Genomic DNA, 70,070 nt, shown 5'->3' with positions numbered 1-70,070 from the left:
GAAAAAAAAAAAAGAAAATATGTATGTAAGAAAATAACTATGCTGTGATTGTCCATCCCAAAGAAGAAAAACTGCATTTGTTAAATATGTTGAGAAAAGTTGATCTGGGGTAGTATGAGGGCAGTGTCTTAATCCTGTGCAGTGTGAGAAGGCCAGGAGCCTGTTTGTGGTACATGGCTTCATCCTGCTGCTACAAACTTCTACCTACAACTACGTGGCTTCATCCTCTGTAGTTGTGCAAGGATCCAGCCAGAGCCACTAAGCAACCAAGGATGAAATGCTTCAGTTTGCTACCCTTGACGGAGCTCCTCTGTGCAGGGGCATTGGTCCTTGCCTGCAACTTCTCAGTAGGTGCTATGGTGCTTCTGTGAACAAATCTCGAGGAGCTGTGTAAAATGTCCAAATGCTTTTGAACTATGACTCTGCTTCTGGATTAAGCTTAACTGGATTAGCGGGAGGGAAAGGGGCTCTTCCATAAGCAGAGCACAAATGCGTTCAGGGGTGCCGCGTGTCCTTCTCTGGATGCCTTTAGTGATGTATTGCTTATCTTTCCCAAAGAACGTTAATTTCCCAGCAGAGGTGAAGGATCTGACCAAGCGCATCAGGACGGTTTTGATGGCCACTGCTCAAATGAAGGAGCACGAGAAAGACCCTGAGATGCTTGTGGACCTGCAGTACAGCTTAGCAAATTCTTACGCCAGCACACCTGAATTACGTAGGACGTGGCTTGAAAGCATGGCCAAAATTCATGCAAGAAATGGAGATTTATCAGAGGTAATTTTCTATAAATGATAAGGAAAGCCCTTTTTCTGTAGGCTAAGGCATTCTGATGAATGTTGCTGTAGAAGAGATGACAATAGTAATAATCTGAGACTCACACAACATCTCTCATCCCTGAAGCCAGAGAAAAGCAGCTCTGAAGAATACCTGCAGCTGCAATGTGCTTGTTATTCCTGTCTGCTTAGTTGTGACCGGCAGAGATGTGGTTGAGCAGGACTTGGTGACCGGGAGGCTCTGGCCAGCATCCCCTTAGCCAGCCTCTCGGCTACTTGATTGCAATAGATATAGTAGCTGTAGGTGGTTAGGGCAATGCTTAACTTGTTAGGTAAGGAGTCTTCTTCCCTTAAGAGACATGAGGGGAGCTTGGTTTGTAGCACACTGTCCTTTTGGGGGGAAACCAGAGGGGGATGTGAATCTCCAGTGCATGGCCCAGCTGTATCTGGTTTACAGAGTAATCTTGCACTGTTCTCTTGGGCAAGTCTTTGACTTCCTCATTTAGGTATGACTCTCTGATACTTCCTGAGACATGTTCAGTAAAACTAGCCCTGAATAAGGGTTTGCACCATTTAATCCATTATATTCTCAAATTTCTGCATTTATTTGGCTTCCCTTTTCTGCACTGTGAGTTGACAATGATGAATGTGTGCACTCCTTATCACATATATGCCACAAATTATGCAATGAGCTCTAACACGTTTATGTGTATTGGTGTCTCGTTACAGGCTGCCATGTGCTATATTCATATAGCTGCTCTCATTGCAGAGTACCTGAAAAGAAAGGGTAAGATCCACATATTCCAAACCAACCATGTACCTATAAATTATACTGTTGAAAACAACTTTCATTTGTCCTACTTCGGTGTACATAAATTATTCTTAAAACTGCTTCATTTCTTCACAACTATTTAAATTTTAAAATACATAATAAACTTTAGCTGTAGCACTAGAGCAGTAAAAACGTATGCTTCGTGTAGACAGAGTTCAGTAAATGTTCCATAAGCTCGTGCTAAAAGAGAATGCTTCACTTGTTAGTGTGTCGTTATTAAATATGCATGCATTAACCCATACCAGTAGCAGTATACTAATAGCATCTCACACTGTCATAGGTTACTGGAAAATGGAAAAGATTTGTACCTCACGTATGCTCCTGGAAGACGGTCAAGTCTCTGATAGTAATGTGTTACTAACAGCTCACAGTGGAGGAAGTGAGTGCTCTAACCGTGCCTGTTTCTCGGTCCAATAACATGATTAGGGAACCCAACTATAGTTCTTCAGCTGATTTGGAAAAATATCTGCCACAGAAAAGATCTCTAGTGCATGTTTACGGCTGTTATATGTTCCTTTCCTTGTGTTCTTTGGCTGGTTTGAGTTGCATGGAAAGTCTCTGGTTAAGGGCTCTTCCAGTTGTAGAGCAGCCTGCTCTTCCCTGTGAATGCGAATCCCTCCCGGTCAATCAGCATTTGGTGCACGAATCCACATCCGATTCTCCTGACAATTCAGTGCTAGTGGTAGGGAGGTGGTGGGAGGAAGAGGGTAACATCTGGTTGCTTATGTGGAACTTAGATAAAAGTGTGTTAATTTGCCGTGCTTGTTAGAGAAATAAAATGCAGGTAGATATTTTTGAAAAGTTTCCATGCCAACAGTTATTAGTTTATGAAATATGCATTTCAGAGTAGTGAGATTTTAGCAAGTGCTATTCTAGCAGTTCTCATAAAGAGCAATCCTTGTGAAGCAAGTAAACACGTGGGGCCAAGGCAGCCGTGGGCTTGGGGAGGACTGGGGTTTTACAGTAGCTCCAAAGGGTCTGTGGGTGAGCTGGGCAGGGGGAATGGCCCTGGTAGAAGTGGCCTCTTTGAGTCCTCTCTGCAGGGTGACGTTGATGAGATGTGTCACTGATGCTAGAACACTCAATGTAATCAACCAACTAGCTTAGGTGGATGGGATGAAGATCTTGGGAGGCAATTCAAACCTAGGACCTAAAAGTCTAAGCTGCCCACAACTCATTTGTGGATGAGGAGGGGCCCCCTGTCTCCATGTGGAGCTGATCTTTTTAACGATACCTTAAAAACACCCAGCCCATCATCATTTCCTACCTTTAAATTGAACATAAACCATGTTCATTGCCTTCACTGGTGGATTTACCTCGGTTCTTCAACCGTAATGTTCCAAAAATGGCTAAAATCCCTGTGAGTCAGGCTCTGCAAACCTGACCTTCAATGTGCAAAGGCTCTGTAAATCTGAAGTCATTGCACAGAATAAACAGCAAGGCTCTGGCTTGGTAAATAGCGTGTGTGCCTGGGTTGGTGCCTTGTGAGCATCCCTGGACACTTTGGCTCTGGCCTGAGGTTACAGAAAGCATATCATAGTGCCTTAAATTCAGTGGGTTCCATTTATTTCTCATTACTTTGACTGAGGAGGAAAAAAAATAGCTTTGCTTTAATGATATCCAATATCCAGCATTGTTAAAGCACACGGTTGTCTGGTTTTTCACTGACACTGTTATAACTTGCACTTCAAGGCTTATTTTCCATGGGATGGCCAGCTTTCCTGAGCATTACTCCCAACATTAAAGAAGAAGGTGCTATGAAGGAAGACTCTGGGATGCAAGATACTCCCTATAATGAGGTCAGCAGCATTAACATTTATATAGACATTCTTTATTTACGGAATGTGTTATTTCCAAAGGATGCCTGTGGTGGACATTACAGTAAATTAAGTGTATACTTCACTCCACATTGTTTCATATGTTTTTGAATGAAATATTATTACTGTTTTCACAAAGTTGTGGGGATAGTATTTTTGAAAAACAGAACATAAAGTATCAGAGTTGGAAGTTTGGGTGCAGACTGCACAAAGCAAACCTGGTCTTCTGAACAGATGGTTGGCTATTTTCTTGTTCCTGTTATTTATCTTAAGAAGGGTTCATCATCTGTCAATGCCTGGCTAAACACTGGGTTGTTGAATCAATTTTAGTATAGAAAAAGGCGTCTAAAATGCAGGGTATGTATTTTTGCTACGCTGTTTATTATTAAAGTGCTATTAACTGCCAAGTCACTGTGGAATTGGTGTTTGTGGAATTGCAGAATATTCTTGTGGAGCAGCTGGAGCTGTGTGTTGAATACCTGTGGAAGTCAGAACGATACGAGCTGATTGCAGAGGTCAACAAGCCTATTATTGCTGTTTTTGAGAAGCAGAGGGACTTTAAGGTAAGTCACTTTTTAAAACTTTATTTTAAAGTTAAAATTTGTCTTATGACAACAGTAAACATCAGATGTATTTTGCAGGAGGGAGAGTAGTTCCTTTAAAAGAAATGCTATTATGTTTTTTCCTCTCTCTAATTGCTTTTCTTTAATGCTTTGCATTGTGCGTAAATGGAAAAGCTTTGGTGTCATACCTTCTTTTCAGCATCGTTATAGCCATAAATATAGACAATATTTCAAACAAACAAACAGATAAAGTTCATAAAAGCTGCCACTGAGTTCTAGCGATGTTTTGCTAGTCGACTTTTTATGTCTTCCATCACATGGCTGTGAGAGAAAGCTAATCTTAGACCAATGTATGTGAACTTTTGTGTGTCTCTAGCTCAAAAGCAAATTTACATATATATTTACTCTTAGAAACTGTTGATTATGTTATCCTGTAATCCAAGGTCTCTTATTTATTCTTCAAATTTAGTACATAAAGGATAACCTGGTGATAAATTAAGTTTTGATTTTTCTGTCTTGAAATTAGGAGGAGAAAAAAAAATGTAGATATAAATATGCTTTGAGGAAGCAGCTTCTTAGGTCAACTTTCAGTTCGCTCTCACCAGAAACTGTTTTTTAGCACTAGCTGTTGGTAGTGCATCGCTGAGTCAGCCTGGAGCCTGCTGGAGTTGTTGGCACCATGTTCTAGGGTGCATGTGGGACACTTAGGTTTCTGGACCTTTTAATAGAAGTCCTTATCACTGCTGTATTAGTGGGGTGTGCAAAGGGATGGACATCTGCTGCTTGTCTTACCTACTGTGTGACCCCTCTACAAAGGCACATGTTCCTATGAACCTGTATGCTTAGAGGAAACCTTGCAGCGAGGCTCTAGTGGCAGCTGGCAAGGTGAAAGAGCTCCCGTGGCATGAAAGTCATCTTACAAGGGCTTGGGAGTCCACCTAAGGCAAGCTCTTCCTGCAGAGTTCCTTGGTGGTGTTTGTTGGGAATAAGGAAGCTCTTCCTTCCTCTCTCTCCCTGCAGAGACTGTCTGACCTGTACTACGACATCCACCGCTCGTACCTGAAGGTTGCTGAAGTGGTGAACTCTGAGAAACGTCTGTTTGGGCGGTACTACCGGGTCGCGTTTTATGGGCAGGTATGTTCTTCTGTCTCAACAGATTCTTGGATTTCAGCCATGTTCTTCTAATTATAATGTATTTCAAGGAAACTGAAATGGGGAAGTGTTGTGCAATGACTGGTTGGGCAAAAAGTGAGTCTTGGGTCAATCTGAGGAGGATTTTTACTCAGAAGAGCACTCAATTGCATCTGTGTAAAGTGCTGCTATGGATTTATAGTGGTGTAGTGGAGCACAGCGTAATTCACAACTTTCTCAAGCAAAACAGATGGAGACCAGGGCAATCTTAAGAGCAAAACTTAAATAAAACCAACATAACTTTGGGATCTGGTCCCTGTTTCTAGTAGACCTTAAAGCAGAGCTGTACGTAGTAGATCTTTTGGTGGTGTTTCTTGCTGACTCTGGCTTCTGCTTTCAGGCCTCTCTGATTCTATGCAATATTCTATAGAGTAGTTTTAGTCTCTCTGCTGTGCTTCAGCATCCTCAAAGCACTCTTGGCATTATTTTGTGCTTTCTTCCATTACAAACCTATGTAGGACTCCATTTTCTTTTAAGAGCTGTTTGGCAAGCATACGATTTCCTTAAAAATAATCAGGTGTGTAAACAACAGATTGATGTGAATCATTCTGTTTGCTGATTAGATTTTAATGCAGAAATTTGCTCTTTTCTCCTTTTGATCTTATTCAAGGCTGTGGTAAGTCTAGTTCTTTTGCATGCTGTGTTTAATTCTCCTCACACATCCTTCATCCTTCCCTGTACTGTTACTTAACATTAACGCTCCTGTGCTCTTGATTCTTTGGTTTGTGCCAGATGAAATAATGTTTCATTCATTGTCACATCTTAAAAACTAATTTTTGCTTGTTTAGTTACCTGAATTAAAGCTGTATCTGTCACCATGTTGCGTGTGCACTCCGAGGCCCAATGCTGTGTCACCTCAACTCGGTGAAAGTTCTTCTCTCACCTTCACTGGGAGCAGGATTGGACCTCTTATTGCTCTCATGGGGCACTTGGTGGAGCACTAATGCTGTCTGAATGCAGCACTGCTTTCCTGGCCTGTGCATCACCTCCAAAGCGTTAAGGTTGGTCTGTCAGTCCAAGATCTCTTGCCCTTGATCTTGGAGCCCTGTGGGCAGAGGGCAAATGTGGGCCTGGCACTGCCTCCTGAGATGTGCAAATTGGGGTCTGAGGACAGCAATAAAGTCTTGTTTCTTCACCCCACTTGAATGCAAGGAGAAAGCAAGTGACATTGGAGGAAGGGTAGAGCTTTCCTACCACCCAACTCCCTCCAAGTGGGAGCAGGAGAGGAGGACCTGGGATCTCCTGCGCATGCAGGCTTTGTGCCAGGGCTTTCCCTCTGGCAGCAGCTCAAGTGTGTGTCACCCTGCCCAGGCCCAAAGCTGGCTCTAAGTGGAGAGCTGAAATGCAGCAGTGCTGTCAAACTGCATTAAAATCTCCATTAAAGTGCAAGGACGTCTCAGCTGCCTGTGTCAGAAGGGCAACTTCATTTGAACAGCTTTAGTGCTCTAAAGCCTATGACTTTCACAGCTGCATATTGCTTGGTTTATTCACTGATACACATGATACTGAGCTCTAAGTGCAAAAAAGCACAGCTTCTTTCCTCTTTCCAGAAGAGATTTTATGGGGTAGACAGTGGGACTGCTCCATTTTGCTTCTTGCAGAGGCACTTTAACAAATTGTATGTCACAGTGCAAATAATTAAAGGCAAATAATTCCCACCAGTGTTTCTTGTGCCTCACTAAGGAAATTATGGCAAGGTGCACAGAACTGATTAAGGAATATTCTCTAAAGCAGCAAGTTTTTCAATATACCAAGTGCCATATCAGGTATAATGAATCATAGGCAAAGCTGAACTAGGAAGGCAGGGCAGAACTGTCCATTCCTGTGTGCTGGCTGTCCCGCGTACTTTTCCCTCCAGGTTTTTTCTCTGTAGTTTTGTCAGTGCCTTTTCCCCATGTGCCACTTGCTCCCATTTCCACTGTGTAGGTGGAAGGAATGTGGCCTCTTGTTCCTCTCGTTGCCAAGAGTCCTTGCAGACCTCCAGCCTGTTTCAGTGGCCAATTCATTTAGCTTGCTGTAAGCAATTCTCTTTTTTCCTGAGTTTCTGGTAGATATTGCACGCTTCTTCCCCAAAGGTAACACCTGCAGGTTTTACTCATGTTAGACAATAAAACCAATGTAAATGCATATGAATTCTTCTGCTCAGGCCACTACAAAGAATCCCACAGCAGGAAACTCACGGCGTAGGTATGGGACTCCTTTACTGTGATAGACACATTATTCTCAAAAACACCTGTGGGTAAATACATATGTAAGCACACACATAGAAATAATAAACTATTGTGCATACATAAATATTCATTAAGCATTTTAGTCATATATAAAAAATAACTATGTTTTACTATATAAAAAATAGTGGTATTTTTTAACTGACATTAAAATATAGAGGAAAAACATACTGGGAAAAGAATAGCACAAGTGTATGTATTTTGCATAATCGTCAGGGAGAATTTCAGGAGTTCTTGGCAAAAAAAAAAAAATCTGCAGCTGCAATTGCAAACTGTCCAGCTTCATGCAAAGGCCACGGCAGCATTTTGTTGCTGCATGACCCCAGGGACCATCATTGAGCAGAGGATGCAGTGGTCCCTGGGGAGGGTGTCGTGGCTCCTCTTTAGCAGAGCACTCTGAGTGCTGGCTCAGGGAACAGGAGCTCATGTGCATGCAGGCTGCAGGCCCTGCTGAGGACCTTCACGCGGGTCCAATGGCACCACCGAGTGGCCGTGCTGGTGACGACCTGTTGCAGTGACCGTGCTCAAGCTCCTGGCCCTTGTCACCTGTAGATCTGTGTTTGGTGTAAAGACATCTGTGTAATTCTTGCTTTTTGTGTCAAACCGGAGGGGAAAAAAAAAATGGCCCTTTCATTTCCATAGACACTGAATAGCTACTTTCATGCAGCTGAGTTTTAACGTTTCAGAGAGGCTTTCAACATAGCCTCCCTAGATCCACAGCAAGCATGAGTGGAGTAACTACTTCAGCTATTTTGCTCCCATGTTTTGCAAGCCTATGGGAAAATCACGGCTCCTACATCTTGCAGTCTGACAGGATTATGTCCTGTGGACAAACAGTGCAGCGTGGCTTGTCTGTGGCTCGAGGGGAAAGCAGCTGCTGAAGCATCTTGTCCTCAGTCCTAGCAGGATGTTGCTCCAGGAGGGATTTGGACCCGTTTGCCTGTTTTAGCCTCTGCGAGTCTGTCCTCCCTCCTGGCCAGGGTGCCCCTGGCTGCGCAAAGACAGCCCTGCGGGCTGGAGCAGCGGCGCGGGGGAGGCCGGCCTCGCAGCGCTGCTCTTCCTGGCCACGGCTTGACTTAACAGCAAGCCCGAGTCCAGCGCAAACCACAGCCCTCCCCCACCCGGGAGGCCATTGCTCGCCTTCCATCGTGTTCGGCTGATCCGGGTGATCGTTTGTGTCCGCGCAGCTGTGCTGCTGGTGTGAAAGCTGCCCCAGGGTGCGTGTTGGTGATGTGACCTTGGCTGCGTAACTCTTAAACTGGAGGATATTTGGCTCCTAAAATGCGCTAAATCCCACTTTCAGGGGTCTTTGCCAGACGCATAGCATATGGCAGGCAGGTTTATTTATAGCTCCCCGTTAACTTATGCTTGCCACTTGTCAGCCGAAATGCATTGGGACGTATGCACATAAATGATATCTCTTGCATTTAGAGGCACGACAAGATCCCCTGGTTGTCTGGGGAGGTGGCAGGGGGGAAAGGGTGCACAAAAGCACAGGTACCATCTTAGGGTGCCACACACCTTGTGTGTCTGGACTTGTCTTCTGATGACCTGTGCCGTCCTTTGCACACGTGTGGAGCTCAGTTGCTGATGCCATTCAAAACATGGCTGCGCTAGAAGGTCCCTGTGAACCTGCACGAGGATAATGTTGGAGGAGCTGCTGCCACAGGTCCTGCCACGCGGGCCTCGTAGCTCCTGCGACGCGTGTTGACCTTGCCCGGTTAGCAAAGTCCTGCTTCCTTCCTCATCTTGGCTGAGGGGAGTGTGCACTGATATTTTGACTGTTGTTAAAGTAAGGCTTTGGGCTTTATTACTATGCACACATGGAAATTTACAGTTTATTTAAATTTTTCTGTATGAGCACATTTTGTAAATAATTGCATACACTGTAATTTTAGTAACTAAATCTTTTCTGCATTTTTTCCTGACCCGAGTTGTGCTACACTTCAACACGGAAAGGCTGTTCTTTGCCCCAGCATCTGGCATGGAGGTTTCGGAGGTAGCTCCTGGCTTCCTGGGCCCATCTACTCACTGCTTTGCAGAGGTGCCCGGCAGGGCTGACATGGGGGTTGAAGGGCTGCGAGGCCCTGGAGCTGCTCTCCACAGGGCACCCTGCTCCTGGAGCCTGGCGGGCTCCCGCTCCGCTCTTCAGCATTTGCTGGTGTCAGACACAGTACTAAATAAATGGCCTTAGCAAGACCGGGCTTTTCTGCAGAGGGAGCAGGCTCTCAGTGTGTTGTTGTGCTTTATTTTTTTTTTTTTTTATGAATAATTCATGTGCCTGTGAAAGCGCTGCAGTTCCCTGTTGCCTCTGAAGGTGCCATCAGAGCTCCTGCTTGCCTGCAGCCAAGCAGACAGACCCATCGGTTTGTTTGTGCTTCCCAAGCTGGAGCCGTCTCGACATCCTGGGAGGAGGTTTTGGGGCATCGGGAGCTGCTTGTTGCTGCAGCAGCTCCGCTGGTTCCCGGGGTGGCCGTGCCAGGAGGTGACGGCTGCGCGCAGCCCTGCGCAGCTGCTGGAGCCGTGTCTGATGCCCTGCCCGTTTTCAGGGTGTTTCAGGAATAAAAATAACCAGATAAGGCATTTTTAATGCCCAGTTTTGAATGGATTCAGATTTCTTTCGGTCACACATTGCAGCATTCCAGAGAAAGCACTGTCGCTATCCAAACTACTAGATATCTGACATTAATAAATGGCTATGAGTTATTTTGTGGATAGCTTAGGTGATACCGAACCAATATAAATGCAGACATCTAGTTATGCTTGTAGCATACCTACAAGATGTGGAGAGAGGTAAGTTTTGCACTTAGTACTGGAAATGGCCTTCTGGAGGCTCCAGCAGACGTATAGATGTGCTTGCATTAGGAATCAAGGCTTTCATTCAGGCTTTTCCCCTGCCTGCTGTGTTCATTGTGTCCTTCCATTTCTTTCCCTACAGGGTTTTTTTGAAGAAGAGGAAGGTAAAGAGTATATCTATAAAGAGCCCAAATTGACAGGCTTGTCTGAGATCTCTCAGAGACTGTTGAAGCTTTATGCGGACAAGTTTGGAATAGAAAATGTGAAGATAATCCAGGATTCCAACAAGGTATGAAGGGAGGGCTGCCCTTTCTGCAGGGACGGGGGTGGTGGGAGACGGCTCCAATAAAGGAACGCTGCCTGCAAGAAGGTGCAAAGGGAGTAGGGACTGGACAGGAGCTGGGGAACAATCTGCGTTCAGGCAAGGGGGAATTAAAGGTCTCTAAGCATGACATGGAGCACACCACGCTCTGCCTTAGTTCTGCTGTAATGGTTGACATTAGAGGCTCCCACCCTCTGGCCTGCCCGTAGGTGTGAAAATGAGTGTGCAGGCCCTGTGACAGAGACTGCTCCTGTCCCATGATTTATGAATTACAGTGCAGGGAATGCGTCGGGGTAGTGTTGCAATGTCACCCTTGCCATCTGCAACTGAGCAGGGCTTAACGCTAAGTCAGCAAATAGTGCCAATGAGCTAAGATGTGGGAACACCAGCAAAAGCGCTGCGTTTGGCATCATCCTGTGCTGTGCAGCTTAGCACCTCTCTGCCAAACAGCTTCCAAGACCCCGTTTAATGTCACGATGATAGTGTATCTGCACGTTACCAGGGCTGTGTTCTGACTCAACATGAGCTGAAAAGGCTAAAAAAGGCTGCAAAGGCAGGTGTTGATCACAGGAGAAACTGCAGGGCCAGGATGACTTCTCTCATTTAGCTTTTATCTGCTTTTGCTGTTAGTTGTATCTGAAAATCCCACTGTTTTTAGGGGGCTCTTAGTTAAATACTCTTGTATTAATTTGATCTGAATATTACATTTAGAGATCTTGCTCTTTTTATCTATAACGCCACGATAGATAAAAGCATCAGACTTGCACTTGATGCCTTGGTGGCATGTCACGCTTAACAGTTCAATCGTGTGTTAAACAGGTCAACCCGAAAGACTTGGATCCAAAATACGCCTATATCCAGGTCACGTACGTCACACCTTTCTTTGAAGAGAAAGAGGCCGAAGATCGAAAGACCGACTTTGAAATGCACCACAACATCAACCGCTTCGTGTTCGAAACGCCGTTCACGCTCTCGGGCAAGAAGCACGGCGGCGTAGAGGAGCAGTGCAAGAGGCGCACCATCCTGACCAGTAGGTTTGGCTGCTGAGCAAATTCTGGGGCTAGTTTTTCTGCAGTCACTTTGGGGCCTAGTGTGTCCTGCAGAATGAGGAGATCTTTCCACTGGGTTCTTGTGCAAAGCATGCTCTGTCTTACTGTGCTGCTGACTCTTTTAGCTAAAGATAACTTTAGCTAAGTTATCTATTTTCATCATAGAAAGCTCTTATTTTTCCTTATTATTGGTGTTGCTGTTATTCACAATCATGTGATTTGGGAGCAGTTCTCCTGGAGGCAGCCTCAGCTGCTGTTTTCATCACAAATAGGTCAGAGTAAGACAGGGTATATGCCTTTTTAAGAAGAATAAATCTCAGCAGATAAGAATATTTGTTCAAAATGTAAATGGGATATGTTATACAGTGTTTTTGAAAGTGGGAGGTAAGTGTTCAGCTCATGGAATGAAATCACTGCTTTAAGGCAGGACTGGACAGTGCGCTCTGTTCTTACTGAGTCATTTTAAACAGAAAAGGGTGAGCAGAGAGGTCCCTGTTCTTAACAAAGGCTCCTGAATGACAGAAAATCCAGTTTCCTACTGTCTGCAGCGTATATGATTCCCCCATAGGGCTAAGGGAGGCAAGCTGCTTACGGTGGAGGCTTAGTCACCTGGAAGTTTTGCTCTGACAAGTCAGAGAAGACACTCATGCCTAGGGACTTCTTGTTGCATGACATAGCTTTGCTTGTAAGAAGAGCAGCTTGCGTGTGTTTTTGTCTTTTGGGACGCTCTTGGTTTTGTTTTGTTTGAAGTGCTAGGCAGTTTCAGGGATCTGTATTGAAGGAGCAGGACATCTTCCCCAGATTCCTGTATGTTGTGTTCTTCTCCAAGTGGTCTCAGACCAGTTCCACATTCAATGTTAAGTGGGATCTTGACCTTTCTCTTCTCCATTATTCTTCTCCTGGCTTTTTCTTCACTTCGATGCTTTTCTGTGAAAGAATCATCATTTTTTCCCCTCTTTGGAAAAAAAAAATATTCATTTATTGCCTCTGCAAAAAGGAGTGCCCTTAGCTTTAGAAGAAAAGGTTGTCCAGTATGGCTGGAGGAGCAACAGAAGTTCTTGTGTGTGGGCAGAAGTGGAGGGCAGCTGAAGCAGAAACAGCTCCGTGTGTCCATGCTCCGTGTCCTGCAGCCCACGCTGCACCGGCTCAGCCGGTGGGTTGCTGGCGCTTCACCGTGCCTGGCTGCAGCTCCTGCCTCCAGCACAGCAAGTCCTTGGTCTCCTGCTGCCTGGGGGAGCAGCTCTCCGTAGGCTGGAGCCCGTTCCAGTCTGAGCTGACTGGTAGCATATGGTCACTGGAGGAGGGAAGGCAGTTTGGGAGACCTTCCAGAGTGTGTAAGAAATCAGGAAAAGATTCTTAGACGTCACAGCTTAGATAAGATGTCATGTGCAGTACTGCCAGACCCCTTGAGATTAGTGAAAATGTCCCTCCTGGAAGGAAATTATTTTGATAAGTAGCTCCTCTCTCAGCTCTCATTAGGGAATATAACAGTATTTAGATTGAGTGATGAAAGTACCCGCTTGTTTTAAGGCTGATATTATAATAATTTATTTGAGGTGAACAGCAATTCAGCTAAGCATTTGAATTTCTGCCTCTAATTTGAAGCATATTTGGTGGGACTTTTGAGGTGTTTGAAGTTCAGCACAGGCTTATGATTTAGTCCATTCAAAGGAAGAAATTCATAGATTTTAAAATCTTAGTGCTGATAGCTTTCTGCCATGTGAAATTTGGTTTGGACCTACTTCTGTAAATTCCTGTTAGCAACAAGATTGATAAAGTCAAAAGTTAATACAAACAAAACCTTTAATTTAACTATTTTGCTTTCCTAATTACCATCTTGTTTGGGGTGAATTTCTCTGAAAACTTTTTCTTTTGAGTAGCCAGTCACTTGTTCCCCTATGTGAAGAAGCGTATTCAAGTCATAAGCCAGACAAGCACAGAACTGAACCCCATCGAAGTAGCAATTGATGAGATGTCCAAAAAGGTCTCTGAACTCAACCAGCTCTGCACGATGGAGGAGGTGGACATGATCAGGCTGCAGCTCAAGCTCCAGGGGAGCGTCAGTGTCAAGGTAATAGCAGCTTGCCTTAGTTCTTGTGCATCTGCCTAAATTTCTATTCTGGAATTGCCATCATTCCAGTCACACTTTTTTATGCTTCAGGACCTATCTTGTATCCCAGTGTTGTCAGATCCTGCTCTGAAAACTTAAGACAGTGGAAATCTTTCCACTGGTGTTGAAGTGTGTTGGTTTTTATGTGCAACTATAATTCGGTTAGATCTTTTGCAAATAAATGTTAAGACCTTTCTAATCAGTCCATCTTGTGCCACTTGAAGATACCGCCTGTCTCACAGTAAAGCAAGCATATTGAAGGGAGTTTTGTTAGGATTAGTTTGGTCATTTCCTTGCGACATTTAGCTTTCTATATGGTTAGCTGGCTGAGCACCCTCAAAGACAAGAACAGATTTTCAGTTTGTTTTTCTTGAAAAACTCATGGAGTTTCATGGAGGCAACATCAGGATGGACCAGCTGGTTTTCACACCCCCTTAGGCCAGCCCCCAAAACCTAGGATGCAAGGGAGAGTCACAGGCTGTTCTGGCTCTTCTCTGCACTCTGATCTGTTCATCTTCCCCCCCCAGGTCAATGCAGGACCAATGGCCTATGCCAGAGCTTTTCTCGAAGAAACAAATGCTAAGAGATATCCTGATAATCAGGTTAAGCTTCTGAAGGAAATCTTCAGGTAAGTGTTACATGTAGACTTGCCAACTGTTGCCCAAGATAAATAAATGACCGAGTAGAGTAACATTAAACCGGACTGAGTCACTGAATTGAACCAGACTGATGTACATCCTGTGTTTACCCACTGACAAATCATTCTTGAGAGAACTACTGAGGTTTTGGGTTGACCCATTAATCTGTGTTCCACTTAATCTAATGATGAGTTCTGAAATTCATTTCTAAAAAGGTATAATTTACTAGGGAAGGAAGATAAATAGTTGTGTTTCTTGTTCATTACTAGAACACTTGTTCTGTGTGTATCTGCTTGCAGGCAGTTTGCAGAAGCATGTGGGCATGCTCTTGATGTCAACGAACGCCTAATTAAGGAGGACCAGTTTGAATATCAGGGAGAAATGAAGTCTCATTATAAGGATATGCTCAATGAGCTCTCTGCAGTTATGAACGAACAGGTTAGACTATCTCTTTTAATGCTGGCTGGGGTTGAATGAGGGTGGCTGAGGATTTCTTTCATTCACAAATCAAGCTGTAGAGCAAAATGCTGGTGGTAAAAAGTGGTAGCGCAACAGACATTAAGCAAATTTACTTCCACTTTTTTAATCCTCCTGTATTTCATATAATGAATTTGATGAACAAAGACTTGTCATTTCTGCCTGCCTGCCTTACATATTGAAAAGTTGAAGATGTGTAAGACTAAATGAGGACTGAGGTCTAGAGGCATAAGAAGATAATCAGTTAAGCCAGTATTTTATGATTAGCCTGCTATATCCTAAAGCTGTGAGGCAAGTATTTAATTAAAATATTAAAATTGCTTTTAGAACTAAACTTATAGCTACAGGAGATATCTTTATAGTTTCTATTTGTATTCAGCTTTCAGAGTAAGAACAATTTTTTTTAAAAAAAGCTGTGTCAAAATATGTGTCGTGTTGAAACTCCATTTCAAGTGCTAGCCATTTCAGAAGGATTAGTATGCAAGCCTGTATATTATATAATATGCATTCCAGAATGTTGCTCATCTTCACATATGAGTGGAATAACCATTTCCCTTGTTTGTTTTGTTGTTGTTATTGTGCTATCAAGCTAAATTTTCCTAGGGCATAAAGGTGTAATTGTGAGTATCATTTATTGCTCGTGCTTCTCCTGTAGAAGTCATTTTTGTGATCCTGTCAATGTGCTGAGACAGTGCTGTAGTGAACTGCTCTTCCCCACAAAAAATGAAAAATGAATAAATTGGTTATGAGCAGCTCATGAGTTTCATTGTTCATAAAATACATTCAGCAGTTGCTGAATGTAAGTACTCATACTTTTATTCGTTTTTATATCAATGGGCTCTGAGCTTTTTTCATTTAATTGGAGACTGAATAACGCAAAATGACTTGTGCATAACTATACTGGTATTTTGGTATGTAATGTTAATGTTATACTTGGTAATATCAGAGTTCATCCAGCAAAAGTCAAAATAATGCTATTAACCAAAACCAGAGTACTCTGAAAGTCCCCACCGAAAGCCAGGCCCTTCCTTCCCCCTGGGAAGCCCAGCTTTCCAAGCGGAAGGCTGAATTCCCACCTCTCGGCAGAGCGCTGCCCCAGACTAGTGCCACGCTCTAGATTGCAGCTGGACTATGGATCTACAGCTGGAAAGCTCTGTCCTTGCTGCTCCTCACCATGACCGTGAGATTTGCCGTGCTTCCCGCTGTTGTGTTCAGAAGTCATGTCTGCTCACCTGCCAGTAGTGACTCTTTCATCACCATATGTTGTTTTCTCTTCTCTGTTTTCTTGTCTTTTTCTTTTCTGACAGCTCTGTCATGGTCCTTGCTTATACAGCTTCTCTTCTTCCCTGTCTAACATTTCCCTCAATACTATAGCCAAATGTGGTATGTTCATTTTTCTTACATCTACTTTTTTGTTTAATGTCATGTGCTTTCTCGCTTGCTGGTTTTCAAACATGGTTCATTTAGTTCTGAGTCTGATGACTCCCTTGCGCAGGGAGGTCAAACCTAAAAGCCAGGGTGTGTGCGAGCTTTAGTCCACGGCCACATTTGAGACGTGTTCCTTCAGCTTTCAGGATATTGGCCATGACCTCAGGGAGGGTGGTGGGGCAGCTCCAAAGCAAGAAGCCCTGGGGACAGCAGTGCAGGTGACAGGATGGAGGTCAGGATCCAGGGAGCAGAAAGTGCTGTGGGTGTTTGATTGCTGAAGCCAAGCCTGCCCACTACCCTGAACACAGGTGCAATTAAAATGCAGATTTAGTCATGCTGTCAGTGACATTTAGGGGCCAACCCAGTGCCTTTGCTTAAGCCCAGGTCTTTGCAGCCCCGAAAGGCTGGGTGCAGCCCTGCAGCAGCTGTCCCAAGCTTTATTCTTCTTATGTCCTTGGGAAGTGCTTTGGATATGAGTTACAGATGAGTTAAGCTGGCTGCAGAGTCCCCTTGTGCTCAGCTGTGCTCTGAGGCTGCCACTGCAGCTCGTGCTGATTTTGCTGGAACTGTCTTCGTGCCTGAGACACCAGGAGCTCAAAGTGCCTTTGAGGCTGGGAGGAATGAGGAAAGTGAAGTAGGTATGGTAAAAAACAGAATTTTTTTTTAGGGCCAACTTTGAATTTCGCTCTCTCTGTGTCTCTCAAAAACAACAAAAAGTGGGGAGGGACTTAGAAGTAGGCAAAATTTGAGGTGCTTTTACTGTAGTACAAAGTTCTTGTAAGTACATATATGCTTATGCATTGTACATATGCACTAACATGCTTGATTGCAAAACTAACTGAATTTCAAGCAGTCTTCTCCATGCAACGTTTTATTTGTGTAACTTTTGCTCATTAGGAGTCAGGTTCTGCTTTAAAGAGATCTGAGAATTGAGGTGTCCTTAGGAAAACAAAAATGCCATATGAAGTGTTGGGTCTGGTTTAATTCATGCAGCGTTCTCCTCTAATGCCTCTGTGTGCGGTTTGGTAAAAGCAGTGGAGTTGGTGCTTTAAAACCTTTCATTTTGGTCATCTTCACCCTTAAAGGGCTGAGGGTGGCAGACGAGATTTCTGTTTGTTTTAAGCAAATGGAGATGTTGTGCCCAGAATCACTCTCGACATCTCTAACCCTCCCACCCAGGAGATGTTTATTGCATGAGTGCTGGGGAAAATGGAAATGCCTCTTCAGTCACTCGCTTGTCAGAAGATCCCTGTTTTGTGGGATACAGTGGCAGCTGATGTGTGAATCACACCCAGAACGTCTCCCAGCTCATGCCAGGCTCCGGCTGGCAGCCTGCGAGCAGCTCTGTGCTTAGACCTTCGGGTGCTCAATCAGGTGGTGGCAGGACTGATGGGCAGCAAAACCTCATGAGGGAATATGGAGAGATCCCATGGGGGCCAAGACACCCAAGCCCAGCATGTCTGTGCCTCAGTTCCCCCGCGTGTGACGCGGGACGTTGCTGGTGGTCCTCCCTGTGACACAGGGGCAGCAGGAGTTGGTATCACAGGGCTTTCCCTGTTGCTGTAGGAAAGGTGGGTGGTGGCCCCGTTTCTTCTGTGAACGAGGTGTCCCCAGGAGAGAGGCAGGTTGTTTGTCCATTTGCAGTTCCTGAAGTAGGAAAAATAGCTGTAAATATGGCTGAGACTTACTTAAAGTGAACCTTCCTCAAAGAACACTGAAAAGATGTCAGGCCAAAGCTGACTTCACTGTGAGTGTGCAGCTGTGTCCCCAACTTGGCCTGTTTGCTCTTATTCCAGTAAAGAGGCTCAAATTTGGCTATCAGGCACATTTTGCAGTTCCCCTATGTTTTAAGCTCACCAGGATTCCTGTGTACCCAGAATAGCTGTCTGGGCAGAGCCGGAACCTGTCAGTACCGCAAGCAGTAGGTGCCAAGCTCATAAAATATCAGTGACCGCTCGGTTGCGTCTGCCTGGGAGCTGTGAGAGGGTTAATTAGGGAAGCAGCATCTGCAAAACCTGATTATTAGGATTCCTCTCGCAATTTCATCTCCTATCCTTCTCTCTTTCCACGACAAGATTGCGTACAAGGAGGACTCGGCAAAGCAGCACGGAATGGAGCGCCCCTTGTCGCGAGCCGTCCCTAGAGGCAGCGCCGCCACCGCCCCCTCCAGCGCCGAGCCCTGAGGCGGCCTCCGCCTCTCCCTCCACGCTCAAAATGAGTTTGACCACGGACAATGCCGAGAAAAGGATTGGTTGGCTGTAGTTTTAATTTATTGGAAGTCTTCATGGTGGTATTTTTTAAAACTGCAAGTTTTTTTTATTTTTTCTGCCCCAATATTTGCACATTTACTATCTCTTCTCAGCTGATTTTTGGTTTTGGGAAGTCTTTATTAAGCCAGACTGATCAAAAATATTCATTGAACAGATAGCTACTCAGCAAACCCTATGTTTGCTCTAAATTATAATATATCTAATACTAAGTCCTAGTATACATATATTTTAAAGGTCAGAGTGGATGTTTTATAACATTTAAGTATGTTGCAATTGTAAATAGAAGATGTGTAAAATATGTCATTTTTACAAAATTTAAAAAGTATGTTTTTAGTTAATTATGACCAGTACTAAGAATATGGATAACATTTCAGTTACCATTATATTAAAATATTTGTGTATGTGTATCAGAGCGTCTGCAAAACCCTCTCTCTGGAGCGCTGCACATGGGTTCATGTCTGCGCTGATGCTTTTGCAGTGCCGCCTGGCCTGGTCTGGTGTATCCATGGATCTTGTGGTGCCCTGGGGGTCTTCCTCGGAGGAAGGCTGTGCTGGGAGTCGTGGGGTGGGTGCCCTTCGTGGGGCCGGGAGGGAGCTGCGGGACAATCTCTCTCCTCCATACAAGGGCAGCCTGGTTTTCCAGGTTGGTCTCGCTGGATTCATCCCAATGATGAGGTGAGTTGGTCTCACTGGATTCATCCCAAAGATTCATTCTGGGTTTGCTATGATTTACGTTTCTGCATGGGTATTGCAAAACCCACCAAGGTGATTTGTTTACAGGCTGTTTCTAATGACTATTCACAAGAATTGAGCTACTAAATTTGTTGGGCATCTTTGGAAATAATCTGTATTGCAAAGGCATAGTTTGTCCGGAGGGAATGTTGCAGACTGATATTAGGCTGCTCAAGCTGCCAAGTTGCGTTCCAGCAAGGAGGGAGGTAAGGAGATCCCTGGGTGGTTTGCTTAAGAGCTCGCACACAAAATGGGTGTAGTTTATAAGTGTAAAGGTTGTGGAGGGTTGTGGTGTGTGTATTTTTTTTTCAAAGCTCCCATCTTTGCAACCTCCTCAGCACACTTCAACCCCAGCCAACATTCTCACAGTTACCTTATTGCTGGTGTAAAAGATGCTCAGACTTGAATTTAGCTGGATCATTTTTCCAAACTGCCTTTTCTCTCCTGCTGTGTTCAAGCACTTTCAACATAGTTGCAGGAATGCAATTAGAAAACGTGAGCTTTGAACCAGGACAGCAATAGGGAGGGAAAGCAAAGTACTACAGATAATTTGTCTCAGCCTTTGAGGAGAATGATAGAAATGTCAGGCAGCTTCTCCCTTTCAAACAGAAGATGGTAGTTAGAAAATTATGACAAAGATGGAGCTTGGTCCTTCACTGCTGTAAAGTTTACCTACCAAAACTGCAGCAGAGAGATGTGTCAGAGCTGAATCCAGCACCCACTCTGACCCATGGGCTATAAGAACCCTAATGCAACTCAAAGGTATTTAAAGCATGTCTGTGTGTTGCATACAACACTAAGAAAGGGCTGTTTTCACCTCAGGACCTTTTTTTTTTTTTTTTTTTTTTCCAAACTTCTAGCATTTCATGAGGTGTATGCCACTTTTTTTTCCTGTTACAAGAAGTATATAGAGCTGCTTTCAGAAACTCAGTTTAAGGCAGCCACTGGAGCGTGTTCAGCCATTCTCTGAGTGAAGGTTTTGTCCAGTGAAAGGTAATAAACAATTTCAGAGTCTATTCTTATAGCTGGGTTTATTTCTCAGTCACTTCGGAAAGCAATTGTCTGGACCTATATTTTTCCCTCCACCCTCAGTGTTAAGGTGGAATTTTCCTGCAGAACAACCAACTTATTTGTTATTTGTTTTCTTCCAGGCTATAATAATGAGCTGAAGGCAGGTCAGGTGCACAGAACAGCCGCTTAGGGAAGGCTGCTGGTCAAGGCAGAGTGTGTGCACCGATGAAGATGTGTTCCCAAGTGCTAAAATGTGTAGCTTTTATTTTCACTGCAGGATGGAGAGCACTGCAATGACGTGAACATTGACATCACATGGGACCGGACACGGTGCACCCAGCATTGTCCATGCTGTGCATCACCTGCTCTTCCCTTCTCAGTGTGAATAATCTAGTTCTCAAGGTTCATTAGAGATTTTGTGTGTCCCTTTTTCAGGATGAATTAATAAACACTGGCTCCGTCATGCAGTTTAGCTTATTTGAGTAGGACTCATCTCTGACTCTGAAGACACCTTCCTTCCTGGATAGATGTGCTCTTTACTTCTTCCCTAACAAATCTTTTTACCAGCCCTCTGATGACGTCTGTGCATTCTAAATTGCTGCTTGACTCACAAATAAATATCACAGTGTGTTAATTAGAGGGAAGATATCTGTAGTTTAATTGCTACAGATCCCTACCAAGGGCCTTCCCTAGAGGACCTGATAGGAGAAGTCTTCTCTTTAAGGTTTATAACATGCTGTTACCACGGGCTGCCTCGTGTTGCTGACCTGAGGAGGTGCCTTGCTCCTCTGACTGTTGCTTTTAGGCTGTGTTTTGTAGTAGAAAATCCTTCCATAAAAAAAACAAATGATCAGGTGTGCAAGGAGCATCTGGACTTAGGGACTTTTGTCCTGCTTTTGTTTATGGTGTGGATTGTCTTGGTCCCTGGACATGGCATGTTTCAGGAGCTCTAAACTCAGAAGCAAAATCACTAGAATCGGTGTCTCCTGAAGCCAAGGATCTCACCTGCTCTGGGAAATGAGAGCTCGGCCAGTGATGGCTCCGTGAGCTCTGACTTCTGAGTGCCTCCAGCACAGGCTGCCTGGCCTGTGGACTCTGCCTGCAGACCCAGACTGTTCCCAGGTTTGGGGAGCATCTCAAGCTGCTCCACCTGAGCACCAAGTAGTAGATGTTTTGGTAAAGGTCTGGCTGGTGTCACAGGTGAGTTCCCATCTATTGTTTTACTTGTGGGACTGGTGCAGGAATGCAAAGGGGCACGAACAGAGGCCTGGCGTGGCCGAGCCCACAGTTCAGCACAGGCACCAGGACTCTGCTCATCCTTCCCATGCCAGCTGTCATCAGCAAACGTGCACCAGGAGCCTGGCAGAAGGTAGGTGGTTTTGGAGCATGGAGGGTGCAGCGTGCTGTGTTTTTGCACCCTCCGCAAACTGGTCTCCATGAGGGACATAGCACCATAAGGGTATTTTATTTGGAATGGATTCTGAGGCAGACTTGATTGGACTTGAAGAGTGTAACATGCTCCCTGTTGTGTATCCCTTAATCAAATGCTGGTGGGAACTGGATTTTCTCCTTGCACACTTATCCCACTTTGTAGCGGGTAGTGATTTTAACAGCAGGGAGAAAGCAGCACAGCAGCACTCAGGCACCGTGCCAGATGATTTAGCATCACGGGGGATCACTATTCTTTTCCCCATGAATGCCACTGATCAATGAGAGAGACAGATGCATTTGATTTGATCCCCAGATCAATGATCATAGCAAACTCATCAGTTTTGTTCTATTCTTTTCACTCTGTAGATGTTTTACACCAAAGGGAGTTATGTGCTTCCCAAAAGGGGATAGAAACTTGCTTCCCCCCACAAACCTGGCTTACAGGCCAGGTGAAGCTCTGCCACCTTCATGCTGGACCTGGTCAGACCTCCCCCAGTAGCCTGCTATGCTATAGCAGTGAATGAGGAAGTTAGAAAATCACCCATTTTGTTTTTCTAGTGAAGGAAAGGGAACTCTTCTCCTGCCCCAAAAGTACTGGCCAAGGTGACTTAAGGAGCAGGTGAGGCAGGCAGGAGCTTTCAGGGCTGCACCAAAGCCTTTCAAAAGGTCTTTCAAGAAGCAGAATCGGCCACACTTTGGTTGAAGGTGTGGTTTAAGGGTTCTCCAATTCCTTTCTTGGTGTGCAAAGAGCTGTTGAGAGATGACCTCTTCTCCAAGGAAGGAGATCTTCCTGCACCAGCTTAATATTGAGCAACTTGAAAGAAACTTTGTAGTGCACAAGAAATTATTTATGTTTATTACTTAGTTGAAGCTATCTCAACACCCCTAAAGGAGTTAGGCGTTATACATATTTTATGTTTAATCACATCTTTAGTGACACCCAACCACAACCAAAAGCTTAAATTTCAATTAGAGGGAGATGTATTAAATGTTTAATAGGAATCATTCCTTACAGGGTAATTATATCTTTACATTCACGAGAGAGATGCTGCTTTGGCAACATAATGTTGATCTGATTTTTTTTTTAATTCTCCTGAATAATATCTGAATGAAAACAGTGACCTATGTCAGTTGTGACTGTCATGTGTCCAATTCTTAGTTTTCTATTTGATTTTTTTTGGTGTGCTCAAGGCTGTTTTCCTAATCTGCATGTGGAAAGGCTCTGTGCTAAACTACATGTTCTAAATATGCAGTTGCCCTCTGTGCTGCCCATGCAAAGACCAGGTTTTGAAAAAGTGAAATTAGATTCATGTGCAACTTTGAAGGTGTATTTTTGGAGCTCAGTGTGAGAAATGTAGTCCCACATGTGCTAAAAACTGTCAGGCTTCATGTGCTTTTTATTTTGGTTTTGAGCTTTTTTGAAACTGGTGTCTGCTCACACAAGAATTTCTCAGCTGTAGCTGTCATGGGAGGATGAATCCTCAAGACAGATGACCCTTCAAGGATGCCTTAAAAGTGTCTGCCATGGATTTAAGTTCCTGAGTTTTAGTAAGTTCACTACGCATGCAAAGGGCTTTTGTGATAATATTTATATTGTCACATAAATATTCAGCTTTCCCACTCACAACAAGCAAATTAAAGCCATGAAGTGAAGTTTGAACCAAGGGAGTTAAAGTAAAGAACGTACTTAATTTTGAATGAGAACAGAGGCGTGCAATTTTGACAAAAACATTAGGCAAAATGAAGCATTAACCAGAATGTATTTCTCATTTAAGAGAATCATACTGCTGTTACAATGAGTCCCAAAGACAAAGAGCACGTACACCCGTGTAGGGTTATTATTGTGACAAAAAGAGGGAGCTTCAGCTTCACCCTGTATCATCACTGGTTTAACATGAGCTATTTACCCAGCAAAACACTCATCCAGATGCACCTGGGCCTGTACAAGTTTCCCTACTCCTCCTATTTTAACCTTTGCTTTCTGGTGGCTCCTGCCCTGAGAAAGGGGGATATCTTCCCCATCAACCTTTTCTACAGTAGCAAATTGCCAAAGTACCCGACAGAGATGAGCTTTGGGCCTGAGAGAGAGGAGATGGGCTGGCCCCTCAGTTGGGTTTTGCACACACAGGAGTATTCAGCAGCTGATTTCTGGGCTGGTTAGCAGGTCCTAGTGGCATTCGGAGCACTGCGGTGAGACCACAAAAGGGCTACGGGGCCAGATGCCACTCAGGAAGCTGCAGTAACTACCCTCAGGCAGCTGTAGTAACTTGCAGTCTGTTTACTTGTGTGATCTGTCATTGTACGTTATTTCCCTCAACCTATTTTGACTCGGGAGGTAGAAATCCTGGCAACAAAACCCAACGCTTGTAATCACAGGAGAAACACAGATTTGGAAACACTCTGAACACAGAGGAGGCGGGAAGCCTCGCGAGCTGCTGAAGCTCTAGGCTTCTGGAAGTGACAACCGAGGCAGAGCTGAGCAAGAAGAGCCTGGAGGAGCATCCTGCCACGTACATGTGCCAGGACCACTACGTGGCTCTGCAGAGGATGCACCAGGATTAGGGGAGAGAAAGGAAGGTGAATACTAACAGAGGATGTGCTCTGACAACTGAACACTGAGACAACCATGCAATCAGAGACCTGGTGGTTGTTATTATTCTCATTATCTTGTTTGGGGTATTTACTTTTGTGCTAGTCTCAAGGACGTGCATCCTTCCAGGAAAGGACACGAAGCTGGCACCAGTGAACACATTCTGTAGAGCAACCAAGTGAAAATCTGCTTGTAATTCTTTATGCTCCCAAATTATGGCAACTCAGCACTGCTATCCAAAACCACAGACTCTTCTTTTGCTTCCAGGTGAGCTATTTAATGGAAACAGGTGTGCATGCTCATGGCAAAAACACCCCTTGGTAGAGATCAGACTTTAATGCAGATTTCAAAATGCCCAAAGTTAAGGACTGCCTTCTTAGCTGCTTCGTAAGACCAAAAGTGCTTGAGAAGCCCTGACTCCCAATTTGGTGTGTGCGGAGGCTGGTAGCATTCAGATCACAAGGTTAGAGGTGTGAATTCATACCTCACTATAAACCACGTGTAGTCTTAGAACATAGCTGTATTCATGCACTGTCCATACATGAGGATGCATGAAGCCCTTCAGATATTTCAAATATATACCTGTCTATAGCATGATAGATATAGCATGACCATGTCTATAGCACGTGCTGAGTTACATGTGTGATCGGAGCAGGTACCATAATACAGTTTCAAAACTATTATTGGGGTCAGAGTCCTCAACCTGCCCAGTCTTTGAGGGAACTGGTTTATGAAGTGAAGAGGTTTCCTCCCCAGCTACAATGATCAGGAATCAGGGCAGCTTTGCCTGCTCATGAGTAACAACTGACTTGAGAGTGTCCAGCAGTCATCAAATGATTTGCTATCAGAAGCAATGCTGTGCTGAGGCTTGTCTCGAAGGTCAAATCTGAAAGCTGCTGTAGCCTACTTGAACACACAGAATGAGATTTTGGAGACGTCATTTCTCTGTCCAAAGACCTTGGGCTTGGCAGGGAATTAGCCCTGCTGTTGTGTGGGTGCAATCAGCTCTTTTACGTTCTGGCAAGATCCTCGTCACAGCAGCATATGCTCAAGGCAATGAGCTGTCCTCCTGGGTTACCGCTTTGGCTGTAATCAATCACTGCAATTTGGCTGAAGACCTGGTTTGTCACATGAGGGATCCACAGTTGATCTCTGGGATCTCCAGATCCGTTTGGGAAGCATTAGACGGACTCTTGCATGCAGAGTAGTTGCTGTTGTGGGAAACAGGTCCAAATGCAGTGTCTGGGGAGACCTGGATATGGCTCTGTGCATGGTCCCCTATGTCCTGTGCAACACTGGGGGTGTCCCTTGGGCCTAGGGCAAGGAGAGTGAGGGTTATGAGCTTCTTCCAGGTCATAGTTCTTAGTTTGGGATAGACATGTGGCTGTCTGTAACACTTGTTTTTAGGTGGAGAAAAGCTGTGAATATATAGGAGCCACTACTGGGTATTGCTAACCAAGTCAAAGAGAAGTTTGGGGGCAGTGACCTGATCCCCGGTGCTGTGGCAGCTTCTTTTCTAAACAAATGCAATGGTCTCCATGCACTCTGCTCGTAGTAGCTTTAGTAATTATTCCTCTTGCCTGGAACCCAATGGGGTAATTAATGGTAGTGCTTGGTACATGCAGTCTGTCAGTGTGTGCTCAAAACCTGTGAATGTCACATGGTGCTTCCTAATGCTCTGGCATCACATAAACACTTCTCGATACATTTATGCACATGGTATATGGCTTGATGTGTTATACCTGGATATATCTAATTACATATATTTTACATGATAAGTCTTGTCTGAAAATGTGAGGAAAAAATTTTTTTAAAATGATGATTATTCCAAATTTTAAGATATATTTTATGCTTTGAGCTGCTCAATAACTGTGAGCCTATCTCCCGTGAGTGATTACTTGTTTTAATTCTAAAGCTATCAAAACTCTGTGCAGGTAATTCAAGGCCCAGTTCCTTGTTCTTATTTTATGAAAATCCCCTACTGTGTGCATCAATTTTCTTGCATAAGGAATGCAGTTTTATACTGCATAACATATGTTCTGCTTGCAGGGAGCTGGCATAAAAAGAGATGAGTTCTGATTATTCTAGGCTAATTTGAGGACTCATTTAAAGGGAGAGAGATCCACAATCTTGGAAGCGCTGCGTGCAGGCACCAAAGTGCTCTCCAGAAAGCCTGAGCTGCATTGCTCAGCTCTTGCCTAGGCCAAAACTCTGCAGCCCGGATTTTCAGATGTGACTTGCGTATTGAAGTGTTTCTAGTTTCTGGGCTCAGGTTAAGCCTGGGTTTTAGAAAGTGTTGAGCATCCCCTGCTGGAAACCAGGCCCCTTTCATATGAGCCCTCAGTGCTCAAAACTGAAGCAGTTTAAGATTAGCAGCCACTGATCTTTCTTGGCTAAATCTGGCCAAAGACTTGAGTTTTAAGGTATAATTGTTCAGATTTCTTTGGTCTTACCACTGTATGGATAACCTGAGCTGCCTGGTTGTGAAGGGAAAGCATATATGAAATTACATACAGATATACACGTGCATGCACACACATGTGTGTGTCAAGATAAACTTCCACCATGCTGCAGAGGCACTTGTCTCCTTGTCCCTATCTGAGCTGGCTGGTGTGATACGGGAGAGCTGCTTTTGGCAAGATTGGGGGTATTTTCTGTGTGCTTAGGTCAAGGCAAGGAGGGTGCTACACGGTCGTTGGCAGGTTAGATGATGCCTTGCTAATCAAACCCCCTTGGTGCTGCAGTCACCTGATGAGCTCCCCAGAAGTGAGCGTGTTTCAGCCCTTAGCTGCTTTCTTGGTGCTTCTGCTGCGTCTCCATCGTAGGAGACCTCTACGGAGGGCAGTGGGCCTGAGCAGCAGCCCCGTCTCGCAGCAGGTTCTAGGCCGCGCTCAGTTAGTCACGAGCACAACGCGAGGCTGCACCTGGGCGCATGAGTGTCTTGGGTTCCCTCATGCCTCGCACTGTGTGAGGCTGCTCGGCTTCCCTGCATCCATCCTCAGAGCCCTTCCCGTACCCCTCTGCCCACCACCTGGGTCCTCTCTCCTCACCCTGGGGCCACTGGATCCTCCCTGCTTGGATGCAGCAGCCCCAAAGCGGGAGATGTGTGGGGGAGACTAAGAGCAGATCTTCCTGGTAGGTCTTCCTTGGACTAGATCTTCCTGGTGGATCTTCCTTGCACCCTTGGGAATGGGTGCAAGGCCAAGGGAAGGGGCAAAGGGCCCTTTCTCCTGAGACAGTCTTAGCTGTTTTATTGTATTAAGAAAAAGGGGTCCTTCACAAGATCAGGTGTACTCTGAGGAACTAGCCTTCCAGATTAGCATCTCAAAGAAGGGAGAACAGTGGTTTTGCTTATGGGATAATAGGGAAGAGGAAATGGTGTCTGCTGTATTAATGAGACTGGACTGAAGGAGACCTGCCCCATGGTGACACTTGGCCCACAAGGATGGGAATGACACCAGCCCGCTCTCCAGTGAGTGTGCGGCAAGGGCATGTCAGAAAACTATTCCAGTACAAGTAGGATAAACAAATGTTAGAGGCCTCTCTCTTCAATTATTAGAGAATTTTCAATTTGTGCTGTAAAATCTTCCCTGTCAAACCCCTCCATTAGAGGCGAGAGGGGTTTCCTTGCGTGGCTGAGCACTGCGGATGCAATTTCTTCCAATCCAGGTGCAATCAGGAAGGGCGGGTTGGTGCCTGCAGGACGCTGGTGCCAGCGGGGAGCAGCGAGCAGGAGCCAGGTGAGCAGCCTGGCACATCCCAGCACCTTCCAGCAAGGCAGAGCAGCTCAGGGAAACGCAGGCAGGTACGGCAGTGACCCGGAGCTTCCTGCTGAGCCGTAGGCGGTAGGACTTGCCAAGAAAGGAGGAGCCACACACTTAAATGTGTGTGTTTTTGTATAAATATATCTGCATATAAAAATTCAGTGCTTTAAATGTCTAAAGGCCAGGATTTTGAGTGAAAGTGATGAAACTAATATAGACCATAAAGAGAAAACATGCTTGTACTCTCAATTGAAATAGGATGGCTTCAAAGATTTGGATCATGAGAAGGCCAATAAGGAATTAAATCTATTCAATCCCTTCAGATGTTTAGGAGCAAGGTAATCAAAAGTACCTATGAACAAGAGAGAGCATCAACCTAGCAATAAAACATTTCCCTCTTTTCCACCTTTTTAAACTATAGAGACATAATCATAGAATTAGAAGAATACAATTAAAAGAATTGTAATGACATATAAAGCATAAGTCAACAGAAGAGCTGAAGCAAGAACTCGGGACACGACAGTATTCTTGTATAGTAAAAGATAGCAGCAATGGGAATAATTTCAGTTCGTCCTAGTTCAGTTGATCCTTTTGCTTAGTCATTTTTTTATAGGATGAATAAACCCCAAATGCTATTCATGGCTCTCCTTTCTATGCTCTCTATATTTTTTGGCTAAAAGCCTCCTTGTCTAGGGAAGGGTTCCTCAACACCATCCCAGCTGTGCCAGCATGCTGGGTGCCAGGGTGACAGTCCCACTTTTGGACGTGTGTTTGAGAAGGCTGGAGCCTGCTGTTTGTTTCCTGCCAGCAGGATTTAGCTCAAGACACTTGGTGGTTTTGCACAGGCACTGGAGCTTCTCCGGGGGAGATGACAAGTGTGTGTCTGCAGTTGGTCATAGAAACCATTCAAACACTTGCCATTAATTTATTTCAAGGACAAACTGTTGAGTTTCACATAAATATTTGGTTTTACCAGAGTGGTAACGAATCTCCTCTGCTTTTTATCCTTACCACCCCTGGGAAGGCAGGAGGGCAGCTTTGGCGAGCAGCGTAGCGCGGGCAGGGGCTGCCACGCTCGGCTGACGGCAGGTTTCACTCAGCTCTTCACTCGCGCTCTATTCGTCCCTTCTCCAGCCATCCCACGCAGCAGTTACGTGCGCACACAAATATCTTATGTCACCGTGCCACGCACATATAGGAAGCTCTAGAATTTCGAGTAGACGCAGGATAAAGCTCCAGGCTCCTCCTGTAGGGATTTATTTTTTGTTTTTTAATAGAGCCACTCTGCATGACTTTTGCATTTAGTTCCCATGTCTCGTGTTGCGATGCTGCTTGGTATGCAGTCCATGCAACGTGCCTACACACAGCGAGCACGCTGGCAGCTGAACCGGGCTGTTGTGAGGCTGTTCTGTGGGGTCAGATGCCAAAACTGCCATGTCTGCGTTCAGTTATTTTTCCAAGTGAAGTGGTTTGGGTATGACTGAAGGTGAATAAAATGTTACCTAATTCCATATCCTATGAACTCTAACTTGCAAAAGTAACGTGAATGTAAAATGCTCTACTATTTGTGTCAAATGATTTCAAATTCAAGGCTTCTACAGGAGGCAGGGGGAAACAACCCACACACAAGCACAAGCCCCCGCAGAAGGAGCACAGGATCCCACCACAGGAGTGTCCAGGTGATGGGAACCTGCAGCCTGAGGGTGCCTGGCTGCTGCGAGACAGCTTTGCTGGTCAGGGGCCAATACCCCCAGACCAGCATATCCAGCATATTCCTGTGCACGGCTGGCAGATCCTGCAGGAAAGAGCACATCTCTAAGAGGTCCCCACAGACCCTGCCGAGGTTTGCACACAGGGTGTTGTGTTTAGCTTCAGGAGAAGATGCCAAACAGCCACCAAATGATTCCTAGCTTTTTTTTTTCATGGTACAAAACACCTGGCTCCTACCCTTCCACTCCATCAATTTTCAGAAGGAAAACACACTGGGAATATCAGGTATGTGGTTCTAAGGAAAAGTCCATCTTCTCACACATCCTGGTATGACAAGAGGTTTGTACCCGCTCCTGGTCCAGTTCCAGCAGACTGGAGAATGTGAGATCAAAAGAGCAGATGTCTTCAGTTGCAGCCTGTGCAAGCTAATTGCTGAGCTGGCAAGCCTCCCTGCCCATTTGAACCTGCCAATTGCAAGATCAGCAGTGATATTATAATTACATGCAAGTGCTGTCACTTATCCAGTACCTGATCCACTTGCTGGAAAAATAGAAACATAAGTTTGAAACTCAACATTGGACGGTTGCTGCCGTGAGACTTGTTTTGAGTCCTCAGATGACTCCCAAGCTGGATATTTTTTTTTATTACAGTTCCAGCATTTGCTGACTGTTCTTTGTCCTTACTATAGCGGTTATAACCTGCGCTGCTATTTTATACCTAGGTCCAGGGCTGTTTGTGAGCCAGCCTTGCCTTCTCCCTCCCCTTCCCATGCCAGCAACACGCATGTCCTCAGCAATGTGGACCTCTCTGGAACGGAGGAAGGCAATGCTCCCATTGATGCCATCTGGATTGACTGGGGTGAGGACAGATATAATCTGCTAGGAGTTTTGCTAAGATTAATGGGGATGCTTCAAACCACAGCCAGACCAACAGCTGGCAGGAGACAGCATGGCAGGACTTTCCACTCTGACCTTGCATTGCAGATATGCACCCAGGGATTGATGATTTGGTTGCCTTTTGTGTGAGCAAACTACCGTGATTAGGCTGTGCAGAATATTCTGCATTGAATGGCTCAGCCAAGATGCGAATGACTTTCTTGATCAAGTTTATGATGTGTATGCAGCTCATGGTTTTGTGGAGGTCGTGAATGCTGAATGCATTGTTTGTGGCCTGAAAACGCAGAGCAAGTTGTTTGGGTTTGGGTGTGCTTTTGTTCTTGCCTTGGGGAGGAGGCAATACTAAGCCAAGGTGAACACTAGAGACCCACTTTCTGTACCCAGCCTAAGTGTTTGAATTGCACGGAGCCCTCCAGAGAGGTCCCCTGGGCCCCCATGGTCCCAGGGTCACCAGGTAGGTAGGGCTGAGCATTACTGCCAAGGCTGCTGGTTCCCACTCACCTTCACGTTGCTGGAAGAAACGGAATAATTGCATATTCAGGCAGATTTTATAACAAGATTTATCTCTCCTAGTTGTGTTGCATGTTGCTGCAGGTCAGAGTGGTAAGTGATTGCAGAATAAAATACTGGAGTTACTCTAATCAAAGCAGTTTCTGAGGACTTCCAATGAGACTGTTCCTCAGAAGAGAGTAAAACCTGCACGAGGATGTGCTGCTGCTTCAAGATCTGGGCTCTCTGGGTGCATCTCAACTCTGGCAGTTCCTACCCAACCTCTGGAGAGCTGCTGAATGACGCTGCCTTCCCACAGGCTCCACCACTTCCTTGAGCTGACCTTTCTCTGACACCTTATGGAAAAAAATAAGAATCATCTCTTGCCTTCAGTGCCTCTCAACAAATTTTATTTCTCTTTCACAATCCTCTGGCAGCAGAGTGGAGAAGTGGCTAAGGGATTTTATTTTCTCAAATATTCCTGAGTCTCTTTCAAGCTAATAAAAATGACTTGAAATTTCTCAAAGTAAAAGTCATTTTAAACTATTTTCACGGTGGTTTTCTGACATTCTTAGTTTTAAATTTTGAAGTGGGGAAGCAGATTCTCTACAACATGTTTTATGAGGCTTTTGCATTTCCTTTCCAGCGGGAAGGTAGCTCCAGGCACTAGGTAATGAGAGCGGCACAGAGGATTGTGTTTCCCTTTCTAATGCAAGATTCATGTCTGATATACCTTCGCTTATGTTCCCAGGACGTTGTTGCACAAGCTTCATTCAAGCAGACTTCCCATAGCGTGGAACAAAGGGCAGCCCGGCCGAGGGAGCAGTGTTGGCCGCATCCTTTCAGGGAGAGCTCGAGGTTACCGGCTGCTCCACCACAACAGTTTTGGTCCCTCTAGTTAATAGCAGGGATATGGCAATATTTCAGCTTTCTTTTGGAGATTTGATTTTTCCTTTGAGAAACAGCTAATTCTTTTCCAAACGTGAAGAGTAGAAATAAATAATTCATTCCGCGGTAACAGAGAGATTAATTGCTGCAGAGTGAAGGCAGTCCTCTCCCTTTGCACCACCGAGCCATGCAGAGCCCTTGAGCCGAAGGAAATGGACTCCAGGTGAATTCTTCCTCCTTGATCCTTGTGCAGAAAACTAAAGCCTGAGGTAAGCAAAGGGGCAGGGAAGTATTTTTTGATGATGTGACAGTATTGAGTTGACAGTGATTTGTGTAAATGTGTAAAAGAAAAGCTCTGATCTGAAAAACAAAACCTTGAATGAATAAATCATGGGCCGTCTCTTAATAGCTTGACAGCTTAACTCAGCTCTCCTGGTGGTGAAAGATGGCCCAGCTTGAGTGCAGGGAGGGACTCCTATTGTCTGTATGTTCTTAAGTTCAGGGCCAGCCCACCATCGCCTCAGGAGTGCCAGTTTAGGGCAAGGACGTTTGTGCAAGAGCTGGGTGACCGCTCGGAGCAGGATGATGGAGGGAAACACCCACCTCCTCCAGGTCATCCGCAAGATGCGGCTGGAAATCAATAAACTGGAGAGGGAAAACAGGGCCCTGAAAGGAGAGCTCGAACTCTGCGGGCAGAGAGCACTGCAGAAGGAGCCGGGAGCAGGAGGAGAAGGTGGCGATGGAGAATCCAGGAACCTGGCTGATGATGGGAAGGAGCCTGTTGATCCACCAGTGCCCCTCGGCAATAACAACTCGACTGGTTCCACGCTGGCACCAAAGGAGCAGAAAGGTATGGAGAAGTCAGGGATCCTAACAATAATAATTTGCTTTCTGATGAGGATCTCCCAGTTCCGTTGTTCTATATTGCGGGGAACATGAAATGACACAAGTACGTCTCTCGTTACCTTGAATGAAGTACTTTGCCTTCCTTCAACGCCCACATCCAACAAAATGTTAGTTTTGTGTTTAACCCTAAGATCCCCTATGGGAGATACCCTTATACTCCCAGATGAGCTCGCTGAAGTGTTTTGCTACTCCAGGGATCAAGCCAAGCTCAGCTCATCTTTCTTCAAGTGGAAGTTGACCTTTATTTTGAATTTTTGTGGGCAGGAGCTGTCTTGTTTTTGTTATTATTTGTCAATGCCTTACTCCTTAGTTTTCCAGACATAAAAGAACTAACTGTTCTAATCATGTTCTGATCTCTCCTACAGCAGTAAAAGGTGAGAAAAAAAAACCTCTATAAATAGTAACAAATAGTAATAGGTTGCATATCTATGACACCAGATGTATGGTTTCTACATGTAGAATAGAACAGAGCCCATCACTGAATCCCACTTAGCTCACGGCCTTTTACATTGGGACTTTCAGTGGCTGCAGGCTTCATTATTATCTTGGGAGAAGATGACTAGTCTGTCAGTGAGTGTGAAAGACGTGCAAACCGACTTCTTACTTTGTGGCCTTCCAGCTGTATTCTATGGTGGAGAGGAGAGAAAAAAAAAAAAAAGAAAAAAGAAAATATTGGCATTAAAAGGAGATGTTTAGCCTCTTCCACCTTCCCCATAATCAAGAAATTTTGAATCAAAAATCCCCAAGTAATTAAAAACACATCAAGGGCTATCTAAATTCCAGATGTAGATGGCTCTCCATTCCTAAGGCTGCAACGGTGACAGGAGGGCTCAGAGCAGGCTGAGCGCCCCTTGTCCTGGAAGCAGGAGCAGTCCTTAGCCCTGCTGTTTCAGTGCAGCAATGGTGTAGCCAAAGCAATAGATCACAGGGAGGACCCATGGGTGTCCCTGCCTATGGCACCAAGTCCTGTGGGCACAGACCGGTTCCAGGCAGGAGCCAGGGCTGCCCAGAAGCCTCCGTGCAGAAGGTGAGTCCACCAGTGATAGCTCCCAGACTTCCCCCACACAGCGGCGGGACCCATGGGCTGCTGCGTGACGAGCAGTTCAGCAACACGGCCAAGAATTTCATTGCTATTTCCAGCTACCTAACTCGGTGTGACTGATGGATTCACCAAATTCATTCTCCCCTTTCCCCCCCAGGAAATGCCATGACCGTGCGGCGCTACCCAATTGCTTCGCCAGTGTGGCCCAAGTCCAGCCAGGCTCGGCCTTGCACGGGTGACCCACGGTCTCTGAGCAAAGGACTCCTGGACACGCAGGGGGGTGCTCGGCCAGCAGCCGGTCCCACTGCTGCACCACTGACCTACGTGCAGGGAAACGGGGCCGAAGAAGGTCCAACCAATGGTTTCTCCAAGGGTAACGCCAGCAAGAGGAAGCTGTTTCGAGAGCAAGTTTACAAGTGCAGGTAGGCTGGGTTGACCTTCGTGGCATAGATGGCCTGGGCTGACATGCTCGTTATGTTTGGTAGCACATATAAAACATGCCTTGGGGTTTTAGTTCGCTACCTGCAAAGCCTCAGGTTGTTCAGATGTGAATGCACCGCGCTCAGAGGCGAGTTCTGTTGAGGCGGGGGTGGCCCACTGCTTGAGAGGTGTATTAGCCTTGGCCACCATCGGTAGTTTGAATTTGTCATAAAAGAATATACGAGGGAGGAGAGATGAAATCATCTCCCCATTCCAGGCTGGTATTTTGCAGGTTGATGTGTTGCACTAAAGAGCTCAGTGGGAAAGGGATCTTTAAATCTTCAATGAAGATGTCAAGGCACCTTGAACTACGCTTTTGAAAGCGTGATTCACTTCATGGATTTAGACCTATTGTATCGCTCTTCCTCTCTAACTGAAGCATTGCAAGTTAATGCAGCCCTAAGAAATACCTTCTTATGGGATGGATCCCACATGAAGCCAAATGTCCCCTGCGCAAAAGCACTTGGGAGCAGTGCTCCTTGCTGAAAGGCTGGAGGGAAAAACGAAGTTGTGTGTTCAGAGGACACATGAGGGTCAAATGCTTCACAGCATTCGGACACCTAAATTTAGTCCCCAGCAGGGAGCTACTATCACTTTCAGCAGCACCAGGGCTCTGAAACCGGATGGGTCTCAACATGTGCTCCCAAGCTCTGGGAATTGTCTGAAACCGGGTGCTCCAGAGGCCTCCATGCATGGAGTCCTGCGTCCGTCCCCATGCAGGACCACCCCAGCCAAGACAAACAGCATACAGGGAATGCAGTTCAGAGTAATGGAAATAATAGTAATGGAAATAGCAGTGCAGATCTCCCGTAACTGAGGTTTGGGGACTTATTGAGGGAAAATGCTGTTCTTAGAGGGTCAAGGAACATTACTGGGTATTGTTTTGCAGTCTTTGGAGCTGCCTTGTCAGTACTGAATAGCAGTGAGTTTGGCACAGAGAGAGTCACGTCTCATCACTGTTGGTTGCCTTAGGAGAAGCAAGACATTAGCACAGGAAGAGTTTTTTAACCTGGACCCATCAGTAGACTGAACTGGATGTAGTTAGTCTGAAGCACAATGTTATGCTTGCTTACTGGAGAGGGGAAAAAATGAACGTTTTTTCATCATAAAGGTGGACATTTCCATTATATACACAAAAATCTGACACAGATAGGATAATTTGTGTCAAGGAGTTCAGAAAGCTATTTAAGCTTTCTTATAGCAATGGTGTCTTTGCTTGCTAGAACGCTATTTGGTGACAGGTTATTCTAGACTGTTTGTTGTAGTTTTCTCATATTTGTTTTAAAACATTTATGAAATTCTGGATATTTTTACTCTCTAGAAGTATATAATCTCAGATTTTTCTCGATCACAGTTGATTCCAAGTAATAAAATAGCAGTGCTACCAGATCATTGTTAATCTCTGTCTGCAACACTTTTATTGCTATGTGTTAAAGCACTGTTTATGCCATATTATTCTCACTTTTGAGGAAAATGAAAAAGAAGTAAATATTTTAATACACAAGGCAGGATAAGGGAAGCCAAATATTGTTTTGAGGGCTCTTACAAAGTATGCAAAGCCTATTTGGTACAACTGTCCCCAAGTCATACTCTGTCCCCTTTATCAAGCTCACCTATGCATGACTTGTGTCTCATTTAAAAATGTTTGGGTAGGATAGATGGGGTGGACAGATCCAATAGCTTCAGCTTCCAGCAGGATAGGGCTAATGGGCAAGGGAGAAGGTTGGAGGGCATTGTCGAGGCCCTCTGCACCGTCAGAAATGCTCATAGTGACAGCAAAGATCAGAACAAAACCAAATGAACAAAGGGCCCTGCAAGCCACAATTCATTTATTTGACAAATGACCAGATTCAAAACATACAAAATATCATGTTTTTACATCTGCTTCTACTGTGGGCTGAATTTGCCATGCGCACTTCTCAAACACCTTTGTACAATCACGGTCAGTAGCTACCTACACGTACAAGTAGGAACCTACTGGAATAACTCCCGGATTAGGAGCACCCAGATGCTGCATAGACCGTAGGTTGATATGCACACTTAACCTTCTGTCCCAAACTCAGATGCTGATAGAGGACCAGAAGACTCAGCAGAAAAGGTAGATGTTTCCAATAGAGAGACCTGGGCTTGGCCCTGGTTGTTGTTGTTGTTGTATTTATTGCACAATCTATATGTTTGTAATTCTCAATCCTTTCTCATTTTTCACCAGGGGTAAAGTGAAGGCCGTTAGTTTCCTGTTACCGATGGATACGTCACCACATGCTGAAAATCCAGGTTCTCTCAAATGCCCTCAAAATCAGAACACAAAACAGTTAACCACCATCATTGAAAAGGATATGTGAGCTGGTGAATTTTTAAAGGCCCATTGATTCTTGAGATAAATTGGCCTTAAGTGACAGCTGTGTGTCAGGTTCCTCTTCTGCAAAACGCTTTGGCCGGGTGCCTTTGCGGAGTCGCCTAGACTGTGTTCCAGGTCACTGGCCTGTTGTTTAGCAGGGAAATGGAAGCCACGACAAAAGCTGCTGGGAGCCTCTGTGCCACGACGAAACCCCATGATAGCAGGGGCAGCTTCTGTGCACAACACCTCCAGCATCCCTCCCCTCGAGAGTGCTTTAAATAGGATGCTAAAGCTGAATTTGCTGTGTTTGTGTCACAAAAACGGGGAAACCACGTCACCTTCTGGACACGCTGATCCCCTTAGGCACTTGTTGTAAAGATAAAGAATTTGTTGTTGCCGTTAAAGAACCTGTGAGGCTTTTTCTGTATATAAAACTCCAAAATTTCACAATACCGATACAGCTAAGTTCACAGGGCATTACAGATTCGTTTTATATTACCCTAAAAAACCTTGAGAATTGACCTTGTCTGTTAATGTCCATTTTGTGTTCACGGTCTGTGACTGCTGTTGCAAATGCTTTTAAAGATGATCATGTTCACTCAGAAAAGTGAATTTCTGAGGGGGCGCTGGGGAGCAAAATGCTGACTGGTATGATGGTGGGACTACAAACCTTTTCCTAACTTGGTATGTTCATCAGAACTAGGGGCTATATACCAAGACAAAATAGGTAAAATGTTGAATGTGAGAATTTTGAATGATTGGCTTTGGAGCAAGGCTCAGAACAAGAGAGTCTTTAGAGGAATTCAGCAAAGAACTATGTACAGAATAAATGTAAGAAGGATCTACAGACAGCTTGTAAAACACAAAGAAAGACAGTGTCCCACATATTATTTTATTTGATATACTGCATTAAAGAAAAGAAAAAAAATGGCTATTTCTTTGTATGCAGGCAATATTGAAGAGTGAATATTGCACAGCCAATGCATGAATAGTAGAGGTTTGAATGGATAATTCTGAGGAAAGATTTCATCTCATTGCCTGCTCTTAAATGATATACTTCTCTGGAGTCTCACAAAGTGAAAACATAGACCTGGTGTTAAGAAACTTCCTTACTGATTTCCAATGATCTTGTGCCCTCTTATAAAGTTATGTGCTCTGGTTTTGATTTTGAAATTCAAGATGCTTTGTACATTTAAGTAAATTTTTAATATAGTTCCATTAATGAAGTAAAATTTTAATTTCACTGCTATTTATTTGTAAATCTTATTTTCAGCTTGGGTCTGCAGAGAGTTGCTTTGTAATGTTAGAACTAGTGGTAAATAAGTCAAAAAATAAGTCTACAGACACTTGCCCAGCAGAGAGAGATGAATTTCATTTGTTTCCAGTGGATGGCTACTCCAGTAAATGAGGTTACGGCTTGGAAAGTTTACTGAGAAGCTCACTTCAGAAAGCATTAGAGGTAATATTTATTTTTTAATGATTTAATGAAAGCTTAATTGTCAAAAACTAGATGGTACGTATATGTTCAGTTAATTACTTAAAGCTAGAAGCTGCACTCCTACTGTGAGTAGAGACAATTCTAGCAAACCCTCTGCAACACTTGTAGGGTGGAAATCATCACTCTACATATGCTTCTCCTTTGGTCTGGGCTACTTGCAGACCTAATAGAGCCACACAGCACCCAGATAAAACTGGGTTTACAGCTCTAAACTCAGAGCTCTAAAAATGTCTTTAAACCAGGTGAAATTTCATCATATTCTGCTACGGGGAGGAGGAGATTCCTTTCACCAGTCTTTCCTCTCTGCCTGCTGTTCAAGAAGAGCTTCACTCTTGCAGCAGATACTGAGGTGGAAACGCGATACTCGGGACTGTAACAGAGGACTGACAATATTATTTGCAGTGAGCTCTTGCTCCAAGTTCAAATGCGCTTCCTGTTCATATCCATAGGCAATTAATTCATACCCAAAGACAATAAATCAGTCTAGGGTGCACCTAATGTCAGACTCCCCCACGGTACAGTACAATCCTTCGACTCCAAGCTGGATTCACAGGATTGAGAGCACAAATTGTGTGCCACATTGTCTGCAATATTTAGGTCCATTGTATTCTTGCTCCTGTATCCCTGCAGCTGAACTTTGATTTTGATCTGCCATTGCTGATTAAGAGCATATCAGAATGGCAGTCATTCCTTCATCTAAGGAGCATCTGATACCGGGTAAGTGAGGTTTATCTTTAATACTGTTATTTTAAATGATGCTAACACCCTTAACTCCAGCACTGATATGGTCCTTCTGTAATTTTGAAATCCTACTTTGTTTAGCTGGGGATGGAATATAAGAAATAGACTGAAACCTGGTTTGTTCATAGGTGCCTTGAACTGGCCTTCAGGACTATGATGAATTTGATATTAAACACTTCTGGCATTTTCATTTCCTTTTTATATTCCAAGTACAGCATGGACAGGTGGCTCAACAAGTGCACAGTGTTTTCTAATAGGTATGTGCTATGAAGTACACAATATTGTCTATTCATGACGGAAAATACAGGTTATATTAGATCTATATCTGTTCTGCAGTTCTACTACACAATGACTTTACCTGACAAAAGACTTGTTAAGAGATTCAGTTGTCATCACAGCTGTAACGTAGATCAAATTCCACTGATTTTATTCAAGGAAGCTGTTGGTTGTGCTTAAGACAAGATAAATGATTGCTTCAGGGAATATTTCTTTTATTGCAAATGCTCATTTGGGTAGAAATATTTCTAGCTGTATGAGTCACCTCTTTCTTGATTGCTACTTGAGATACCAAGAAGTGATTTTTACACAGGGAATTTCAAAGCTAAGCCAGAGGCTGAAAAATGTATTTCCAACCATCCTCTAGTGTTTTCGTTCTCCACCAGGAGTATTATATGGTATAGGTAGCATGATTAAAAATGAATTATTCTCCATTGTTTTCTTTTTTCTTGAAAACTGTGATGAAATGCTTGCTTTCCTTTCTTTCTTTCCTTTTTCTTTTTCAAAAGCATGTGCTGCTTGATATACAAAATCAGTCCCACAACAGCAAAATGTAGCAAATCATGACAAAATGGCTCTGTTTTATGTAAGTCAGAAACTCAGAGTAAATTGCAAAAATTGGAGCGGACATCTCTGATCTGTGGCTCTTGAGTAGCTCGTTGGACTTGTCCTCGGTTTCGAGGACAGGGATCATCCTCTGAATGCTGGTTGCCGTGGAGACTCCCGCAACTTTTGGAATCGTAAGTTTTGCCTGAAAGGAAACACTCTTTCAGTGTGTTTTTAATGGCCATAGAGGTTTCAGGGTGTCAGCTCACTGTATAGCACCTTGACTACTATGACCAGGTAGGAAGGGAGGGAGTTATCTGTTCTAGGTGGTAACTAAGAAACTACCTGTTAAATCTGTGATTTTTGCTTCGTTTCTTCCTCCGAGGCTGTCTTGTGCATCTGTGGGACCATCGGTATACTTCATTGCTACAGCTGGTGGCTGGTCCTTCTCTGTCTGAGCTGGCATAACTGAAAGAACATCAGAAAAGGGTACCTGAATTGTATTGACATTCATTGCTCCAGGATGAAGTGATATCTCAGGCTGACTCTACCTGGCTGATGAGAACACGGTAGTGTTTCAGTTCGGCGCTCTTCAAAGGACTGAGCAGAATCATGACCGGAATCTGCCTCTTTGAGTGGTCTTCCCATGATCTCATTCTCGGTTGCAGTTTTGTTCCTAAGCAGAAAGTAAGTGTGCATCTTCCCCTTGCCTTTCACTTCTATTTCTCCTCTTTCAGTCATCTCAAAATTCTTGTATTTTAGACATCTAAAGTAGCAGAAGCAGAAATAATATAGTTTTTAGAAGAGCTATTATAAAATAAGCAACAAAATCAGAACAGGTTGGGAGAAACAACAGAATTGACCATGAAAAACTGAATTTGTTCCAACTGCTGCCAAGCAAAGCAGGCTTGAATAAAGTTTTACACATACAACCTGATCCCAAATCAGGGAATACGGTACAGTCAAATATTTAGGGGAACAGCTCCTTGTCGATGGATAAATAGAAATTAAATATTGAGGCAGCCAATATCAGTTAGACAATTATATCTAATCATTTCATCCTAGCAGGCAATCAGGTTGGTCAAGCATGATTTATCCTTGGTAAATCCATGTTAGCTATTGCTCATCACTGCCTTCTGTTCCTGCCCCAAAATGGCTGATACTGAAATAATCAGAACAAATAAAACTCTGCCCGCCCTGATTTTCTTTATAAGGATGCTGCACAGATCACTGATGAAAAACAGCATCATCTATATCTGAAAGCTGCAGCTGTCCAAGACAATGTTTTTTAGCACTGCTTTCAACAGAAAAACATTTCAGCACAGCTACTCACTGATAAGCACTGGAGCTTAGATGAATTTTGCTGGGGACACCATGACTCTCCATCCGGGAGGCAATATTCACTGTGTCTCCAAATAAGCAATAACGAGGCATCTTTTCTCCAACAACTCCAGCCAAGACAGGACCTGTATGAATCCCAACTCTAATCTTTACAGAGACATAAAATGCACCCCCCCACAAAAAAAAGATCTGTTATTTAATATCATTATATGCATCATTATATGTTAATATTATATATTAACATCATTATGTAAGAGCATATCTTAATGCTCTTCGGTCACCTAAAAGTTCATCCCAACACAGCACTGAGCATCCATAAAATGCCAGACATCCACAGAGGGAGGCCCTCTGTGATAAACGTACCCATGTGGGCCTTGCTCAAGGTCACAGATGACTCAAAAGAAGCTCTTTAAAATCTTACAGCAAACCATTAAGCACAAGCCTGACGCACAGAGCAGCTGTGGCCCACAAAACCTTGTGTTAGCAACTTACTTGGATAGGATTCCCAGAAACTGGGTTCTTTACTCCTTTTGCAGCTATTATCATCCCCAAGGCAAAGTTAGCCACCCGCTCGGCATGAGAGGATACAGGCACAGGGACTCCACCAACCACCATATAGGCGTCTCCAATCGTCTCCACCTTTAATTGCAAGGAAACAAGTATGACTATGGTATCTGTACCCTGTTCAGGTTAGTGCTTTGCTTCCCTGGCTCTTTTTACCTGCAGCTATTCCCTCTTCCTTCTAAAAGATGTTCACAGCCAAAGCTCTGACATCCGTGATTTTTCTTGAGCTGGGAACTGTTCCTTAACTCCACAGGAAAAATTCCAATAAATTCCCTGCTTACTTGACCCACTTGAGCTATCGGTGTGAGGCCCTGAGGAGTCAGTGATGCTGCTGTGCCAGTGTCAGGCTTCTTGCCTGCCACTGAAGTGGGGCAGACCTATGTGACAAGGACCTTTTCCAAGCGTAGACCCCTGAGCCAGGAGGTAATCAGAGGACTCAACGCTGTTAATGAGTTCTCTTCAATTCACAAGTGCTGAGCGGCCTTAAAACCTTTTCTTATTAATTAGAATAAATCAAGGGCATCTACTCACTGGTGATTATTATTAAGTGGTTCACATAAAAGTTAAGAGTCTCTAAGGTTAGGATGTCAGCAAATACAAAGCTTGAACTGAACTGTCTTTGACTTTCCTTCCCTAAAGTTGTTTTCCAACAACATGCCAGTTTGTTTGGGTCAAATTCTAAGGGGCTGGTGCTCCATCAAGAGCCAGGCTCCTTGCAGGGCACAGCACCTGAGAAATGCCTGGGGAGCTGACCCAGGGCCTAGGGATTATGCAGGGAGCAGCATAGACTTGCTTGAAACAGGGAATTCCCGGATGGTTGAGATTCATTGCACCAGTGCAGTGCACGGTGCGTTCAGGCACGGAAGCTTTCTAAACTGCTCTTATGTGACTTCATTGTTACATTCACCATCAGTAAATAAGAGATTAATTTAAATTGGATTTACTGGCTTTCCTTAAAAAAAAAAAAAAAGTGTAAACAACGATAAGTATTTAGATTGTTCATTTGTATAAAGGCTTAACAGTTGAGCATGTCAATCTCGCAAAACATGTTCCTGTAAACATCTTCTATTGAAATAGCCTAGGGCGCAGTAACGCCAGTAATCTTCTGTAACAACTTTAAAATAAATGTTAAAAAAAAAACTAATAATGCATAGATATTCTAACTATTTTTAGGCTGTGGTAGGAGATTCAATTTATCAAGATTTATTCATAACTTCAGGCATTTGTAAGGTTGGATCAAGTTTATTTGATCAGTTTCAATATTTCATTTCTTTCTAGACTCCCTGGAAAAGTAATCTTGTCCTCCTGCCCTCCACCCTAATAACCTCCTTCCATATTAATAGGAGTTATATACAGGCGTCAAAAGGGAGATTATTGTAGTGACAGATAATTTACACATGATCTATGATTTAGATAGAATACGATGCTAATTTCCCCCCAAATCTCTGTGCTAATTCCTGGATGCTTCAATTATTGAACAGTTTCCTTGCAGGGCAGAAATTCCTCTGCTTTCCCAGTACAAATTGTTGCCGCATGAACCGCAAGTCTTGCCTGAGCAATGGAATGAATGAGATTTGGATCTTACCCTGTAGTATTTCTGTCTACCTAAATATTTAATTTGTTGGTGACAGATACAAATTTAGGACCTGCTCTTCAGCTGCTCAGATCTGGGTAACCTCCGGAGATGTTAATGGCAATTTTTTTTTTTTTTTTTTTTTTTTTTTTTTTTTTTTTTTTTTTNTTTTTTTTTTTTGTCGTTCTCTGACCCTTCTAGCAGAGGATCACACATTACAGAGCAGATGCAATCAATCCTCTTTAAGGCCAGGAGGCAGATCTATGTCATCATCTAAATCTCCATGAATCAAAACAAAGTTTATATGATAACCATATGTTGTATATATGGCTATTTTCCACCTAAAGAGGTACTTAATGAAACAGTGACCTCTTTTGTAACAGGCTAGACTAAAGGAGAACAGAAAATTAGTCAAACTGGTTAATAAACTAGCATACCTTGTTGTGTTAGGTGGGCTTTGAGAGAAGAAAGATGCATCAAAGAACAGCCATCGTGATATTAATGTTGTGAAAAAGGACCCTAGGTCATGCTAGAAGTTACATTATTGTTCAAGTCTTTTAAACACGTTTAATCATAGCTCTGCATGTTTGTTAGTTTCCATAGGAAAATCACATGTTATGCTTTTAATTAGACACAAAATAAAAAGGAAAAGCAAATACATAGTTTCTCTCTGGCCACTACAAAATAGATTCTCTAAAAGTTTTGGAAAGGTGATGGGGAGTAAGTGCAGTAACTCAAAACAACCCCCTCTGTTTCCAGACTATTTCTACAGCCTTTCTCAATCACCACGTACCTTGTACACATCATGCACTGTAGTGAGTCTGTCAAATCGCAGGTACATCGAATTCAACATGAGGACTATCTGGATAGGCTCGCACTGGGCACAGATGCTGGTAAAGGTCACCACGTCGCTGAACAGTATGGTGCACTCCTTGAACTCGCCTGTAAGCAGAAAGGTCAGTAGTAAGTAACTGCAAGGGCCGGGCAATCCCAACATCTGTCTGAGACTTCTTTGTGAAGTCCTCTCTCTTGTCGTTATTTTAGGATGCATGACTGTTCACTTGTAATACTCACATATGGAGGTGAAGGAAGAGATGCTGATGCAAGACAGCATCAAATAGGATATATAGCACATCTTGAACGATTTAGATATCTGATGTATGCATAAGTCTGTCCACATTCAGGACATTCTTAGCTGTTTATTTCATAGAGATTTACTGAAGGGGGCTAAAGGATATTCTTAGGTGATGTTCTTAAGGTAGATGGTTTCTGGAATCACAATAATATGAGGATTTTAGGTAGCACAGAGAAACTAAGTTTTCTGGGAAAGATGCTTTTTTTTTTTTTTTTAAGTTCTTTTATTTTTGAGCTCTCGCTTCTCTATGTAAACCTAGGTCAAAAACAAGAGCTTGGTTTGCTGTTGAAACACTGAGTTTTGTTCCTTGAATGGACAGCTGCTGCCACTTTTAAGCTCTTAGGAATCAATAGTGGCCAACAGCGTCCAAATCTTTGACAGAATAGCCCATGTTTTGTCACTGTAGTGTGCTGGCTGCCACCATGTAGCCAGTCTACTCTAGGGCAGGTGGCAATGGCCAAGCTCTGCCCCTGCCTCCATCTCCTAACACGATCACACCATGGTGCATGCATCACGAGTGAATCCTGTCCATTCACCTGCCTCAACTCGCTTCCCCTCCTTGAGCTGGTTGGCCACGTGCTGAGGAAGCATGGCATAGAGCAGAGCCTCAGTCTTTTTCTTTTCTTCTTCCAGATGCTTAGAGAGCGTCCGCAGCTCTTCCTTCTTCCTCTCCAGCTGGTTAGAGAGCTCCATCTCTGCCAGGCGCTGCTGATTGAGCAGAATCAAGTCCCTGGTCACATCATGGGGGGCAATGTCTGCAATGTGCATCTGTCGCTCTTCCAGCTCATGCAAAGTGCGAAGCAAAGGGGAGCAGAGGTAGAGCATGCACTGCACGGGCTCCATCCAGATCATCTGGCCTGTTTAAAACAGTTAGTGGTGAGCGTATCCAGCAGCCTGGACATGATGCTCGGTATTGCTGCTGCTTGTATTAACAGAGCAGTTCCCAGTACCGTGGCTTTTCCTGGGATTCATCAGAGAAGTTGATTTGCATTTAGAGGTGGACTTGTTTGGATGAGGTATAGTGGGTAAATAAAAAGACTGCAGAATAAAGAACTGAAATATTTAGAGGTGAAATTCACAGGGGTTGAAATGGGGCCCCAGTGAGGCCAATGACAAAACTTCCCTTCTGTGGGAGCTTCCAATCATTATGATCCTACAAATCAGAAGGTATAAAAATGCCTGAGAGGCATAGGGAGCTGTTGAGGTTGGGATTTGTTTGCTTGTTTGGTTGGGTAGGAAGGGACGTACTTTTGGGATTTGACTTTCCTTTGTTTGCTTCATAAGTATCTTTGGTTTCTAAACAGCAATCTAGAGATCTCCTGGTCTTTCTTCTCCCTTATTTCACTCCTGGGGAAATTGGATGAATAGTTTTAAAATTAACGGGCTTGTGACATAATAGATGCTGTGGGAATTAAGCCTGAGTGAATAAGAGGAAGTGGAATTTTATCCCTGTTCCAAGTTCCTAATTTTATTAACATGTATTAACATTACTTTTATTCAAAGTCCCCTACATTTTTTTTAATCTAAGGAATATGACATTTAACAAACATCAGGTAAAGGAGAAAAGTAGGTCATATCAATATAGTTCAGAAAAGTAAAACTGAAGTAGAAAAGTCCTTTTAAGACAAATATCCCTATAGTTGTACAAAGTGGACAATCATTCCGTACTCATTCCTCTCAATAAAAGTAAAGCAAATAAAAACTGCTTGTAGCTACAAAGTTTTAATGGGTAAACTCCTCTATAGCACCGGAGAGGGAAAAGAAGCCAGAAATCAGAATTTGAAAAAATGATTAAAAAAAAAAAAGCCTGATTCACTTATGTATTTTCTTATCCACAGTTGAAAGCCATCCACTAACAAGTTACTCCTCAAAGGTATGAATTAAGATTTGAATAATGTATTCACACTTTTTAAATCAAAATGCATGGATTCACAGGTAAAGACAATGCTCCTCCAGCTGTAGGAATTTTATCAGGAATTTGTATTTGACCCTTCTCTCTCCCTTGTCACCCCTTCACCCAGCAGAGTGGGAGCTGCGTGATGGCAGATGCCATGCCTTGTAGGGTGTACAGGTTGCTCACCCAGTGCTTTAATTATTTTCTTTATAAGCTCAAGGTGTTATCCAAGGTCTGTGAAGTCAAATAGCTGGTTTTAAAATGTTGTTTCAAGCACAAAGATACGACTTCCTTATCAAAAATGATGGTTAGCAGTGCTAAGAAGTGACTCTGTTTTGGGTGCTTGTGCTGAGTTTGAGCTACAGGGAACTAAGAGTTACTTTTATGCAGCCCAGTGCACCGCCATGTTTACAGCAGCTGTTCCAGGAGCAGGAGCTATCTCTGGGGTCTTTTTTCACTTTCCCTGGGTTCCCAACAAAATAGAAGGTCTTGGCTGGGTGCAGGAGATCCATCTGAGAACTGGCTGTGGGACTCCCACCCAAAACCTGAGAGATTGCATCAGCCTCATGACTTACATTATTTCTTTGCCTTTGTCCTCTGCAAACACTAATGCACAGGGCAGCATGATGGAGATGTTCTCAGAGGTTTTTCTAGGAAATCAGCAGGACAAGAGGGCCTCTGAAGTGCCTGTGTGTGACTGCATGCAGCATGGGGAACAAGCAGGAGGCAGCAGAGGTCTGTGCTCAAGGCTGTGGCGTCTTTTGGACGAGAGAAATGTGGTGGTTAACTCACGTGGCTGGAGTGCAGGCTGGGAATGCGAGGAGGAGATGCCTTGTGTGTGGGACAGCAGCGGGGATGCATGGAGCTCTGCCTAGGGAGAGATGAGGAGGCAGCTGAGAGTTGGTGAGTTAGCACTGGGGTGCAGGCCAATGTGGCAATGCTGTGGTGGGTAGCTAACACAGGCCACCTGATCAGGAAGGAAAACTACATGTGGCCTTCTGCAAACTGGAAGAATTATGTTCATAAGGGACCTGAACCAACCAGGTAACTGATGGAAGGACCACACAGCATGAACAGGCTGGGGGATTTCTGGAGGGCACTAATAAATGAATGAAGTTGACTCTCTCAATATAGGTGACCAAAGAGTGGAGATCAGAGTGCTCTGCTAGACCAAGTACGTGCCAACAAGTAAGTGTTGGTTGAAGAATGTGAAGGTTGGGGGTTTGGCCTTGGCTGCAGGGCCCATGAGATGGTAGAAAGCAGTATCCTAAGCAAGGAATGATGTAAAAAGAATCACAACCCTTGATTTTAGGAGAGCAAACTTTGGCCTTTTTGAGAATTTACCTGGGAGAATCCTAGGAAATATGATCCTTGAAAGAAGAGGAGCTCAGGAAAGCTGTTTGATTATTCCATGAGTAGCTAAGGCTAGAGGTGGTTCAGATACAGTCTAATCTTTGGCCTTGCTGCCATTACTCAGCAACGTGCAAAGATGGGGGTTTTTGTAGCTTTAGAAAAACACTACATATCCAAGTCTTTTAAATGGAAACTTTGCTATTTCTGATTGAAAACCTTCAATATCTGATTGAAAACCTTCAATATCTATATCTGATTGAAAACCTTCAATACCTATCAGAATTTGTCTATGGCCATGTTAAGGTAGTGCTTCTATAAACAGAACCATCTCCTTTTTCCTCACTGCACAAAGACAAGGCCGTTTATAGGACTTATGTGAAGCTAGGAGTCAACAGAAATGCATTACTTCAAATCCATCATTACTCTTGATTTAATCTGAACACTTATGTTATTGAAAACAGTGAAGTACCTCTCAGCTCTAGCATTGGCCGCTGTTTCCATGATTCTGGCATCATCTCCCTCCTAGTCTGGAAAACAAATTGGCTGTTGATAAATTTCTGAATGCTAGAGATGGTGAAGGGTACTTCAGGATGAGTGATACTGAAATAGTGATCCAAGCAGATGCCCATGGTTTGAAGGCCAGGAACAATCTTCTGAATGCTCACCCCAGCTTGCTTCACCCTGAGCTTAAAGAGAAGTTGTGGACAAGGTGTTACAATTCATAGTCTGTTTGGCTTCAGGCCAAGCTATAGCTCATTGCTGTTTATACAGGTATTGGAGTTGGAAACAGCCACCAGCCTTGCTGTATTACATGACTTATTTCTCAGCAATGTTTACGTCTCATATTACCTCAAAATTCTGAATGAGGGTCCTTCATAGCAAGATCTTGTTATCTAAATGCTGTTCCCTATCAATTGTTAATCAATTGTTTAAAACAAAACAAAATCCCCGCTGCTTCTTACTCTTGGTTACGTCTCTGTAGGTCTAATGCAACACAGTCGACCCTACCACAGTACCACAGAAAGAAGATGCAAGTATGTTGTTTTGTGGCAATGTGCTGTAGGGTGATAACGCAAGGGGTAATTGTCAGCATGCTTGCCAGTGGTCGAGCAAAAATGGTTCAGGCTCATCAAGCTTTCCTTCTTTTCCATCATCTCACTCCTCCCTATGGAGTATCCATGCTAAGCAGCTCTGGAGAGAAGTACAGAGACTCTGTATTGTGTGTCAGGGTTGCTGTGCTATCTGCCCTCTTCCACGTTTGGCAACAGTGTCAGATAGCACAGGACTAAAAACTGATAGCTTACTATTTGTGTTGTTACTGCAGATTACCTAGAAAGTAATTGGATAAAGGAGACAGCAGCACATACAACATAGGAGGAGACAGTCAACACAGGAAAATAACTATATGGTTTAAGTAAACTAAATGCCCTTACCATGTGCCTTCCCTACCTCTTTGTCAAAAACCATATGAAAAGGAAGTCCATTGCAAAATGTTTTGGGGTCAATCCAAAGATTCTTGGGATAAACAGGATCAAATCCTCTCAGAAGTTTACCTGTAGCAAGATAAATATGCAGTTTTTAATCTAGTTGTGCCTCGTAAAACGGATCAGTATCACTGTAGCACTCAAGTCTGCTGGAACTCTAGATTTCAATGTGAGAAAAACAATATAAGTAAAAGGGATTCAGAGATGCACACGCTTCTGTGCTCTGGAGTTGAATACACAGCTGATCACCAGCCAGTTTGATTTGGTTGAGAATTTGATTTCCTCACAAACAAACAAAAAAAAAAAAAAAAAAAAAACCCAACAACAAAAAGCATTTCATGCATGACACTGTGGAAAAAATGAGAATACGTGAGGAACACAAAGATTGAAGTACTATTCTGCTTTTATTTTACTTACCTTGAGTTTTTTAAAAAGCAGTCACAATGCCTACAGAGAAGCTTATGCCTTCTAGCAGATAGATAATTTTTGTGATAAACATTCAGAATAAAGTAGGTAAAACAGTCTGAAGCACTCATCTAACCTAGACATCTCAGTCCTCCTCTGGTAGCCCACAATAATCACGTGGCTGATTTTCAAGGGATGTCTTCCCACAAATCTGCCACCAGAAGGTGGTTATTTACAGTCACTTAAGTAAATGCTGTTTGCTAACAGCTGCTCAAGTCACCCAGAAGAGCTTGGATGGAAAGAGAATGGCAAGAAAGACTGAGAATTTAGGCCCCAGCTCTTAGAGCTGAACTCCTACTGCTTCAGTGAGCATCAGCTTACTGCTGATGCATGTATCAGCTGTGAAATTCAGGCTCTTCATAACTCCTAGCACTTTCTTAGTCTGTGTAACACTGTTAGAACTTTTTAAATAACAGTATTATACTTGAAATCAATTTTTGGAGTATGTTTCTTATTCTTATACCTGTGTTACAGGTTATAGTGGGTGGTACCAGGCTCAGCTTTTCACCCCTTACAGGATGCAGACAGTAGCATGATGCTGAGCTGGGCTTCCATTCCTGCAGACGCATCCAAAGATGCCAGCAGGAAAAGCACTGGTAGCCGCGCTTGCCGTGTGCCCGTGAGGGAGGAGCAGAGATTACCCCATTGGCAGCAGATTTTAGGTGTCAGAGGGGGTCATTTGGCTTTCAGAATTTAACAAAAGTTGACAACTTTCAAATAGATTAGCAGCTACCAGGTTGAAAACACTCAGTTCATCAGCTAAGACCCCTGACATGACATGGAAGTAGCAAAAGTACTGCATTTGTGCAAAACCACTTCTCAGAGAGAAATAAAAGAAACATATTTAAGAGACAAAAGTGACAGGCCGTGTTCCATTTAAGTATCTGTAATTAATAAGCATGCTATTACCATCAGGTTTTATGATTACCCTCTATAACCAAAAGAAATTTCAGCAGATCTCTCACCTCTTCCTAGTGCAATCATTCCTCTGATTTTTTTCCAGTGACTTTTCTTGACAGGACAAATGGCGCTTCCTCTGCCTCTAACTGTATCAGCTTTTTCAAGGACCTGTGGAAAAAATTCAAGGGAAAATTCAAATGTATTTTACTTTAGAGATATTTTAATTATATAATCATCATGAATATTAAAATACCTCTTTATTCAGTTGGTTTTCAATTTGTCTTTCAGAGTATGCAAGATTCTGAGGTGAGGAAAAAAGTTTATTTCGTTCTTTGTATGAAAATATTGGGTTTTGAGTGACAAGGAAAACAATATGTTCTTTTTTCCCAGTTCTTTCTTCTTCTTCTGCCTGATTGACTATTTCCATTGAAATATCAATGTTAAAAAAATCCAGGGCTGCTGCACCAATGATTCCTGGAGGACGAACAAAAGACAAAATATTGCCGAGAACAAAGTCATTCCCTTTCCATAGATTTTTCTGACAACAGTTCAGACAATTCCTAGAGAGCGTCCTCGATGGAGTTTCAGTGTTTCAGCTCTCAGTATTCCCAGTGACTCGGGAAGAAAAAGGCAACTTACTGCTACCTATGTCATTCCTACTGCACTGCTGTGAAATAGGTGAGTAGGAGATGCTGCGTTTCTTTTGTCTGATGCAAAATGCCTATTTTCACTAGGAAAAACTCAGCAGGATATCTGAAATGGCTTAATAGTAATATCTAACTAACAGAAATTTCCATTAATTTAAAAAGTGCAGGGAGACTAAAAGGAGGGTTTTTTTCCCCCAGATTACAGAGTTTCATTATAATCATCTTCTATTTAGACAGATAGTTTTCATAGAGGGAAATTTCTTCTTGCAAAAAGGGATTTAATGAAGATGCATGATCAGTCCTTTCATTTCTGTTTAGGTATTGGGCATGCTACTGGACAACAACAGTGACGTGAAACTCTATCTGAAAATCAATTAGTTCCACGTTTTGATAGGAATGTGAAATGAGCTCTGATAAAGGTAATGAAGTCAGAGGGTTTGTTACAATGCCCATCACAGGTGGCTGGGCAGTTAGGAGACCACTGAGCTCTGATGGTCAGATGATTGACAACTAAACTCTGCCAGGCTTTGCTGCCACAGCCAGTCCTCATCTGCAAATATTTTGAAACCTAAACAAAGCGTATCTGCAAATAAATGTTTAGTTTGTCTACTTACATTGTGCTACCACACAATGGTCTGCATTCTGCCTCCTGGCACATTACCTGGGACAATATGGCACAGGCCTCTTCTGTCCGAGTAGTAATGTAGATGCATTGATCCATCTCCGTTCTTTTCCACTCTGAAAGACGGCGCGTTCATCTCCTGAGGAAAGGACAAACAAAAACAAACCTTAAATATCTTTTCCTGTTAAGGAATGCTGCTGAATTCCATTTGTCCAAAAGCATCCCCTACCTAACAAAATAAACAAGCATGCATAATACAAGTAAGCTGAGATGAAATATGCTCATCTGTGAAGGAAAATTTGCTAGGCATTAAAGCCAAGGTAATGAATAATATCTAGTGCTCTAGTGACAAGGATTACTCAGAGAAACTATTTTAATAATTGTTCTAATATATAGTAGTAATTAGTTTCAGAACACAGGAGAGCGTCCTACAGCCATTTTTTATCATTATTCATACCCACGAGAGGCTGTTCCTTCTGTCACAAAACCCTGTCAGAGTCCATCCATAGCTGCTCATTGATGACGCCCTGAACTTGCCTGGTAAGAAAGGGAGAGGTAGCTGTGCAGCGCATCCAGATTCTCTATGAACTCGTGGAGATTTCCGCCCAGCGTTCTCAGCATGTGGTCATAGCCCGAACGCTTGCAAAATTCAAAGAAGTGCTCTCCAAATTGCCTCAATACCATGTCAGCAGGAACGCCTGCCAAAATAAAGATGTCTTAATGAACATGAAAGGCTTGGGAGTGTCAGGTGAATGCAGGAAATCGGGAACACCAGGAGGACATTGCAAGGAAAGCAGGGGACTAAAATCCAGGCTGCAACCTCAGGCTGGGATGAGGATGGTGCCTTTTGGTGGTACAAAGACACTTACCTAGTATTTTGCAGGCTTTATCAATGAGTTGCATTGTAATCTCATCTTTGTAAACTTCAAAAGTCAGAAAACTATCCTCAACTCCAGCCTGGAGCCTGCAGTAGATAAGAGAGCGTTCTTGTCTCAGAGATGCTGTAAATACAATACCTACCGGTATTCTTTATGCATTTCTTGGTATTAACCCATTCCTTTAACTACTTCAAGCATGATATGGGAACTCACTACTTTCATTAATGGTTTAAGAGTTTTTGTTTAACATATTATGGTAAATTTTAACATAACGTGTGATGCTAGAGGGATTAGAGGACTAGTCATTCTACTGGCTTAAGGCACAGTGTGGCTCTCTATAGGGCCCCTATAGTCCTGACCAAAAATCTGCTGAAATTTTACTCTGGTCTCTTTGTCTATTATATTTAGGTGCCTCGGTCTCATTGTGTACTTCATTCGGATATCTCTATCTCCTGGAAAATTCCACAGACCTCGTAAAGGAAAAATGAAAGCTGAGAAGAGGATATACATAGCTGCTTTTCTGAAGGAATTGCAATGAACTGACTTCAAATCTAGGGTGACATCTATTCGACGTAATTACTTCCTAATATTGTCACCATGAGCCAGTGAGTCTATTGTACAATCGTCTGTAAGAGAAAATGGCATAATTACGTGGCATAACAAATAGAGCAATCATGACAAGTTAATATCATAAGATTAACTGTTAAAGGGTAAGAAAGTTTTGCTTTTGTTCCCCTAGGTTTTAGTATTTGCTTGTGCTATACCTCTGAAGCTGTGCAGCAGGGAGAAATGATGATCCACTGCTGCTATGTCCCTGCATCTTTTCTTCCAACAAGCTACATCAATTAAGAACACCTTACCTTAATTTTTCCCACGTTTCTTCACCATACTTTTCAACCACCAGGGACTTCAGGCATGAATTTATAAATCCATACTGAAAAAAAAAAAATAAACAGGTGATCACAGAAATGATGCAGTGGGTTTGCAAGCGCCATCCAAACGCACCCTCCTCTTGCGCTTAAGCTCCCACGGCCGGTTTTGGACCGGGAAAGGGGAAGCACAGGCAGCCCTGGACGGGGCTCCGCAGGAGCCGGGCTGCAGCCGGAGCTGCCCCGGCCCCGGGGCGCAGCGCTCCCCATCCCGCCGCACTCCCCATCCCGCTCCACTCACCATCCTGCTGCTCCGGTGTGTGCAGCACCGAGCGGAGCAGAGCCGCCCTGCACAGAGCAGATCCGGGCGCCGCGGCCTCCCCGCTCTGGTGCCGGAGCCGTCCCCTGCCGCGGGCCGCTTTTCCTAGCGGAGAATCTGTGTTCCTTGTGTGGTCGCTGGTGGAGCGGATGTGAGAAGCGGTGCCAACGAGCGCGCCCGGAGAGCACGTTAGCTTCCCGGTCACGTTTCCCAGCAGCCGGCTGCCACACGGTGCAGCCCCGCTGGGCGTTTAATAGGGTGACCAGGCTGGGCACCACGCGGCGCATCCGGGCGGGATGTGATGCAGGGTGTCCAGGCTGGGTGCTGCACCCAGGCTGGGCGCTGGACGGTGTGGGCTGGACAGCCTGTGGGTGCCCCAGCCTGGAGGTTAGCCCAGCTTGCCCTGTCCCAGCCACCAGCCTCACGAGGGATGTGGCTCAGGACAGCACCTGGGGAATGGTAAGAAGGGAGGGCCTCTTTCTCCAGGACTTTCTCAAAACAGCTCTCAGTAGACCAGGAATAGTGACCATGGGGTCAACAGCTGTGCCTGCCTAAGCAGAGGAGAGCTGCAGGTAACACCCGTGTTTTATTAGGCTGATTGATGCTGTTGAAAAGTGCCAGGCTGTGCTAAGCCTGGTGAGGGCAGGTAACCTGAGGGCTCGCTCCCCACTGGTGTGGGGCCAGTCTGTGTCTGCAGCCATCCACCCCACCGGAGAAGAGAGGTGAGCAGGGACAACGCCAGCAGCAACACGGTGGTTGGGTTAGATGCAGTCACCCCTTGAGTGCTAGCAGTGTGTAAGGGCAGTTCTCCCTGCAGATGAAGACAAGTGGTCAGTGAGAGGCACGTGGACATCACTGCCTGGAGGAGCACAGCTCCTCCCGCCTGGCGCTTTCGGGGAGCAGGTTCCAAATCCATGGGATTTGAGGGCTCGGTGAATGTTGCGCATGCTGCGAGGAGACAGAGTTTGTTTGCAGCCCCCTTGGCACCAAATCAAATATGTACTTAAGCATAATTCTGTAGCAGGTAGTGTGACACCCAGCGCAGCAGATGAAGTTGCTATTAGCTGATGCGTCCTGGCAAACTGAAGGCAGCCAGTATTTTAACCCCCTTATAAATGGGCGTGTGAATTACACAGACAGACAGGCTATATAATAACACCTACAAAGTTACTAAAAATAATGGGATTTTTGAGTTCATCCCTGTCACTGCCATCAAAACAAACGTAACTTGCTGTGCGATACCACTCTGATTTTTGTGCAAATTTTACCCACGTAAGTCTGCTGTCGATGTGAATGCAAATAATCTGATATTAGAAATGATGAAATAGGAAGCTAAAATTAGAGAAAATAGTATAATACATCTGAGTTGTATATATCTGCTGATCACTATATATATAAAATATATATATTCAAAAATAAATATATGTTCAAAATTTATATACTCAAAATCATGCATCATTGGAGAGATTTGCAAGCAAAGTGGCTTGTTATCTTTTATTTTCCTTTACTGATTGCATGACACAATCTAATGGATTTTAGTGAGAAATGTAAGCAACTGTCATTATTGTTTTGTTATCTAATTCAGAGACCCAAAATTCAAATTAATAGCTGTAGACCAAAAACCTCAATCCTCAAGGACATTTAGATTGGAGATGAATTCATCATTATCAGCTGAGGCCTTTGTTTAGTCAGTGAACTGATTCCTATTTTTCAGGACTATCTGTCATTATTAAATGAGAGGAAGAAGTTTCAAATCGGGAGTGTTTGCAGGCAGGTTACTGGGCTGCTTGCCCTTTGCAAGCCACAGTGTTGCCCACAATGTGTCCTTGGTCACCTTTGTCATCTGAGATGGACAAAACTGGAGAAAGCATGACAGAGTATTTAGCATATGACTAAATCATGCTTAAGGTGTGATGCTCCCTCCCCATGGGAGGGAATGGGAGCTCAGTGCTCCCGTTTCACAAAACCTAGGAGATGGGCAGTTGTTTCCACGTGTAACCATCGCTGTTTACCAGCAAGGCAGAGCACCCTCCTCAGCTGAAGTATGTTTGGGAAATCCACAGTGGACTTCACCTTCAAACAGCTTTTCCTTCTTCCCAAAGCCGGTCCAGTGCCAGGTCGGACACTGGGCTGAGGACCACGTCAGCTATTGACCGTGTGTATCTGTCTTTCAGGAACCACTCAGCGATGCCTCTAGGAGCAGGCTCCCGGCCGAGTATTGTGCTGCTGATCCTGAAAGTGTCTACAGCCTTCCCAGGAACTTGTGAGCAAATGGATCTACCTACGTATCTCATAATCCTTCTGCCTTTGTGTTGAAGGATCCATTAATTTGGAAAGAGAGGGTTGTGGCCTTGCTAGAAAGATATTCATCCTTGCCTGTCAACAACAGTTTTATTGAGCTGACTTCCTCTGGCCTTTTGTTGCACTTGTACCTTGCTGGTAGCAAACAGCATCCTTGAGCTCTACGGAGGTCAGCCAAATAGATGAGCTCTAAGCAAGAATTTATTTGCATGTTCTCAATTAGAAGAGAAGAGGAAATAGGCAATACAGCAGCCCCTAACTCCTGGTTCCAGCCTTGGAGCATGCAGCTGTAGATTTGCAGTCCGTGCTTGTAAGAACATGCTTCTTTTCACACCTTTTTCTTCCCGTTGTGTGACTATTAGCAGCCCTGAAAAGCCGTGTGTTAGTTGCCATGGTGGAGGCACTGCTCCCCATAACACTTCGCTGTCTGGGCAGATCACATTCTGAACATTTCAGTCTGGAGCCCAAAATACCGTCTCAGTAACAGAATCCTTTCTCCAAGTGGTTGCCAGCAGTCTCTCCTTCCGAAGACCCCACAGTCCTTTTTAGCACACTTGCTTTAAACGTAGCCTCACATCCCTTGTTCGGGGAGCATGTGTTCACATTTGTCTGGAATTAGCATGCACTGTGACTTCTCAGCGACTCGAAAAGAAAGGAAAATCTGTCCCTCCACTGAAGGAAACCAAAAAGGCGGTTTTATATATGTGTCTTGGTAGGCTTCCAGGCCTTCGTGCTACCAAACCATGAGGACAGCTGATAGAGAAGCTATCTAGATTAGGAATAAAAATAAACATAGAGGATGCACTGCCCTACATAGTTTGGATGGCTAAAATTTTCGAAATATATATTTAAAAACCCCCACAGTTACATCTGAATTCTTATTAAAGACCCTGGGCAAAATTTAGCTGTCATGAGTGTAGACTTATTCAGGTCTGACAAAGTAGTGCCAGTTCAGGCCTTATCCTCAAGAAGGTTCTCAAAAACTGAACTTTTCCCGGTTAACTGTAGAACTATGGAAGAGAAGGAAGTCAGCATCAATAGTATTTAAATTGGCTTTGCAAAATGGCCAGGAAGAGCTACCGGCTCAGGTCCAAAAAGATCTATTCATAAGTGCCCTTTACCACACTGAAGAGGAGAGAATTTAAGAAATGAATGATTTGTTCGCAGAGCCGGATAGCCTTTGGCACCGTTCCCTTTCCCTCGTCTTTCCACGAGCGCTGCTCGCAGAGCTAATCTCTTCCCGTGCATGACTTGCTCCGGGCTCCCTCGGCATTTCCCTTCCAGGATGAGACCTGCACCAGGCACAGCAAGTGTGCTGTGAAGCAGGCACAGACCTTCTGTGGCAGTGAAACAGTTTCGTGCATTTGCTGCATGAAGCATCTGATGTAAAGCCCTCGTGCTTGCTTCTCTGGAGATATTCTTTAGAGCTTGTTAGTACTTGCAATCAAACATGTAATACCTAAAAATCTGTATTTTCTACCTAGAAAATACCCATTGCTGTATTTTGACCTCTGATTGCTGGTTAGTAAAATTTATTCCAGCTTCAGCACCACTACAACAAGCTACAAGGACTCACTTCTCTTGGCTGCCTGGGCCAGATTAATTTCTGGTGTAATCACAGACAGCACAGTTATCCAGGAGACTGGGAGAATGGGGTAAAGAATGTCTAAAAAGCTCTAAGCCTCATCAAACTATCTTTGGTGCTGTGGCATTACACTCGTGTTGTTCTTAAGGCTATGTGGTTTGAACATCATGGCATATGAAGCCATTTAATTGCTTTCTGAGCTGTTCTTCTGGAACAGTAACTCCAACCTTTAAGGAGTTTGTGTTAAACAATGGAATATTTAATGCTAGCCCACATAGGCTGTGCTGGTAAACAAGCTTGTGCTTGAGGGGCTTGCAGTATAGTCTATCCAAATTGGTACCCTTCCTTGGGCTTAGAGAGGGCCTTCATATCACCCACACACACCTGTATGCAATTCAAGAAATATCAAGGTCACAGTCCAAGAACTCAGGGTGATTTTGCAGCACATCCCCAATAGTGATAAATTAACAGTCACTAGTCAATGCTGAAACTAGCTTTATTTGGCCTTAATATTGTGAGAAATTACTGCTTTACTTTTGGAAGTAGCAGTCCTCCATTGTGGCATACTAAGTATCTGTGGGTTTTATTCTTACAAGACGGACTCCCACCTTGTTGGAGTTCTTACAAGATGGATGTTTCCTTTGCCTTGGATCTTAGTAGCATCTATAGCACTCAAACTGCAAATCCCTAATGATTCTCATTCATATAATAAGAAATTGATTGTTTTCTTCTTCTCTTGGCCAAGTTCTCCCATGCGTTGTGTGGAGTCCACCCAAGCCTCAAACCTGGTGCATCCCCTCTGCACCAGTGGTCACCCCCATCCCTGGGCACCCCCAGCTGAACATGCAGCTTCCTTGATGGGTTGTCTCCTCTAGTAATCTTTTGCAGTACTACTAGTTATATACTGTACCTAGGTCTTCTGGTAAAACCAATGCTATATGCTTGCTCTGATTTTCCTCGTTTGACCTGAACCCATAAGTTATATCTTGTGCAGTTTATTAGACTGAAAAATTATTGGAGCATTTCTGTGAAAAGTTAAATTTGAAAATTGTTTTTGTAGATGTCAATGAGCCTGGTTTGCAGCTTCATGTGGGCCACAATCGCAGCAGTTTCAACCTTCAGAGGACTGCAGCTCTCATGAACCCCAAGAAGGACTGGCCCTAAGCTGTGACAATGATGCACTTTGGGAAAAGGAGAGATAAAAGAAGGGTTTACATTGCTTAAATAAGGGCAAGATTAGAGTAAATAGGGAGTGGTAAGCTCTCCTGGAAAACTGGGGTGGAAACCTGTGATGGTAACAGGGAAAGGCTGAGCAACTTTAAGGAAACTCTAGGTTTGTAAAGCCTTGAAGCAGCAAAGCTACTGTTTTTTTGAATGTTGGAGTAAGGTTGGCTGAAGAGTTAGAGGAAGGCTCTGTGGAGAAAAAACAGATGGTAGTAAAGCAAAAGGAAATGCTGTGGGAAAAGGAAGGTGGAAAAGAAATGATGAGGATGAGCAACGTGGGCACGGCCCAGCCTGGCAGCAGGGGTGCGAGGCTCCGTGTCTCCACCTGCAATCTCCTTCCTCATCTCTCCCTTTCGAAACGGAGGTGTCGGCGGCGATCCAGGCAGCACCTGCCTCGCCAGCCCATGGCCCATTCTGGACTGGAGGATGTCTGCCATCCTGGACAACCCCAAAACCCGTGTAGCTTCCCTAAAACAGATCTGTGTCCAGTTGACGAACAGCTATGAAAAGTGCAGCCTGTGTGACGTGCAGAGAGAGCAGTGAGTCGAATGTGTAAAAGAGGAAATGCACCGCGGTACAGATTACACTTCTGCACAGCACTGCCTTCAGAGGTTGTATTTGTGAATAGTATCACTCACTCGCATTACATTTTCCATTTGGATGCAATGCGACATAGGAAAAATGATCCAGCATATAACTTCAGAGTTCTTGATCATCAGATTATAGTCTTTGTTTTTCAGCTGAAAAGAAATACAGACTTAAAACTGGAGGGATGGGAGTTTATAAGGGAGAAGCAGACTCATTAGGCAGCTAATTGAAAGGAGGCTAGCTCCGACTTGTGCAGCCCTTCTGTCCCAACAGCTCGGTGGTGGTGTAATACCTGGAAAACAATAGCAATCCTGCTGTCCAGTAACGTGTATGGACTAGCTATTGTAATCTTCGCTGCAGCTGAAAAGGAGGAGGCAGCAGGAGCAGTGCAGGTACTGCCAGCCCCGACCTGCAGTGACAGCTCCTGTGAGGCTGCCCATCTAAAGGGTCTCCTATTCAGGTGGCAACTTCTGAAGCTGCATTGGCCTTCACTGCTTGCAGGCTTCCTTTGGCTGCCCCTGGGCTTGTGTTTTTTACCTCGTTTTGGCCATGTGGCAACGTGCAGTCCCCATCGAGCAGTGCCCCTTCTTTGGGGACAGCTTCTCTAGCCGCACCGTTAAGTGCAGCCTCTTCAATAAAAAACAACTATTAATGTCCATTTCCAAAACTTACAGTGAGAAAATTGTTAACCAAATAGTACATATTAATTAGGCTGCTTTTTGAGGCTATTTGTTTTAATATATATACAGTGTGATATCCTTAGTTTTACTTAGTTCCATAGCTCATTTCCTGCACCCAGAGGTAAGTGGTGGGAACAGCAATGGAATTTTCTGGTGCCAAAACATCTCCTGTCCCTGCATAGCAAGGTGGCTCCTGCAGTTGCGAAGAGCATTACACTGTTTTGACAAGGACTTTTTAAACAGATAACCATCTGGAGAAATAGTCTCACGTGCAGAGGGTGGTTCGCTCCATCTTCTTCATTGCACATATTTTCTTGCACAATGCTTTAACAAGGGGAGAATGAGGTAGAGCTGCTGGGGCAGGTATCAAGCACCAGCAAACTTTGCTGTCAAAGTAATAGTGAAGAATCCTTCAAATCTCTACCTGTCACCAAAACGTAATTAAGGTGCAGGGTTACCCAACAGAGCTCTTGATTCACAGAACTGGCGCTGATGAGCAACATAAAAGTAATGGATTTTATTGGGTAATCTATGTTTGTGAATGCACAATCCCTCAAGCCAAGGCATTTTTGCAGGCCTGAGAAATCCCTGAATAACAATTTCTGCCCTTGCCGCAAGTCTTCATTAAAACAAAACCCTCTGCATTTCACCCATAACATAATGTCAAGGAGAAATGAGTGTGAATAAAATCCTGCCCTAATGATCAAATTCCTATCAATTTAGACTAAACATCCTTTTTTCTTCTCCCTGCAGGGATCTGCTCTCATCTGCTCTACGGATGAAGCTCCCATCAGCAATGACCATAATGAAGCCCTATGTTCACCTGATGGCTCAGCACCAGCTCTGCACCTGCAGCACCTGGACTCCGCTGCATTTCATGTCCAAGGCCTGAAAGGCACATTAAGTTTCCATTGCATGTTTCAGTTTCAAATTTACAAGACCCCCATAAGATGCATGCCCAAAATATGTACGGAATTATGAATGATGAGGTAGAACTTAAACTATATGTTGTTGTTAAGCAAAGTAAAACTCCTGATATCCTTGTCATTTTCTAATATAAGTCTATAAACTGTTGTATAATGTTTAGTAGGAGATCTATAGTCAGAGAATGTGGTTCATTTTCCATCTGGAAAGCAGAACATCCATTTCACTCTATGGGTTTGCAGCTATTTAGCCTCTTCGAAACATACTGGCTGCCTGGTAGGTTTTCTAGGAGTTTGGCAGGTGGGTAGAGCTTGATGTTGATGTTCATCTCTCTCTCTGGATGCTTTCCTAGCGATGCTAAAAAGTGACTTTGAAATATTGCAGCATTTCTTCTCATAGGCATCTATACACGTTTGCTGTGTGTAGCTACCGTATGTCGCTCTGTGTACCCGGTATTATGTTTTACAGAGACCCTAGGGCACATGTTAAGTAACAGTGTGGTTCCTGTATGTGATGCCTCAGCTATGGGTGACACAAAGCTTCAGTACATGTCTCGCTTTTAATAATTTCTCTCCCATTCAGAAATAGGTTGGCTTATTTATTTTATATATCTGTCCACACTGAAGAGCTGCTTGTAATATGTTAAGAAAATTAAAAATATTCAAATAAGGATTATTTCTGTTGTCAAATTTTACAAATCCAAAGATTAAAAGAAAGAAGAAAAAAAAAAAATCCAAGCCGCTGTCCCTGAGTGAAAATCAACAGTAAAATCATCAGCCTTTTAACTGACTTGAAACGCTTTAGCTGTGTTTCCCTGAAGGCAACTGGGCCAGCCTGATTAATGGGGGATTGTGAAATGATCTTTAGGACTTTCCACTCTGAAAAATCTTCCCAGCTCCCAATACTCCATCTGGCCCAGAGATGGAGAGGGGGTATCTTCATGGGCCTTGGTGAAGTGTTCAAAAATGCAGTTGCAGTTTCTTTTAGTAAAATAAGTGTATATAAATCTTTGGTAGCTTTCCAGGCACTCACTCAACCTTGGCTATATACTGAGCACTAGATGTGAAAGAAATATACATCTTTCCTTAAAGCCAACTAGAAAAGGATTTTGGTTTGTTTAATTTAGAAGTTGGCATTCTGCCCTATACTTTTCTGGTTGTTAATAGCAGGCAGTTTCAAACTGCCAGGTCCTGAGAACTGCTAGAGGCAGTGAATGCACAAGAGGGAAGGATTTACACCTTTCCATTTGGCTGACACGGCCCCGTTTGGCAGAAGTCATCGCTGGCATTCCTGCCTTTAAGGAATCTGCAAGGCCAGCGAGGTTTGCTGGGCTCTTGTCTGATGGCCAGGAGTAGTTGAACTTCCACAGCATTTCAAACAACAAAATGGCTTGAACAGAACAAGAATTGCACCTATTATTTTCAAAAGATCTTGGGACTATCTAAGAATTTGCTTTTCATAAGCAGCCTGGTACTTAAGACAGGCTTACCATTTAACATCTAAGCTGCATGCTCTTCATTGATGTGAATTTATTAAATGCCTGTGCTGCTAAGATGTCCATTTGATTTATAATAAAATTGGAAATTTTGGGGAGACTTCTTGGATTCCTTTAGCTAAGATGAATTCAAACCCTGGGAAGTTTAAATTAAGAGTCTTCTTAATGGTAGTTGGCTTGAAGGCAAGTTCATGAAAGGACACTGATTTTTTCTTGGGGAACTTTGGGCACGTTGGTCAGAAATGATATTCCAAAAGAGAAGAGAGAAGAAAGTTGTGTGTTCGTGAGCCCGGTGTGGATGGCAGGGGCTGGAAACCATCTCCAAAACCTGGCAGTTCTGGCAGGACTCGGTTTCCCTCAGGGCGGCACTGGGAGCTGAGACCTGCTCGGGCAAAGGGTGCTCAGAGCTGGGGGACTGAACACGAAAAACGAAATGGTCGGCATTTTGAAAATGCAAGGATATTATGGTTATTTTGTAATTTTTCACTGGTGCTTTGTTATTTATGCCAAGCTCCCAAAACCAGCAGAAAGCAAGGGAACAGCCAGTATAACTGAATTTGCCTTGTGGGTCCAAATTGTAACTGTGCTGTAACATATGCATAAGATGAAATAGAGAAGCAGGAGAAGGTGATTACAAGTAAATAACTTGCAGGATTGCTTATTCCTCAGCTCCTAGCTAAACATGGCATTTTCGTATTGAAATGCAAAGAGGAAAATCATATTCCAGACATAATTCTTTTGTCTGTATTAAATTACTACTAGTATCCTCTCTCTGTACTGAAGTAGAAATATGGCACTTATATTCACTTTTTTTTTTTATATTAATGGTAAGTGTATTACTTGTTCAAAATAAGGAATATCTTGGGTATGCACAATAATTATTTTTTGAGAGTGCTAAGGGCAATATAATTCTTTTGGGAATGTTTTTGGCTTGTGCTACGTAGGTAGAATCTGCAAGCTCTCTAAAAGCCTTTCAAATTGAGGTAGTGATTTTAATAATCACATAAATAAAACATCTTCTAGGTAACTGGAGCCAAAAAAGCCTTGAGATCTGACCACTACAGTTTTTTATTCCCACTATAGTTTTTAATTTAAAGAATTTGGGTCAGAAAGAAACACTAAGAAATGTGATTGTATCACCTGGAAAAGCTGTTGATATGGCATGTATAAATTACACTACTAACAGTGAACTTTAGTTAATATACACTGCATCAATAATAGAAAGATTTAGCCCTACAAGTGATCCTCCCATGATGGCAAAATGGTCTAATGTGGATACAGACTTTTGTTCAATCATGGGGAGTATGTGATTTTTTATCCTTTAATAATCTTTTTTTTTTTTCCTTTTTCCCTGCCCTTTGCTTTTTAACACCTTGAAAGACTTTTGCAATTTCAGTCTTTAAACAGCTGTAAACTCATAAGGTTGAGTCCAGTGAAGACAGGGCTCCTTGAACAGACCTCTCCGGTGGCAGATGGATGAGCTGGGCCCTCATCCGCTGCCGTGCAAAGGCAGCAGGGTCAGTGAGCAGAGGTCTCCGAGTGCCCGGCCGACTTTGAGCTCCAAAGAACGAGGAATTTTTTCATACGAGCCTGGCTGTTATGCAATAGGGCTGACTGTACAGCCGCGGGGGAGTGATGTCAAGCAGCTGGGTGTCAGTCACCTCGTCAACCGGCACCGCAGTTCCGACAGAAAACACCTGACCCCGGCCTAAAGATTGGCCGCTTCGCTACTCGTGGCTTTCATTGTAGTTATCTTTCCTTCTACAGCACTAAAAATGATCTGGAAAGTAGGCAAACAACCTCTGACCAGAGGCTTCTCCTGTGCAGAAGGAACTTTGTAAACAGTACATATATTTTATGAGGAGGAGAAGATTCCTGTGAGGGAACTTCCCTCATCACTCTTGGCCTGGCTGTGAAAAGGCCATGGGCACTGAAGCGTTGGCGCTGACTCATTTCTGTCACCTCACCAATGCGAAATGTCAAAATAGTTGGGGCAGGAAGGCCAGAAACGGCCACAAATGAAGTCAGCTCTGTGAGTGTAACCGTGAAAATCGTGAAGCGTGCTATACCCACCCCCTTTTCACAGCAAATTCCCTCAGCTCCGGAGAAATTGCCAGCACTGAGCAATGAGCTCTTGTAAGGCCAAAAATGTGCTGGCTGTCCCCAAGCACATCTGTCCCCAGCCTGCGTCATGGGGAGCACTGCAGCATGGCAGTGAACACTACCTGACAAGCAATGTGTGTTCTCTACTTTGACTAATTATTTTTTTTTAAACTTGACACTGTTTTCCCATATAGGTACTTTACACCCCAAGATTAAGTCACCTCTGGCCTGTTGGTGTGTTTGTATAGTATGGTTTTAAAACAAGATTGAATTTTTTGAGTGTTTAAAACCTGAAAAAAATTTACATGGTATTGCTGAAAACTTTAGACTTTCAGTTGAGTTTGTGCACAGCATTTTCTTCCTTAGCTTGCAGCAGAAACATTTTTTTTTTCTGAAAATTAGCTGTTTTGAAGCAACTGCTGCTGTTGCGTGCTGTTATGCGACACGCTGTGCACGCCGCTGTTGGCCTCTAAGAGCAGATTCTCATTATGTGGTAGGAAAAATCTCTGAACCTGAACCATTCATCGTACCGCTCCGTTGCCGCTGCAGCTTTCACTGCTGTTTGCAGCTGATGTAACGTGGCTCTTCTTTTACCATTAATTTTTTTTTTTTTTTTGTAATTTCGATTTGGGGATGTGATCTGTGAATCTCTCTTCTTGGCACTGTGGCAGTGGTCTCAGGGCTAGAAAATGGGGCTGTCACCCAAGAGTTGATGCTTTCTGAGTGCGATCGCTTCCTCTCTTACGGTGACAGTGAGGACACAGGCATTTACACAGTTATGTTAAACTACTGCGGTCTTTCTTTGACAGAGAGGGAGGTAGGGCAAAAGGCAAGTGACTGTATAGAGCTTCCTGCAACTGCTGCCGTAAGAGAAGCTGCGGTGCTGGCCAACAACAGGCACCAAATTGCTTTGTGTTTTGCAGGCAATATTGTGCAAGGTGACAGTCACACCAAGCGTTGCAGACATGAGTTTGCACTTGGAGGGACACCAGACTTAATCTGTTAAGGATTTCACATATTATTCCAGCAGCGCTGAAGTGGGTCAGGCACTGAGAGGGAAGCCAGCGCTGGTTGGACAGCATTAATTTCTGCTATTATGTGCATTGGCTGGTTAGACCTGTTTCTAAAATGTGCCACTACACGATGAGCTCATTAGAGCAACCTCATGATCTGTGCGGCCGGTCTAGGGGCACTGAGCACGAACAGCGAGCTCGGAGCGGGCCCGGGCCGGAGCAGAGCTGGTTCTGCAGGCGCCAGGAAAGCGGGGCCGGGCGGCTGGCCAGGCTGCGCTGTTGGCCTAAGTCACTGGCAGGTGACAGGAGCTGAGCCTGATCTCTCTTTCCTGCTTGCAAGGGCACTTGGAAGTATTTCTGTCTAATTTTCGAGTTGTTAAACAGCTTAGATTGTCATATTTTAGCATTTACTCCATTTGTAGTGACATTTAAATGCACAAGAATTGAGATTAAGAGTCAGCCCAAGCAAATGTTACATGCCAAGAGTTTTGCTGAGGGAACGAGACAAAAACTTGACGCTGCCCTGCGCTCCGCAGGCTCTGCTCTCTGCAAGGAGAAATCCTCCTGGGCACAATCCAGGGAATAGGGGGGCTCCGGACCTCCGGTGGTACCGCTGCTGGCACCGGCACCTCTGGGCCGCTCAGCCACCCCCACGGGGCAAAACGAAGAACAAACAGAAATAAAAGAGCTAAAATGATCACCTGCTTTTTCACAATAAATAATATTTGCGTTATTACTGTTTGTGGAAGAAACGAAAACAAGTTAAATGGAAAAAACTGCACAGCTAGCTGATATGCAGGTGGCTCTTCTAGGTCTAATGCCCCTTCCTAAGTCCTCTGAAGCAGTGAGGATGGGAGGTTAAAAAAAATCCTTCATTTACAACATGCAGGGAAGAAAAAGTCTCCCAGTGGGTAGAAACTGCGACTGTGGGACAGGGCACCTCGACACTGCCCTGCTCCTTTGCAGAGAAGCAGCACATAGCAGTGCCTAATAAATCCCACTTCCCAATATTCCTCATGGTTTTACAGCGCCCCATCCCTCCTGCACCAGTCACAACTGATGCACCTTAAATATGACATAAATCAATGAGATATTATTCTGATTTACAGAGGAAGGGCTAAGGAACTAAATGTGTATTTATGTGCTTGTGCTGTGCTTTGTTGTTCTTTCAGTGATTTGGAATAAAATTCTGCTTTTGGCTGAACTACTTTTGTCAGAATCTTTAATGCAATGTATTAAAAATCAACGCATATTTTTTGACTAAATATTATCTCTGGTGGTGCCTAGCTGTGTTACAAAAAGAAACAAACCAAAACAAAAAAAATCCATTCTCCCCTAGGTTTTATAAGTTGTGATCGAAAGAATGATTTGTTTGTTGTATCTCTCTAAACAGTAGCACGGGGAAGTGCAGAGACTCTCTTACAAATACGGTTACTGTGTCGCATATACATCATGCAAATTTGAAAGCAACCATCATATGCAGAGTGAGATGGACATATAGCTAAAAAAAAATGCCTGGCCCTAAACTCTGCACATTAAAGGGAGGGAACTCGCTCTTCTTCCCACCCCTGCACGCAAACCCTATTTTGTTTCTTTTTCTATATTTGGACCTATGCAGTGAGGTCAAGCACTGAAACGTTAACCTAGGCATTTACACCCAAGCGTTTAGGCACTTCTGGGATCAGGATTGGGTCATTCTGCTTCCTCCTGTGACAGAAACCTCTCGTTTGGACTTTTTTCTTTGTATTTTTCCATAGTCACATATCACTGAAGGTGGTGGGAGAGGGGGAGTGTGTGAGGAAGACCTGAAAATACACGTACGTGTGAGTGTTGGGAAGTGTTGCTTTTCTGCAAGATATTATTGGTTCTGGGTTTCAGCGGAGCATGATCGAGCCTTACCAAGGAAAACAGTCACTTGGAGAGAAAAAAAGGAAAAAGAAGGTGAATGGCAGATTTGGATACTGTGTGTGTGTCAAGCTTCTCTCTTCTTAAACCGGCGCCACAGGGCGGCTAGCTCTTCCTGTGCTAATCCGGCCTCCTCCGCTCATCCGTCTGTTTTGACCAGGGTATAATTGACATTAACATAACTGAAATAGATCTTCTGGTGAGCGCAACCCTAATTTTGACCAGAACTTCATTTTGGAGACTATGCATGGAAAGTTCCTGCTCAAAAGAGAGTCACTGTCTGCAGGCAGGGGCATCACAGGGCAGACCCCAAGGCTGCAAGGCATCTCCTGCCAGGCCACCAACCTGCAGCGGGAGACATCCCTGACAGCAACCGCAGCTCATAATAATTAAACACAAACCCCAGCACCGTGCGTATCCTTGAGCGTCAGATCTAGAGGCTAAATTTTACCCTTACTCCGAGGGTAAAATTAATACTGGCACGAGCATTGAGGGAACTTGGGGTGAGAGTAATTTTATTTTTACTTCAGCACACGGTGCTGGGCTGACAGCGGCGAAGGTGACTCGGCACTTTCCAGGCCCTTGGATAAATATGTGTTTTAGCAGGAGCAGGAGGCGAGAGGCCGATGGCCCAGGGCTGCCGGGAGCAAAAGACCAGGACCAGAGGAAGCACCAAAGCAGCAATTAGAAAACGTTATCTAAGGCAACCAGCAATAAGGGGTACCACGGACATTCATTTCAGCGCTTCCTGTCTTTTCTGAATGAAGAAATGCCAGTTTCCTAAAACAAACTGTTTCTGGTAGAGTTTTGCATTTCCAAAGCAATACTGAATTTGCTGCAACGCACATTTGCAGCATGCTCAAAATGGACAAATTTTAATTTTGGTTTTGGGATGTTTTCACAAGTCAAAATTATAATTTTCCAAATGACTTGATCTTCATCGTTATAGAAGGAAAAAAAATTATGTAGAATCTAGATAAAATATTGCCCTCATTTGACAATGAAAATACTTAAGAGGAGAAATAATATGCAGATTATATTGAAACAATATGGAAGCGGGGTTGATAAATCACAATCCTTTTGTCCTTGCCGCATCCTTTCTGATTCACCTACGTTCACTGAACTCGCATTTTGAGCAAGGCTGGCTGGTGTTGCAAAGCCATCCTGCAATCGTTGTTTACTGTGCCGCTGTTATATAACATTATCTCTAGGCGTATACTTAATTCTGATTAGGAGATTAAGGAAAAAACAATCCTGTGCAGCAACACGCAGTCTGGAGGGGAAGGGGCTGTGGCAAAACGAGGCCGCCCCTGCAGCAGCGGATGGCACCCCGGGGGACAACGGGTCTCAGTGGTGACCAGCGACAGGACAAGGGGTAATGGGTCCAAGCTGCTACACAGGCAGTTCCATCTCCATGCGAGGAGGAACTTCTTCCCTGTGAGGGTGACAGAGCCCTGGCACAGGCTGCCCAGGGAGGCTGTGGAGTCTCCATCTCCGGAGGTCTTTCAAACCTGCCTGGATGTGGCCGGTTGGCCCGTGCTCTGGGTGTCCCTGCTGGAGCAGGGGGCTGGACTAGATGATCTCTAGAGGTGCCTTCCAACCTCAACCACTCTGTGATGCTGTGACAACATCGGCACAGAAGCGGTGGAGCTGCCTGGAAAAGGGACACCCGGATGCCCGGGGCTCGGAGCGGAGGGTCTACACGGAAAGCTCTTCCTGGTGGCGCTGGGGCAGCCTCAGCGGAGCAGGCTCTGTCCCAGGCTCAACCTTGTCCCCTCGCTCTTCAGTGTGTCTGTCCCCTGGCCTTCAGCGCGTCCCCACGGGCCCTCGCTGCTCTTTGGGTTGCCCAAGCTGCTCCGGGGTGCAGCCCCACAGAACCCCCCTTCCCCTCCGCTGCAAGGGCCCTGTTCCAGCGACCTATATTTAGCCGGGCGCGCACTGCCTCAGGTGGCACACTCACTTCCCAGGCATGTACCGTCACGAGAGGCGGAAAAAAAAAGGCAAAACATAAATAAAGGGGAAACAGCCGCCTTGCGTCACGGCGGGAGGCGCCTCGGGCCGCCCTGAGTCACGGGGGCAGCGCGGGCACGGCGGCGCCCGGGGCAGGAGCCGCTCCGCCGCCGAAATCCCGTGTTCTGACCCCAAAACGAAGGCGCCTCGCACGCGCCGGCGCCAGGGGGCGGGATGTTAACGGGGCAGGGCGGCAGGCGGCGGGCAAAGAAAACAAAACAGAACAAAACAGAACAAAACGGAACGGCGCAACACACAAACGCCCCCAGATCGCCCCAAAACGGGCGGCCCGCGCGGGTCCCGCCGCGGCGCAACCGCCCGCGCGCCCCTCGCGCCGCAGCCAATCAGCGGCCGCCGCCCGCTCCC

The 70,070-nt window shown here is 44.2% G+C and overlaps 3 protein-coding genes across 11 annotated transcripts in view; 2 read left to right on the top strand and 1 right to left on the bottom strand.

Moving 5' to 3' along the window:
- The window catches only part of DOCK10 (dedicator of cytokinesis 10), a 113,072-nt gene extending 94,282 nt beyond the window's left edge, over nucleotides 1–18,790 (top strand). For 4 of the 9 annotated variants that reach the window (XM_026040037.1, XM_026040040.1, XM_026040039.1 and 1 more), the window contains exons 45-58: nucleotides 559–774; nucleotides 1,503–1,560; nucleotides 1,886–1,984; nucleotides 3,298–3,404; nucleotides 3,863–3,985; nucleotides 5,006–5,119; nucleotides 5,787–5,792; nucleotides 10,343–10,489; nucleotides 11,342–11,552; nucleotides 13,452–13,642; nucleotides 14,209–14,309; nucleotides 14,619–14,757; nucleotides 16,104–16,179; nucleotides 18,300–18,414. In XM_026040037.1, the coding sequence (XP_025895822.1) occupies nucleotides 559–774; nucleotides 1,503–1,560; nucleotides 1,886–1,984; nucleotides 3,298–3,404; nucleotides 3,863–3,985; nucleotides 5,006–5,119; nucleotides 5,787–5,792; nucleotides 10,343–10,489; nucleotides 11,342–11,552; nucleotides 13,452–13,642; nucleotides 14,209–14,309; nucleotides 14,619–14,757; nucleotides 16,104–16,179; nucleotides 18,300–18,367 (1,656 nt within the window). In that variant the 3' untranslated portion in view covers nucleotides 18,368–18,414. Of the gene's footprint in view, nucleotides 1–558; nucleotides 775–1,502; nucleotides 1,561–1,885; nucleotides 1,985–3,297; nucleotides 3,405–3,862; nucleotides 3,986–5,005; nucleotides 5,120–5,786; nucleotides 5,793–10,342; nucleotides 10,490–11,341; nucleotides 11,553–13,451; nucleotides 13,643–14,208; nucleotides 14,310–14,618; nucleotides 14,758–16,103; nucleotides 16,180–18,299 lie in introns of all 9 variants that reach the window. The other 5 variants (XM_026040041.1, XM_026040044.1, XM_026040038.1 and 2 more) reach the window with 5 other exon arrangements.
- A 13,839-nt stretch (nucleotides 18,791–32,629) lies between these two features.
- Nucleotides 32,630–36,775, top strand: LOC112947866 (putative coiled-coil domain-containing protein 195). Its single transcript, XM_026040025.1, has 3 exons — nucleotides 32,630–32,855; nucleotides 34,111–34,375; nucleotides 36,643–36,775. The coding sequence occupies exons 1-3, from the start codon at nucleotides 32,630–32,632 to the stop codon at nucleotides 36,773–36,775; spliced, it is 624 nt and encodes a 207-aa protein (XP_025895810.1).
- A 2,984-nt stretch (nucleotides 36,776–39,759) lies between these two features.
- Nucleotides 39,760–54,163, bottom strand: LOC112947865 (guanylate cyclase soluble subunit beta-2-like). The gene is made up of 16 exons (XM_026040024.1): nucleotides 54,065–54,163; nucleotides 53,549–53,622; nucleotides 52,680–52,774; nucleotides 52,348–52,508; nucleotides 51,850–51,949; nucleotides 50,795–51,015; nucleotides 50,607–50,709; nucleotides 49,142–49,245; nucleotides 48,162–48,378; nucleotides 44,982–45,302; nucleotides 44,104–44,252; nucleotides 41,666–41,812; nucleotides 41,166–41,320; nucleotides 40,384–40,598; nucleotides 40,178–40,300; nucleotides 39,760–40,037 (listed from the first exon to the last, which is right to left on the bottom strand). The coding sequence occupies exons 1-16, from the start codon at nucleotides 54,161–54,163 to the stop codon at nucleotides 39,886–39,888; spliced, it is 2,436 nt and encodes an 811-aa protein (XP_025895809.1). The 3' UTR covers nucleotides 39,760–39,885.
- Nucleotides 54,164–70,070: the final 15,907 nt, after the last annotated feature.

Source organism: Nothoprocta perdicaria, unplaced genomic scaffold (assembly GCF_003342845.1).
Source record: "Nothoprocta perdicaria isolate Ctin4 unplaced genomic scaffold, notPer1 scaffold_25, whole genome shotgun sequence".
Classification (NCBI taxonomy): domain Eukaryota; kingdom Metazoa; phylum Chordata; class Aves; order Tinamiformes; family Tinamidae; genus Nothoprocta; species Nothoprocta perdicaria.
This window is presented reverse-complemented; position numbering and strand designations above follow the sequence as displayed.

Bases quoted from the DNA above. Each gene is read 5' to 3' on its own strand.
- LOC112947866 (XM_026040025.1), top strand. From the start codon at position 32,630: ATGCGGCTGGAAATCAATAAACTGGAGAGGGAAAACAGGGCCCTGAAA. The intron at 32,856-34,110 runs GTATGGAGAAGT...TTTCCCCCCCAG, and splicing joins GGCACCAAAGGAGCAGAAAG to GAAATGCCATGACCGTGCGG. The intron at 34,376-36,642 runs GTAGGCTGGGTT...ATTTTTCACCAG, and splicing joins GAGCAAGTTTACAAGTGCAG to GGGTAAAGTGAAGGCCGTTA.
- LOC112947865 (XM_026040024.1), bottom strand. From the start codon at position 54,163: ATGCGCCGCGTGGTGCCCAGCCTGGTCACCCTATTAAACGCCCAGCGG. The intron at 51,950-52,347 runs GCAAGTTCAGGG...TCCTTTCCTCAG, and splicing joins ACCTCTCCCTTTCTTACCAG to GAGATGAACGCGCCGTCTTT. The intron at 40,599-41,165 runs GTGAGTAGCTGT...CTGCTACTTTAG, and splicing joins CTAAGCTCCAGTGCTTATCA to ATGTCTAAAATACAAGAATT.